The sequence below is a fragment of the Protobothrops mucrosquamatus genome, unplaced genomic scaffold (genome assembly GCF_001527695.2).
Source record: "Protobothrops mucrosquamatus isolate PMUCROS unplaced genomic scaffold, P.Mucros_1.0 scaffold_36, whole genome shotgun sequence".
Taxonomy (NCBI): Eukaryota; Metazoa; Chordata; class Lepidosauria; order Squamata; family Viperidae; genus Protobothrops; species Protobothrops mucrosquamatus.
This window is the reverse complement of record NW_015386112.1, coordinates 868719-940807: the sequence shown is the minus strand read 5'-3', so window position 1 is coordinate 940807 and position 72089 is coordinate 868719. Positions and strand designations below refer to the sequence as shown.

Genomic DNA, 72089 nt, shown 5'->3' with positions numbered 1-72089 from the left:
CAAGATCATTCCTCTTCATTCAGTGCGACCCAGGTCAGCTAAAAGGCTGGATATCCATGCTCTAAAAACTTATGGCATCTATAAGGCTAAAAATATTGATTATCGTATAAACATTTGTATATTACATGCTAGATAATGTGATACATAAAATACTAATGCAGAATTCCAGTTCCTCATCCATTTGTGGATGTTCTCTTGTAGACAGTGAAGTTGTAGGGAAATAATAGCAGAGTTATTATGGATATAGAACAGTTCTTGATGAAAACACAAACAACTTCCATAGTTAAACATTTTTACTTAGATACACAAATAAAATTGTGTATCCATCAAAATTGTTTATCCATCAAAGAAAGACTTTGTACAATATCTTGCAAAGAATGGAAAACTAACTGTAACAAAGTCATTTTATGAAATAACTCCAAATATGTCAGTTATACAGAAAGAACATTTATTTCCATCATTGCTGTGCAAAATAGTTTTTTACGTGGGTGTTTATCCTCAATCATAAGTAGGTAATTGGTAAAGATAAAATGTGCTTAATTTGAAATGATCCAACTCAGAGCACACAAGAGCCTCTTGTTTACTGAAATTTATTCTCAAGTGTCCTTCGTTTTGGATACATCAGTGAAATTGCCCCTTCTGTTTGTCTTTTGTTCTCTTAGACTGATAAAATGTAGTTTTGTAAACCATTTCTGTAAATAAACAATTTTTCCCAAGTGCTTATCAAAAATGAAAATGTACTGGTATTAACACTTTAATAGAATTTCAAAAATCTGTATTGATTTTTTAAAATATATTGGATTATATAATTTGAATCTTGCTTTAACCTATATCTTTCATTTCTTCTAAATCTTCGTGCCTTTTGAGTTTAATTTCAAATGCTTGTAATATGGATTTTTAAATTTTTTAATGAGAAATTGTTATGAACTATGATCATGATGATGTTAATGTTAGGTTGGATAGAAAAGAAGTAATTTTGCTTACGTTGGCACGGAGCCAAATGATTTCTTTTGAACAAAAATGATAATAGGTATTTGATTTTAAGTTAAATACTTAATTTCCACTAATGTTTTATCGTGTTTATTCATTGTAAGTCTGTATTAAACTAAAAAGGAACTACTTAAGTAGCGAGGGCAGTGAGTATTTGCAAGGTGAATGGGGTGGGAAAACCCTATAACTGAGTCCTAGAAAAATTGTGACACCTCAGGCAATCATGAACTATGTTCTTGTTACCTGCCTAAGATATACAAGACTTATATAAAGGGCTATGGGGGAGGAAAGTATGGGTATGATGATGTAATTGTTTTTATCATTAGTTAAATTCTTTATCTGAATCATCAGTGTCCTGGAACAGAAGGCTATTATGTTCTACACCAGGGATGGGAAACTATGGTCCTTTTACGATCTGTGAACTTCAGCTTCCAGAATTCCTGAGCCAGCTGGCTCAGGAATTCTGGGAGTTGAAGTTCACAGATCGTAAAAGGGCCATAGTTTCCCACCCCCGTTCTACACGTTCAGCAATATGCAGAGGACAATTACTATGGAATCCAAGTGTTTTCCTCTAGGAATTGAGATGTGTAGTTCTGTTTTCCTCAGTAGTGTCTGACTCTTTTCCCCAACCACAAGTTCCTCCTGAAATGCAAGTATTTTCATTTTACTGATAATCTGCAGGACGCCAGCAGGAGCATGGGAATGCTGAATTCATAGCATCAGTATGATGGTCTTTTAATTGGGCTGATTGTTTTTAGGAGTGTCATGGCAAAGGTTGAAATTTTGTTGCTTAAACTTCAAATTCCACTCAACTTTTTATTTCATTTTTTTATGTATTCACTTATTTATGTTAGAAAGCCTAGTTGTGTTGAACATCTAGGTACATATTAAAGAGAATTGTATGTTTTCTGTGTCCCAAAGGTTAGTAATCTCCACCCCTTGGTTCTTTTCTATACATTTGAAACGCTTTGGGATGATTTTTGAAGACTAGCAGCACCGTTTCCTGTCATTTTGTGGTGGAAACATGAAAAATATAATTAACCCTAAAATATCAGATCACAATTATAGCAAAAAATAACCTTTCTAAAAAAAAATCCAACCACATATGGCCTTCCTCATTCTGTGCCTCTCAGTCCTCCATTAGTGCTACATTCTGTGTAGTTTGTGTCCCCTAAAATATTGAAATGAAGGGGGAAGGGTCAAAAGCCTCAGGACATTAGTATTCATATATAATGATATGTTATTACATAATGCTTGTTTTTCCCTTCTATCTGTCTGCACATCTTTCAGTCAATTTATACTTGGAAACCTCAATAAAACTATATATTTCTATTTGATTTGCAGTCATGCTATGATTTGTGCTGTTCAAATACAATCGTGTACTAGTTTACCATAAAAGATGATATGCAACATTATGTAGGCACTTATTCATACAATTCATACAAAATCTTAGCATCATTCCTGAAAAGAGCCATGTCTAAGAACTAAAAAGTAAGGTTTCTTTTCCAAGACAATCAGATTTAACAGTGTTGGGAAAACTTTGAAATGTAAATCTAAATTATTTCCACAGTAGGAGTTAAAGAGTTTAGTGTTGGCAGTTCACATCTCTTTTATATCTATCAGATATAAAAATGTTTTTATTTGGCACTCCTGCCACAAAAATATTTTTATACACCTCCTTCCTTTAGAGATAAAAATTAGCAACAATTATTTTGTGGCTTTTAATTTATTTTACAAATAGACCAAAATAGTTGCTTTATAATGAATTTTGGAAGTTAAATGAACAGATAAAGCCCTTATAATTTGGCGTTTTGTGTTAAGATCAATCAATTATAAAAATGCATTGACTACAGATGTAAATTTTTAATGTTATTTTAGTACAGATAATAAAAAAGATGGTTATTGCCATATAATTATTCTAAAGGAACAAATTATAAAACATTTCCTAGCACAGCTTGTAATAGGTTTTAGCCAGGAATTTATAAATATCCTCAAAGACATAATGTTAAAAAAATAATATTTTTTGTTTTCTTTGTAGTAGTTACAATTAAGTTAGAATCTTGCACTTTGCCCCCATCCAACTCCTTCTTGGAGTTTATCTTTTTGCATTAGCTATGTGTACATTCCTCTATATAAATGCTTTTGATTGGTGCTGCTGAAAAAAGTTTTAAACTATTTAAAATGTGGAAAAATTCCTTCCCAAATTTTTTGACAGAGAGAGACTGAGAACACACAGCATTGAATCATCAGGAAAATTGAAGATTTCCCCTGAACAGCATTGGGATTTTACTGCAGAGGACTTGAAAGACCTTGGAGAAATTGGACGAGGCGCTTATGGGTCTGTCAACAAAATGGTCCACAAACCAAGTGGGCAAATTATGGCTGTTAAAGTAGGTGATGCCCATAATTATTTGTACTTCCAATAGTAGGGCAAAACATGATGGAGAATTTAGCACTCTACAAATGTCTGTTGTTTATACAGCATTTTGTAAGTGTGGTAGTAGCAGAAAGAACTGTCTTATTACTGGTTTATCTGATGATATAAATTTTGAAGAAAATAAGTCCTTTAAAAAATACGTCTGCGTATGCATAACATGGGATTAAAAAATGTTGAAAGGTTGTAGTGATGTACAAAAGTGATGTATAAAAATACATTTTCATGGACAGATCATTAGTTTAAACCAGTGGTTCTTAACCTTTTCTTCGCCACGGACCCCTTTAAATACCTTTTGTGGCTGTGGACCAGGGTCATGGACCACCAAAACTTAAGATTTAAATCATAACCATTTCTTCAAGTCTTCTCAGACTCCCTGTGAAGAAGGGAATGGGACAACTTGCCACAGCCAACTTGTTGCGGCCAACTCACCATAGCCAACTCACCATGACCAACTTTCCGCAGGACAACTCGCCACAGCCAACTTGCCATGGGACAACTCACTGCGGAACAATTTAGCAATTCTATTTAATTCTTTAAAATAAAAAAGTATTTTAATTTTTGTCAATTACATTTCATTCTGTCCCTCCTTTTGCATCCTTTCTTTAATGATTCTATTCCACCATTTTTTTGTTATTAGTGTAACTTTTGTCCAGCAATGAGTTGTACTGTGGCAAGTTGACCGTGGCGAGTTATCCCGTAGCAAGTTGGCCTTGGCAAGTTGGCCATGGCGAGTTGGCTACGGCGAATTGTCATAGACCCTCTCCGTGAAAGACATTGTGCCCCCCTCGGGTCCATCGACCTCAGGTTGAGAACCACTGATTTAAACCAATGTGCTTATAGAATTTTAAATATTCTCCATAGCTTTTCTCCAGAAACACTGTAGATATCTTTTAAGTTACATCAATAAATATAATGAAGGAATCAGTTTTCCTCACTCCTGTTCCACTCTCTTAGGAGTATGGATGAAATCAAAATATTTTGATCTGAACTCTGAACACAATATGATCGCTACACTTTAAGTGGATTGCTATCCAAAAGAACTTGATATGATTTGAGGGAATGTTGAGAATTGCTTTCTGCCTTGTCTCGTTTTTCATTCTGTAGCAATAAAGGACTGGGTGGGACTGGAAAATATGTGGGATTTTTTTTTTAAAAAAAAATGTTTTTAAATTACAATAGCTAACTGTAGAAGGAACAGTTAAACACGCATTTTGCAGCTTCTTTGCACAGCTACAGCACTGAGACCAGCAAAAAGCAGAAATGTATTTATTATACATGAATTGACCCTTTCAGCATAATAGCAGCAAAAGTACATTAGTTTGGTTATTAGTTTGAGGCTTCTTCCTAATGCATGCACAATGCATGTTTTACATTGCAAATGCCGAAAAGCTAAACAAGCTAGTAAAATAATGTTTTACATTTAATAATTTGAAAGTTTAATTACATAGATAACATCATCTATATCACTATCTGTAGATTATAAATTTTCACAGTGCAAACTATACTTTTGCATTGAAAAAGTACAATATAAGCGCAGAGGTACTAGCTCTATTAGTCATAAGCCCTTAATGATTTTTCTATAGCAGAGAATTTAAAAACAGCAATATATTTACTGATCAGTACTGTAGGCAATCAGTAGGCAGTCATTTTATTATGTCCTGCTGGTCAGACTTCAAGAAGTTGAAAGCGCATGGAATAACATTATTCTCTTTTGCCCTAAATTTGTGCAATTCTTAGTAGGGGAATGCAGTTTTATTAAATCATATTTTATGCTAGAAAAAAAATTAGAAGCATCTTAGCTGAGGCTGTGGTTTATTCACTTTCGAAAATAAGAACTGAATTATTTGAGAGTATAAATTTGTCTGAAAGTGTTAGAGCCATTTTTACTGTTACTCTATGGTTCAGTGTAAAGACTACCACTCACATAATACAGGTGGTCTTCAACTTACAACAGTTCATTTAGTGATCGTTCAAAGTTACAAATGCACTGAAAAAAATGATTTATGACCATTTTTCACACTTACAGCCATTGCAGCATTACTATGGTCATGTGATCAAAATTCAGATGCTTGGCAACTGGTTCATACTTATGACCATTGCTGTGTCCCAAGGTCATGTGATCACCTCTTGCAACCTTCTGAGAAGCAGAGTCAATGGGGAAGCCAGGTTCATTTAGCAACCAGTTTACTAACTTATCAGTTGCAGTGATTCACTTAACATCTGTGGCAAGAAAGGTCATTAAATGGGACAAAGCTCACTCGACAAATATCTCATTTAACAACAGAAATGTTGAGCTCAACTGTGGTCGTAAATTGAGGACTACCGATATGAAGGGTATTTGAAGCTCTGTCTCACCCCAGTGGGATGGGCCCACCTCACTTGTTCCAGCAGAAAGGGCTTGTTACGCATTTTATCTGCCAAGGAATTTTGGTTGGTGGGGTCTAGGAAAAGAGCCTTTTCCCTGTGCCCCCCATCCTTTGGAATATTCTACCCTTGAGGTGAGATCCGCCACACACCCCCCTTAGTCTTCCAGAAAAGTCTTAAAATCTGCTTCTGCCAGCTGGCCTGGGACCCCAGTGGGGAATGCTCTATGTTGGAGACAGTTGACGGGGTAAGATCGAAGATCCCACCCTGTGCTGTTCATTCCCTTAGTTTTTAGTGTCCATTTAACTCTACAAGTTTTAACTGTGTTTATCTTTTATCATTTTGTAAGCTGCCCAGAATCGCTTCAACAGTGAGATAGATGGCATATAAATTTTAAAAATAAAATATATATATATAAAAATAAAGTTGGTTGTTTAAAAGTGTCCCTCTTTGGTATGGTATAATTACATTTATTTCTTCTATTATGATTTTTGGATACATTATGAAATAGTATATGAGTTCTGTTTATAATAACCATCTGGTATGTTGTCTGGAAAAAGTTTATGCAATTCTTAGAGCTCTGCAGAGAGGTTAAGCATAAGCTAATTCTGAGATGAAAGGGTAGCCATTCAAAGAAGACTTCCTGTGGGGATGTAGAACATTAGCAGAACTTCTATAATGTTTTAGGTTTTAACTTGTCAGCTTAAGCAAGCCATGCATTCGACATTATTTATATCGTACCTAGGCTTAGCATTACTTTTGCATACTGTATAATTTTAATCTTATCTAGAATACCTACGTGCTTTATGCTTTTAAATATTGGTTTGCCTGCTTGAAGTATTTACGTCAGCTCTTTCTGTCACATCTGTTCAATGGCAGCTAAAAGTGAACTTAAGGGGAGGGGATTCTGAATTTCTATGGGAAGTGGCAATAAAATGCCAAAATTAATTCAGCTGTTCAAGGAAAAGGTTGTTCAGAAAATGAGGGAAATTTATAAAATAGGAAAAAACTCAAGAGTTGGAATGAGTAGATTGTCACATATTAATGATTCAAGAAAAACAAAAAAGAACTACTTTACTTGTACTTGGGTCATAGGAGATTTTAACATTCTAGGAATGATTAAATCTAAAGGAAAACAACAAAGGTTAGAGGAACTGATGGCTTATTTAGTGCCATAAATAACTGCGATATCGCTTGAGTTAAAGAGACTATTAGAAGAAAATAAATGTTAAATCAACTTTAGAAGAAAGAACCAGTTTGGTCTAGTAGTTTAAGACACCCGACTAAAACCAGGAGATTGTGAGTTCTAGTCCCACCATAGGCACGAAAGCCTTCTGGATGACTTTGGGCTGGTCACTCAGTCTTATCCCATGAAATCTGACCAGTCGGTCAATTCAAGACACAGTGAATAGATCAACATTTGGTTGATTTGAAAACGCAGACCCTCCACTGTAAAAAAAAAAAAGCTACGATGAAAAAAAAAAACCTGATCCCATAATCAGCCAGATGTTTAGCTTGGATTTGGCATTTTTATCCACATTATTTATTATTTCTCTGTTTCCCAATGCATTTTATAGTCAAGACTTCATTTTTTTGATAATAGGCAATATCTTCAATATCCATAACTTCCAGATAAAGAGATGGATTCTTTGCTTATTGTTTTCTGGAATGCAGAATGATAGATAGCTCTGGAAGAATTTGCCCAGAAAACATGTAGCATGCCTTTGGAATAAAACAAAAGTTAGATTCTATGTCTGCTATTTTGTGGCTTGTGTAGATTGGGAAACTGTTCCTTGGAGAAGCACTGATGATCCAGGAATTTCAATGAAGTCAAGTCTAGAGATCCATAATATGAGTAGACTATTGTTGCTATAAGGATTTTTTTGTGTGAGATGTGATTACTTACGTTATAACTCAGTGACATGCATAGTTTTAAATTTGTTTGTTTACAGTTGCTAAAAAAAATGTCTGCATTAGAACTGTGAAAAAGGGATTTCTATGGAGCACCTGGTGTGAAAGAGGAATTGAATTCCCCTTCTGAAAAACCACTTTGTATCATTTGCTGCCAATAGCAATTGAAGTAAACAAGGTTGAGGAGGCTCAATGAAAGAAAAGAAAGACAGCTATGCAGGCCTGAGATGATTTGAGGCTACTGTATGCCTTTTTAGTCTAGTGAGCCAGTTCTAAGCATATTAGATAATATTAATCCAGGATGTAGTTTGGCATTTTTTTTATTGGATCAAATTTAGTATTTGATTGTCAGATGGCTTCCATCCACTAATCTGAAGGTGAATGATTCTTTAGCCAAAGGGGGGGGAGCCATCTACTCATTTCACCAAAGTTGTGGTGCTGTTTTATTTATTGTAGATCTCGGTGTAGATGTAAGAAGATTCTAGTGTATTTTGGTATCTTTGCTATCAATTTAGGATAAAGTTGCTTTTAAATATTTAAAAAATCTTGATTCATGCGAGATTAATAGTGTAATAGTGCCATCGGTAATGCTTGAACAGTCCTCATTCACCTTATCAATCCCATGTCTTCCTACTGCAGTGTTTCTCAACCTTGACAATTTTAAGGCATGTGGACTTCAACTCCCAGAATTCCACAGCCAGCAATGCTGGCTGTGGAATTCTGGGAGTTGAAGTCCACATGCCTTAAAATTGTCAAGGTTGAGAAACACTGTCCTACTGTATTCTGTCTATCTCAAAGAATAAACACTGGAATTGTTTGCTTTAGATGTTTTTGTAATATTCATCAGGTATCAGATATCTTGCAATTCAATAATATTTAGCTTTACAAAGCTTTCATTAATAGGAAGAAATTGTGAAGAACTATTTTGGATTTGGTGCTTGTACTCTTAATATAGGTTAATGCAATATTACTTAACTTTAATACAGCAATAATTTTGTTTGTATTCTTACTTTCACTGTTCAGGCAATGGCATAATTTTTCCAATTATTACAAAAAATTATGCTGAGATGTAATATTGTTCTAGAAATTCTACCTGTCATAATAGAAAATCCATGTGATACATAATTGGAAACCTTTCTTAGCTTGTGTAGATCGGTTCATTGCCTCAAAGGATAATTAGTCCTTTTGTCTCCATAGGATCGTATTTCTTTGCCTACTTGCATGATTAAAATATTTGTCCTTCAAAATTTCTTACAAGAACTGTTGTTCAACAGATGAAACTGTCAGTGCCTTCATTATTGTAAATATTTCAAATAATAGTTTTCAAAGCACAATAATTTTTTTAAAAAACAGTTGAAAAAATAAATTGGCATCGATTAGAACAAGAATATTATATAGAGCCATATGCAGAAATCCTGCTAGCCAACAGTTGATAGTCTGCTTTTTCTTTTTCTTTTCTTTTTTTTGGTCAAATATAATCCAAGGACTTTTAGTAGTATGGAATTACAAGTCAAGAATTCTCTCCCTTGAGAATGCTAATGGTGCCTTTGCTTTCATCATATCTTACAACAGTTTCCAAGATACAACAAGTGAAAAAATACATATCTGAATGATTTGCATCAGCTATATCTTTTTTGTGTGTGAATTTAAATTTATTTATGAACATTTTCCTTAAAAAGAAAATCTAGAAATTCAGCATGTCTTTTAAATTGCATAAAAATACCAAGATTTTAATATATTTATACACAATATTTTTAAATGTTCTTTTCAAACTCTGTAGAGTGATCAGAAGATGTTTAATAGATAAAATTTATCCAACGTACCTATGAAAATATTTTCTCTATATTTTCTTCGTCTGCACGACCATTGTGAGCAGGGAATAATATTCAGAATAATTGCATAGGTTGCAGTAATAGTAGTCCAATTTTTCAAATTCAAAACTTTGAGCTTAAAATTCATTTATTCTATTTATATACTGCTGAATCTCTATTAACTTAACCACAGCTTGAGGGGGGGGAATCATCAAAAACATACATTAAAACATCCAGGATCAATATCAATGAATTAAAATTATGAATAACTACTCAGAACTACAACTAGTCAAGATAGAGTGATGGTGAAAAATAGATAACAGAATCAAATATATATCAAATCTTTCTAAGTAATTCAAAGTAAATTATAGATGATGGCAATCACCTGCTGAACCAATGCTATTCCAAAAAATTCCATCTTCAGTAGTTTCTGCAGTTTGTGAAGAATAGTGCATGCTTTAATTGTAAGGGAAGGATTTTTACAAGAGTGCAGCTGAGAAACAGCACCTCCTGGCTTCCATTTTCCTTATTTCAAGAAATACAAGAAATAAAAGCTTATTAGGAAGGATATATTGGAGGAGTCCACCAGACGATGGGCACTGGATGTAGAAGTGTGGGTGTGTTGCAGGGCAACACTGCTACAGACAAGTCATATTTGCATCAAGATAAGTTCTGACTGGTATTAGCTTGTATCTGTGGTATTTTTTTCTCTCTCTCCCTCTCTTTTATTCTGTATGATTACAGATGTATTCTGTATGATTAAATTAAATAATTGGTTTAATTTTTTTTCTGTTCAATTTAAGTCTTTGCCAAGCTAGGACTTTCTCCCATTTTAGAATATTTCATATTGATAGCATCCATTTATATTTTAAAAATCTGTCTACTATGACTTGACTATTTTTGTCCTTATCGTTCTTTCAGAGAATTCGATCAACAGTGGATGAAAAGGAACAGAAACAGCTTTTAATGGATCTGGATGTAGTAATGCGAAGCAGTGACTGCCCGTATATTGTTCAGTTTTATGGAGCACTCTTCAGAGAGGTTGGCATTCAGAATTTTCTTACTTTGCATCCAAAAGTTTAGGTATTTTCAGCAGGTTTTAACGGGTGATGGCATGCATTAATTGAACGGCAAGATAGTAAGCTTCCTGGATAACATTGCATGAAGTGGGATACCTACAAGAGAAATATTATCAGGACTAGTTTTAACAGCTGAACATAAGAAAGCTTCAGAATATGATTTTGTTTTGGTGTTTGACAAAAATAAAGTTCATTATGAATTTGTGCTCCCTATTTTCAAACTTTATTTTCTTAATTACATTTTAATCCAATCATCCTTCCAAATGGCTTTGGATGACATACTTTCACACTCATAATCATCCTACTGGATAGGTTAGACCAGTGATGGCGAACCTTTTAGAGACCGAGTGCCCAAACTGCAACCTAAAACCCACTTATGCATCATCGGTGCCGGGTGGGCGTGGCCCATTGGGTGGGTGTGGGCCATTGGGTGGGCGTGACTGCGGTGGTAACAGCAGACTGGGTGGGACTAAAAAGTTCAATCAATCAATTCCAACTTTGCAAGATCTTTTTTTTTCCCCGCAAGAAGTTAAAATTGACTGATTGATTGAAACATATTTTTTTTGTACACAGCGGCGGAGGCCTAAAGCGAAAAGGTTTTATAAAATTCAGCTGAAGGCCTAGGACTGGGGCGACGGCGCGTGTGCCCACAAAGAGGGCGCTGAGTGCCGCCTCTGGCACCTGTGCCATAGGTTCGCCACCACTGGGTTAGACAAAGAGATTTTAACTGGCCCAGTGTTATTTATGAGGTTCCTGGAATCAGTGGTGACTTGAAACCCAACCTTCCTGGTCCTGATTTGCAACATTATTCTAGCTAGTCCACCAAAGAATGCTTGAGTTCTTCTCTTCATCTTGTGGAGGACATGTTTTGGGCAGGGCATTGAATTCATAGTTATTGAGCCTTGCTGTCACTCCATGTATCTAAAAGGATATATGTCCAATGTTCTCATTGTAGTAGCACTTTAGAGAAGTAGTTTGGTAAGCTGTGCAACCTCGCCTTTTTATAGAAACTTGCTTATTGATAATGACCTTCTGCTATGAAACAGATCCGAAGCCCAAGGAACATAATGTTATCGTTGGTATTATATCACATATAATTTTAGGACACAAAGTCATACAGTATAATGTTCTTTTCATTCAGTCAACAGGCCACATGGAGTGGAAAACATCTCTTTTTCTTGAAATAAATTAAAATTTAACTCACTCATGAATCAAATATAATTGTCCTTGTATAATGAAATCAATTGTTTTTTCTAACTAAAGGACAGTGTCGTTTAAATAAACAGGGTACCCATTAAAACCCATCAGCTAGTCAATATCTAATTCTTTAAAAAATAATGCTTTTTCCTTTAAGGAGTAAGTAGATGAATTTTGGATTTGTTCAGAAGGTACATTTGAAGAATGTTATTTTTGCTTGCTTAACCTTAATGATTATAGAATGTGCAGAACGTCCAAAACATCACTTTAATAATAACAACAATAACACTTTTTTTCTTCCTTTGTTTAGGGTGACTGTTGGATCTGTATGGAGCTCATGTCTACCTCGTTTGATAAATTTTACAAATATGTATATAGTGTACTAGATGACGTTATTCCAGAAGAAATTCTAGGCAAAATCACTTTAGCTGTAAGTTTTCTTTGAAAGCACCTGCATGCTTCTGATTTACTTTGCTTTGCTTTCCCAAACCAGCTTCTAGACAATAATGGGATTGATTTATTTAAGGCTTATTACTGAAAGAACTCTGATATTCTTCTGACTTCTTTTATTTTGTTTGCTAAAAAAATTGTTTGCAATTCACTGCGTGAAGTGTGGGTATGGTATGTATGTGTGTACTTTCTATCCAATCCAGTCAGCTGTTTGATTGATTGAACAGAATTGTAATGCAGAAAATCTTGTAGAAATGATAAAACGCAGTTTTATCCATAACAATTTATCCATAACAATTCTGAACCAACTACTTAACGCTCTCTTGATTGACATAGAAAAGGATCTAAACAGTTGGACAGGTTGAATGATATTCGTGGGGGTGATGAAAAAGGTGCATAGAATGAAATGCCGCAAAACATCACAATCATCCTGCTACTGTTTCTTAAACCATATTATTTAAGTAGGAAGGAGAGTCATTCCATGCATTATACTTCCCATCACAACAGTTTAAATATACCTTGGTCGACTAAGTGGACTTGAAAAAAGCATCAGACAGTTGCTAGCTATATTGAGATTTTAACTGTCTCTACCCTGGAAAACAGAACATGTATAGGAAAAGTGAGTGGATCAGTGTGTTTGGAAATAGGGAGCAGGAAGAAAGACGTTTTGTAAGCATATTTTTATGTATGAGACAATATAGGGAATACTTGTAGTAGCATGTAGCCTTTGGAGATTAAAGGAATAGGTTTGTCTTTGTAACACAATTATTTTTATAGGTAGTCCTCAGATTATGACCATTTGTTCAGTGATCATTCAAAGTTACAACAGAGCTGAATGAATGGTAGTTAGAACTGGTCCTCAAAGTTCAGTCATTACCGTGTCCCCACAGATGCAAAATCAAAATTTGCTCACTTGGTGACTGGCCTGCATTTACAACCATTGTAGCATCCCATGGTGACATTCTCCTGCCTATCTCTACTACCCATATCTGCCCTTTTGGCTGCTGTTCATTCTGCTGTTTACACACACACACACACACACACACACACACACCGCTGTCCCCTGCTCACCATCAGCATCTTCTTCCTCCCACTGCTGGCCTATAATCCTGGCAGCGGCATAGCCCAAAATGTGTGTGCTGAAGCAAGCTTCAGAGAGTGTGCTAGAAGCACTCCTGCAGAAATGATTTGCGGGCTTTAACATACTGGAAGCTGCTAGCCCTTCGTGAATGACTGCAGGAGGAAGGCTGGGCTGAGCAGGCAGAGGACCTGTGGGTAGGCTCTGTCCGTGCTAGGCTCACCACCACACTTTGCTCAGACCAGTTATTCAGGAACACTTCAAATGCTTGCTATCCTCATCCCTCCACTTCCTCAGTTCCACTGTCACCCCAAGGAGTGCCTCTCACATAGCTGTCACCTTCACCTTGGGAGATGCAGCCTCTCTTGCCTTGCTGGTGACAGAGCACACTTTACCATCCTGACCTACTATGCTCTCCACAATCTGTGGGCTATCACACTTCTTGTGCTGACAGAGAGAGAAGGGTCTCCTCCACCCACACCATCACCCTGTCTTCTCCATCTGCTCTAACCCACTACCCTCCTGCCCAGCGTTCCATGGAATGCTTCCTTTTGCAGATGCGGCTTCTTTCTCCTGATGTGCTCACTGTGTTTGACCTGGATTATGCCTTCACCCAGCTCCTGGATCCTATGCCAATAAAGGAAAGAAGAAAATGGAGATGGTCAACTAGGGGGACCATGGGGGGGCTGGGGAGGCAGCCCAAAGGGGAAAGATGGATGTGTGTGGAAAGTTGAGACAAAGGTAGTTTGTTCAGGCAAGAAGTGCAAAGTTCTTGTCCAAAAACTATGTGGTCCTATTTTAATGACAGCAGTCTGGACTTCCAGGGCTGCTGTCAATAAGTAATTCGGTTACTACTTTTGTTTTGTTTGCTGACTGTTTCACTCAACAATGGAAATTCCGATCCTGATTGGTGTCATAACCCAAGGGACTACCTGTCCTCATCTTTCTTCTTCCTTTACTGGTACTATTGAGCACTTTCCAATTAATTATCTATTTTATTAACTATGTTGTAAAATTTTATTGTTAAGGCTTTTTTCAATTCCCGCCTTATAATTTTCCTGAAATACATTCTGGAAAGCATTTGCTGATTTGGAATTGTGATATTAATAGGACTAAAGTAAAAACTCCATAAAACTTTCCTCTTCTTTCCTAGACTGTGAAAGCATTAAACCACTTAAAAGAAAACTTGAAAATCATTCACAGAGGTAGGCCTCTCTGGGTATGTCTTTATTATATAAATAATACATCTTATTTTTCAAACTGGATTTTTGGAAACATATCTACAACTTGGAACCTTTCAGAGACCTTGCATGTATCTATACATTAATTTAAGACATTTAATTCTGGCACAATTTATATTTTGAGGCATTTTAAAAGCCCTTTGCTTTTAATTTTTTTAATCTTGTATCATTTCTTATTTGTTTTACTCTTTACTCTGCTATTCTTTCTATTTGTATTGGTGTGGATCATTACTTACACGTCAGTTGCAGGAATATACCTTCAGCTTCCACTAGTAGAGTCGTCATATTTGCTCATTCCTGTTTCCATGTTCAGTACTTAGAAAAGGTTCTCTGGAGAGCTGAGGAGTAGGGCATTTGGAACAGGAAGGACTGGTTTTTGGAAGGAACTGCAGGAAGTAAGGAAAATTGTCCATTGCTTTCTTTTCCCCAAATGCAGGGTAGTTTCCAGTCCCAAACCAAAAAATAGATCTTTTTTTTTTTGCTTTAAATTGTTATAAATTATTTGAATTTCTAACATTGTAATTTTCCACATCAATTCTCGGGGTATATTATTAATTATATGAAGTGCATGGACTAAAAAATTGAAAGTCTTTATATTGGAAGCCCAAAATGATCAGCTAGAATAATAGAAGTTTCTTCTTTCATCCTTGGGAAATCTGGATGACCCACTGCCCCACAAAAGCTTAAAATGCTGCCTAAAATTACTGCTTAAAGCAAAGGCAAGGAGCCTGAAACTTTCCAGTCTGGATTAAAGCTTCCAGCATTCTCTATTGCGCATTGCGCTGGTTTGACTTGCTAAAAGTTCTAATCCAACTCCTGTGGTTAAAGGAGGCATTGTGGATTTAATCTCCTTTTCTTTGCTTTTACCCTTTCATATCATTTATTTATTTATTTATTTATTTATTTACATAAACTTATCATGAGACTCATATATTCAGAACAAATTTTAGCTAATGAAAAAATTGCAAATACTTTACCCATCACTTAGTGGAATTAATGTTGACCTTCAAATTCACAATGTGCCTTCATACATGGGTTAAAAATAACACCTAGTAATTCCTGATGCACATAAAATTATATTTTGCTTTTATGCTGCATAATTTTCATTAAAAATGAAAATTATGCAGTGTGTATGTGTGTGTGAGAGAGCCCAAACGAGAACAAACTGCTTGCCCATAGCAGATAAAGCTGTAAATTGAAAAGCAGGATGAATTACTATTGGAATGAATGAGATCTCTGTGTAAAATGAAGAAACATGGATGCTTGGGTGAACAGTTTCTTACTAACCTATCTCCTGGGTGCATTCCTTCTATCGTATTTATTAAATATAAAAAGGATTTAAGTAAATAGGTATTAGTAAATTCTCCTTATCACTCTTAGTTTTTGCAGATTCTCATAATGAATAATGGGTTTTTGCCCACGTTCTATCAGAGTTGATTAATTGGGTGCACCAAATTGATTGATTGTAAACATTCCACGTTTGGAATGTTTCACTCAGAGTTCAGAACACTTTTGGTGAGACCAAAACAGAGTTGAAATTGGGATGTTAGGGATTAGAAAAAGCTGTATCAACTTTGAAATATCTGTTGCAAATTCCAAATGTTTGGCACACAGTATTGATTAAGTATGGTGGGGAGAGGATAGAGGACATCAGGTTTCTCTAGCAAAGACGCAAACAACATCTTGATATTGTTTCTTGTAGTTTAGTAGATTGAAATTAAAAGTATCTTAACTGGAATTTGACTTCATAAATATGTCTTATTTCTTTCAGATATTAAACCTTCCAATATTCTTCTGGATAGAAATGGGAATATTAAACTCTGTGATTTTGGCATTAGTGGACAACTTGTAGACTCCATTGCCAAAACCAGAGATGCTGGATGTCGGCCATACATGGCAGTAAGTGGGATTAGAAAATTTATGGGAATAAGAATGAAACCTTTTTTTTTGTTTTTGATATGTAGAATGATAATAAGTATCCAGGACGAATCTCTGGGTCAGTTTTAATTGCCTAAATTGTTGGATAGATAACTTGCAGCTGTTGGCTCATTTGACAGGGCAAGGAATATATGCAAGGCAAGCCTCCAAGCTAGAAATGTAAAAATTACAGCCTAGACACCACATGCAGCCCACCACCTTCTGTTTTGTAACCATGAGAGTGTAGAGAATAAAACATTAGGGAATTATTTTGTACATTTTGGGGAGATAAGGGGCAAAATAGATGTCCTTAGCTTTGCTTAAAGTACTGTTTCATATCTTCAGTTCCATTACTTGTTATAGCAAAGAACCTTTAATTCATTTCATTTGTCCTTGATTTCTGGAATTCTTGAAGCCTTGCTCAACCCTCAAGTTTGCTTATCCTATTCTTGCCAGTAGGCAAAACTATTACCTAGTTCTATTGTTGTTAAGTCCATTGTTTGTGGTCACTGTCTTGTGTGACCTGCTACCCAGACATTCTCTGCATTCTTAATGGACTACAAGACTCAGAGGTATTGAGATTATCTCACCTCCAAAATGTATTCGTAGGGATCTAGTGGATAAGCAAACTGTATACATTTATGTTCTTATTTAATTTATTTCTCCCTGGATTTTGGGAGGGTTTTCAAAATGGTCTCCAATTCTAAAATTGTAAAAACATAACCTAGACCTAGAATTATTATCATAAAAACAGAAGGAGAACCCCAGAACAGAGCCATTAGAATTTTTTTTAAAATCACAACAATAATAAAATACAACACTTGTCCTCAACAAGCTATTTCTTTCCCGTAGTTTATAATAAGATGGGAAATGGCTGTAGCTCAGGGAAGGGATGGAAAATGATGTGAAACGCCCAAAATGTTGATATATTAATAAACTTAAATTATTGGATGGTATCAAACATTAAGCTATACATGGCAGGAATTGCCAAATTAGGAGGTGAAACATTTATATAGATAAATCTCCAGTCAAAGGTTGCTGTGGGTTAAATTAATGTAGTGGCATATAGATCTTGCCAATATTCCTAAGAAGAAAAGAGTTGATAGCTTGAACAGCAGTCCAGCACATTTTATTTCACACTTGCTTATATTATTAAGAGAATAGAAAAACAATTAAGTTTTAATAGCAGTGTCTCCATATGATTATGGAGAATTTAATTCTGGCACATTAATACAGGAATGTTTCTTATTCATAACATTCTTTAAATGAGATTATAGTGATCCCAGAGAAAGGTTTGAAGTGAATTCCTTTGGAGGGAATAGGAAAGAGTAGGAATCATTACAGAAGGTTTCTTGCAGCTGTCTGTCAGTAGTTTTGCAGAGGCAGCGGGAATGTTACACACACATGAATTGTAAATTGTGTAGCGGTATGGTTGCTAGGGGACAAGCTCTGTTTAATTTTGAAAAAGACCTCCTGAGTGAATTATGATTCTTAGAGATTTGATATAGGCAACAAAAAGAATTCTGTATTTATTTCTAAGTGTCTAAGTATGCCCTCTCTGGCCAGAGCACATCATTAATATCTCACAAATGTGAATGGCTAGGGCTGAAAGCACACCACTGTTGTGCAGACTAGGGACAATTTCAGTCTCGTTGTAGAACATTACATCCCTGAGTAGCTTTGGAGGCATAGCAAATCATGCACATATTTTAATAATCTTTAATAATCTGGACTCTGTATTAGTGAAAGGACCAGGAACATTTGCAGGAGGGATAAAGGTCTAACTAGGCAGTGTTTTTTTCCTAGAAAAAACCTTTCTACAATGAAAAGAAGGCGGCAGGGAATGACGATTTCCATGAAGTGCAGTGTTGGGAGACACATTTCACCATCATTGGGATCTTTGCTTCCACTTAAGAGAAAAAGAGTCATTGAAATAGGTTTGGAAATTAGGATTCAGGTTTACTGTGAAAAGAGAGTGGAGGCGCCTTGAATGTCCAAACTTTAGTATGATAGTAAGTACTCTTTAAAATGTGCCTAAATTTGCATTGAGCAAAAAGCAGCTTCACACTCCCTTTTCAGAGCATGCTCCTGATCTGAATTAAAAGCACATTGGTTTCTTACCATGATCTCCCCCTCAGGTTGTGTCGTAAATTATACAAGCAACTAGAGACTCGGTTTAAGCATCAGTTTTAAGAAATGCTTGACATGTAGTTAGGCCTGAAGTATGGTTAGTTTGTTGATGTATAAACAATTGATCAAATTATGCTTAACTGGCACAATTCATACAGAGCCCAGAAATTGCTAACCAGATTCTAGACTTCTGTTTGGTTTTTGTTCTTCCTTAAAGTGATGTTTGATGAGGGAAATGTTGATGTTAACCTGAAATCTTACCTCCATCTCACTGTGTAATCTTTATACCATTTCTTCATACATTTGATCTTTTTCCTTTATACCTGATTTTTTCCTATCTTATTTCAGCCAGAGAGGATAGACCCTAGTGCATCCAGGCAAGGATATGATGTCCGTTCTGATGTTTGGAGCTTAGGGATTACATTGGTAAGAAATAGTGGGTGTTGCTGAAGAGAAGTTCTTAAATCTGCTTATGAAATGATAGAAGGGTTTGGGAAATGCAAAAGGTGTTGCTTTTATAAAGATAAAATATCTGCCTATCTGAATGTCTCAGAAGTACATAGCTTGGGCTTCTTTGTCCACTTTTTCAGTTTTGTTGTACCATGTAGTGCTGCCCCCTAGTGGACATATAAAATCATCGCTTGTGTAAAGAGTAGAAAGTAGAAAGCCATGTCTTTTTAGCATAAATGGACTCGGGGTACCCGTCTAATGAGAAAGTTTAAAATCATTGGTCAGCACCAGTGGCAGATTTGAAGGAGCATGCAACATTAACCTTTTCATCATTAGTATAATTTTTTATATATGTATCCTTGACTATGAGAAATAAATGTTTGTTCTGTTTAGCTTCAACTGATTAGCCCTGACTTTTCTTGAATCAAGGCTATGTACTTTGTGCGAAGCTATATTAGAAGATTGTCACAAAGCTACAGTTTATACAGAACGTACACATTTTAATGGGAATGGCCAAGTATGATCTCCCAGGCACAACTGAAGGGATTACTACTTGTATATCATGTCCTCAGTAACTTAGGATGTAAACTATTAAAAGTTCATTTCCCTTGTACTGGCTTACCATACTTTGTGATAATCTGTAGTTTCACTGCTGCTGCTTTCAGCTGATCTAAGGTAGAGCCTTATTTATAGTGAATTATTGAATTATAATAATAATAATTTTTATTTTGCGGTCACAGACCAAAATGCAAGAGCAACAAAAGAAAACACAAGAAAAATATAATCACAAACAATTAAGCACCAGAAGCCTTGGCTAAAGGGAATTACAACGTTCTCCTCTAATAGTTACAGCTCTTAAAAGAAATTTAGAAACCTGATAAGTAATATAGGAGGAGCCATCCCCTAGACAATATAAAACCAAATTACTAACATTAGAACCAGAGGGATCAATTCCAAGGAGAGACAATAATTTAATTCTGCCTGTGTTATACATAGGGCAGTATGATAAGACATGCTCCACAGTTTCAACTTCGGCCCTATCACAGGGGCATAGTCGCTCACTAAACGGGAGCCTCTTAAATTGCCCGTCGAGTAGTGCTGAGGGCAAGACATTGAAACGGGCCAGGGAAAAGACTCTTCTATACTTGGGGATGGTTAGAGTGTAGAAATATGAAGCCATCCTCAATCCATAATTATTAGAATGGCTGAAGATCAAAGGGTAGCAGGTTTTGTTGGCTCTGGCTCTTAAATATTGCAAATCTATGTCCACAAGCCGTTGGACGAATTATTGAATTTATTTCACAGGAAGGTAGCCTTCAAATGACTAAGCTTAACACAATGCTTAAAATACTTGTTTCTTCATGCATAGTGGATATAATTGCCTAGATCTTTACTCTTAATTATTTAGGAATGTTAGATCTGCAGTTCACTTACTGTCTCAGTTGGAATGCTTTGATTTGTGTTTTATAATTTTTATAGAACTGTTGTATTACATTATATCCCTCACCCAGCTCCTTCAGAAGGAAGAATAGTGTACAATAAACAATAGCAGCAATAACTGTTTCTATTTTAGTGAACTTTGTGTTGAATAATTCAGCCTGTGTGTTTTGTGCTGTCTCTTTGCTGCAGTATGAGTTAGCCACAGGACGTTTTCCCTATCCTAAATGGAATAGTGTATTTGATCAGCTGACACAAGTGGTCAAAGGAGATCCACCACAATTGAGCAACTCAGAGGAACGGGAGTTCTCCCAAAGTTTTATCAACTTTGTCAACTTGTGGTGAGTATGTCTCATTCTGATCTTATTCTGGATGAATGTTTTAGGGCATTTATTCTCACGGGGTCCGTGAAGGCTTGAAGAAATGTAAATCTTGAATTAAGTCTTGGGGACTTAACTTGTGGCCATGGTCCATGGCTACAAAAGGTATTTAAAGGGGGTCCATGGTGAAGAAAAGGATGAGAACCACTGGTTTAGGGTATATGCCTATAATATCTATATAAATAAATTTGTGTAACATGCTAAGGTTAAATATGTTTGTTTTTCAAAAGTAAATCCAACCAGTGTGTTTTTTGCATAACATGGTTGATGCCTTACACTTCTTAAAGCATGATAATGGGAACTAGTCAACTATAACTTATTTAATAAGCCTTTCTTAGTAATGTATTCCAATCACTTCAGACAGTTAAATTTCAGATTTTAAATTAATACTAGTCTTTATTTACTGTGACATTTCTGTGTAACCTTGAAAAATATTTTTTCTGCAAAGCTAATTTTAAGAAAGATAGGGAATTTTTAAAATGCAAAGGAAAGGAAACCTGTAAAATAACACTTTTTAAAAAAAAGATCATAAAATGCAAAAAGGAAATTCACAGCATAACCAAAAATATTGTTTAAAATTAAAAAGCTCAAATTATTATAACTTATTTATAAGTCCTGAGTAAACAGAATGATCTGTGCTAATTGAACCACAAAATTGAATCCTGTATCTGGGGTGTTACGACTGAGTAGGTATTTTCATTTTAAGTATGAATTGGTGTGCCATACCTAAGGTTCTGATTGAGACAATATGCTAAACAGGAGTGAATGGNTTCCAGTGTTGGAGCATTCACCGCTTCTGGAGGCAGGTTGTTCCACTGGTTAATTGTTCTCACTGTCAGGAAGTTTCTCCTTAGTTCTAGATTGCTTCTCTCCTTGATTAGTTTCCACCCGTTGCTTCTTGTCCTGCCTTCAGGCGCTTTGGAGAATAGCTTGACTCCCTCTTCTTTATGGCAACCCCTGAGATATTAAACCTTTTCTGGATTTGTGGGACCACCATCTCCCAGGATATGATAGGATTCAGTAGGGTGGGCTCACTCTGTGTCTGCTTGATAAGAGATTGTGACCATCAGGGGCCGCATACATGTCTTTTCAGTTGCAAACCCCTCCCTTGGAACTGCACTCTGCAAATACACAATTAACCCTCCTGGCTTTTAGAAAATTGACAAAAATCTGATTGTTCCATCAAGCTGAGAGAACAGTTGTGATTTCCTCTTGGGTTGCGGTTTAAGGCCTTTTTACTATTGCTGTTACTGTATTTATTCAGGGTTTGCAGTTCCATAGGAATGTGGGACATAGTTGTATGGTTATAATTTCCAATATTGGAAAGCTATCCACTGCTCAGACTTGGTAGATTGGAGTGGCCTATAAATCTTGCAATTGAATGAAAGTTAATCACAATCATTTGTCAATCACAAGTTCATGTTGGTTGAAATGCATTGGCAATCCTTTATTACTTTGTGCGTTACAGAAAGCTAAAGTCAGTTATAATTTCTTTTGCTGACATGAAGGAACAGCTCACATAAAGAGAGTTTTTCAGTAGCTTATTAAACTAAACTGAAGCTTAGCTTGTTAAACTAAACTGTTTCAATCTGGATAGAATGGCTCTTCCTGCTGGTTTTCATGTAAATGTTGTTTTCACAATACAGCTATTCTTAATGGACTGCAGGAGTTGATGTATAGAAAAGCTTTAACAAAGTGATGTTATTTATTTTGTAGCATTGGGAAAGTCCAAGGTTTTTTCTTAAAAAGAAGCTGTTATTTTCCCTATTTTCCAGCTTTGTTCTGTCTGATTATTGATCAACTGTTAATTATTGATTATTGGTATTTTGACAGGATAAGCTAATAGATGTCCTTTTTTAAAAAAAACTGTTTCTAGGGGGTTAGAACAGGCTTGGAAGGAAGAAAAAGGAAGCACAGATATATGAGTGCTACAGATTTAAGGCATTCGTGAGGATAGAATTTGAAAACAAGTAATAGTCAATAGGTTATAGTAACTTAGCAGAAAAATGAATATGTGTCAAAAAACATTAGAATTACCTGTTTCTGATCATTCCTTTAATTTGTGCTGTTCAAGAATTAACTCAAATGCTCTTCTTCAATCATTTTCATGTGTAATCTTTTTATTAATCTTTTTAGCCTTACTAAGGATGAATCCAAAAGGCCAAAGTATAAGGAGCTTCTGGTGAGTATGGAGTAAGAACCTATCAGCAAAAGTTAACTGAAGGTTTAGATGATCCCTGTCATGAAGAATCATTGAAGCTCTGTAAACGAAACATTGGTACTTTTCATGCTGTAGAATATCACCTATATTGCACATATAGAATTAAGTGATGGTTGCTTCTCTGTGTGGTGTACAAATCATCTTTTCCCCTAGGTTTGGATTATAAAATTGAAATTCTGTGCTTGGATAATAGACTTGCACAACAATTTATTGTAAATAATTTGTAAACTTCATTTGAAGGGCTTCAGTCAAATCATGTCTGTGTTACAGATTCTTATTCTAAATGTTTTATGGCTATTTTAAACCATTGAGGATTGTTTTTTCCTAATAAGAATTTTTTAGAAATCATGGCAATAGCTCATAGAATTTAAGATACATAGAAACACTGAATACTTTTAAGTCCTATAGATACCTTTTGTGATCACGTTTACTGACAGTGAGACTGTTTTGTTCCTCTTTTCTTCCAGAAACATCCCTTCATTCTAATGTATGAGGAACGAACAGTGGATGTTGCATGCTATGTTTGTAAAATCCTGGATCAAATGCCAACAACTCCCAGCTCACCAATGTATGTTGATTGATACTGCTGCTATATCAAAACTGTAGTGCAAGTGCTGAGAGAAAGCAAGATGTACAGAATCTTCACCCCATATTGCAGTGTTTTAATGCTCGCCCAGACACCATGTGCAATAATGTTGGTGTTTCTCCTCCATTCTGTCTGTATATCATTGTCACTTACAAAGTGCATCCATGTAATATCCGATTTCACAGTGTTAGTGTCAAGTCAAAGAGAGACTTTGTTTCGCTCTTTTTGTGGACATAATACATAAAAATGTGGAAATAAGTAACATTTTATTTGTTGGCCGTGATTGGATAGCACCTAAAGTTAAGTTCTAAACTCAGAAGCTTCTCAGCAGCTACTGGAGGGATTTTATTCTCAAACTCTTCCAACTGCTACAAATAATTTAAAGGGAAGGAAGTTAGTTGTTGGTCTGTCTGATTCGAAACGTAAAAAAATACTGCCTGGGAGACAGTAACTTGTGCAGCCGAATGGAGCTACTTTTACCTTCTGGAGCTAGCAAAGGCAAACGGGGGATAATATATAAATATATAAATATATATATAAATATATTTTTCTTCACAAAGTGCAATAGATTGAGTTGAAATTCTGTTGCTTTTCAGCCACAGTGTATATTTTTTAAAACAGTGCAGCTCAGCAGAACTTCATAGTGTTGGGGGAGGAAAGAGTGATCATGTAAAATGGATTATTTCTTTACCAAAAACATTCAGTGCGTTGAAAGAGCTAACAATTCAACTTACAAGAGAGGAGGAATAATGTATTCTTTCACTTTCCGAGGAAACCGATCTTCAGCAGAACTAGTATCCTACAAACTGTTAACCAATGACATAAAATTCTGAACTGAGGAATTATTAAACTATTCAGTGGAATTTAACTGGCTTGTGACCCCTGATTTCTAACTGTAACCTGGTGATTAGCTGGCTAACTTTCACATTTGGAAAGGACAGTGGATGGCCTGCAGTTGTGAATGACATTATTAATGATCTCCTGGTGTGGTTTGGATCTCTGCTTCATGTCTGATACCCAGTATCAAAGCAGATAAGCTTCCTCCCTCTCTTTCAATCAGATATTTGTACTTCCAAAATCATAGCAAAATGGTGCTAATTAGTTTGATGTACTTCTTGGATGATGAATTCAATTTCCACTGAATTATTCTGAAAATGGAATTCAGTTTTTACGATGGCTTATTGATATATATTATGGAGAAAATTGCTGAGCCATCACCAACCTGATGGCACATAATCAATATTGCTAATATAAGGGGATTAATGTGTTAAATTCTTCAGAGGACAGAGTGACAGAACAAGGAATTTTAATATTGTCAATACAAAAACAAGCCATACAAAGTTAAACCGGTATTAATTTTTTCAGCTATATTTCATGAAATACTCATTTCTAAGTGACAACGGAAAGGAAGTGACCTTTTAAAGACACAGCAGAAACAAAATTTTATTTCTGTAGCCAGTTAACTGTTATATTTCTAGTTTACCAACTTTAATAAACTTTCAAGAGGTAAAACAGTCAAAACAAGAACCTTTGTCTCTGCAAGAACATATGAAATAAAAAATGAGATATTGTTTGAATGGAATTTGGATTTTAATAATGCAATAATTGTTCTTTTTAGTCCTTTCAGGCAAAAAAAAGTACAGAATCTCCCAGCCTTACATAACAATCTCCTGTTGGCTCTTCCTTGTCGTTACCAAAAATAAAAAAAAAATGAATAATTGTTATAGAGCCCCATTTCCCAATTCTATTATTTGTTTATATAAGCAGAATATTTCCATGCAGTTGATCAGAAAATGGAGGTAGCTTCCAACGCAGGCTCAGTGCGATGGAAGTCCTAGCATATTAATCATAGATTGTTATAATATACTATTAAGGGTGCAGCATTTATATTACAGTGTATGTTTATAAAGATGTATAGTGTTCAGAAGCTGTGAAAATAGTGTAAGAACTGTACATTGTGAGCTCTGGTTAATTTTTTCTTCTTGTACTATAGCAAAAAGTGTATAAAAGTTTATTGATAAGTTGATGTGCAGGGATATTGCCTAATCGTCTGTAAGTAAAATGGAGTTTCACAACATGATGGCTTTTAAGAGCTTCCAACTATTTTATCTTTTCCTGAATTGACTTCCTGTTCTATTTAAGATATTCTACATGGAATCAAAGTGTTTAATGTAATAGTTCTATTTTTTTTCTCGCCTGCAGGTCAGTTGTAATAAATCAAGGATGCAACGTAGACCTTGTTAATTTTTATTATAAGGTCAGGTATGCAGTGGGGAAATCAATAAATGCCACCTTTCTCTGGCCAGTTTCCCCTATTTAATGAAAAGAAAAGAATTAAAATAGATGGCGGAACTAAGGTGATTCTTTTCCCATCTTAAACAAAAACCATAAGCTCTATTTGATCATTGATGTATTTTAAACAGGTATTTGTCCTTGCCTCATGAACCATTTCTGTTGATGCATCACCTAAATAATCATGATTACTTAACTACTATTGCAACTGGAACCTGGAGTATTGCTTGAGTGGTCTAGTCATTTCTTATGTGTATTTTTAATGTATCCCAAAACTTCACTATTTCGGCAGTGGCATCATAAGAGCATAAGCTGTGCACTCCTGGGTGTGACTCCTGACCCATCAGCAGTCTGTTCTCATGGTGGCCAACCAACGGTCCAAGAAAGCTCACTGGTCTTCCAATTGGTGGTCTTCAGAGGCAATTGTATTGCCATTGAGGCTAATCGCCATTGATCCCCATGATTTTCTTGAATTGGTCCAAACCTTTTTTGAAGCCAGTTAAGCTGGTAGTCAGCATTGAAGTGAATCCCAAGGTTGAATCATGCATTATGTAAAAAAAATACTTCCTTTCTCCATATTTCCTGACTCTTCCAGGATTCAATTTCATTGGGTGATCTCTCGTTCTAGGATTTTTGAGAAGGGGAAATAGCTTCTAGTCCCCTTGCATCTTGTCACACCATGCATAATTTTTTGTATACCTCAATCATGTATCTTCTCATTTACCTCCTTTCTAATCTAAAAAGCCTCACGTCACAATTGTTCTTCATAGGAAAGTGTTCCAGCCCTCGAGTTGCCCATTTCTCTTTTCTCCACATAATGATCACAGCTGAGCTTGGAATTTCTGTCATAAGTCTTTGGGGTTGTTAAGCCGATCACCATGTGTGCTATGGCTCAATTTTGCAACCATTTTACAGTAGTCATAAAGTGAGTCACCATGATAGTTAAATGAACCATGTAGTTATTAATTGCATCCATTCTCGCAAATATTTTTTTGCCAGAAACCGGCAAAAAAATGGCACAAATCAGTCATGTGACTCCAGGACACTGCAACCAGTTGTAAATGTGAGCTGGTTGCCAAGCACCCAAAACATGATCTTGTGATCACAGGTGTATGCAAAAATTGTAATTTTGAAGATGAATCTTTTATGTTTTTTGCAGTCCATTGTATATCTTCAAATAGTTGTTAAGCAACCAGTGGCTAAGCAAGGACTACTTGTAGAACTGTACACAATATTTCATTTGTGGTCACACCATTGATCTACATAAGGGCATTATGATACTGGCATCCCTATTTTGAATACCAGTTTTATTATCCCTAACATGTTGGGGGTTTTGTAGAGCAGATGCATGCTAAAATTCCCTTTTATGACCTTGTAATCCCTTAATTCTCAGAGCCTAGTGACTCAGTGGTTAGAACATAGTATTGCAGGCTAATTCTGCTGATTGCCAACAGTTTGATTTTAAGCGTCTCAAGGTTGACTCAGCCTTCCATCCTTCCGAGGTCAGTAAAATGAGAACCCAGATTGTTGGGGGCAATAGGCTGACTCTGTAAACTGCTTAGGGAGGGATGTAGAACACCATGGAGCGATAGATAAGTCACAGTGCTATTTCTGTTGCTAATTCAGGGTAGAGTCGGGACAACTAGATGGAGCTGAGCATTTACTTGTTGGATGCCCTTCATGATGTCACTATGTCGACATATTGTCACTGCTCACTCTGGTCCTGTTAATTTGTTTACATAGTTGGGATTTTTGGCATCAGCATGCATAACTTTACACTTGCCCACATTGAATGACATCTGCTGTTTAGAAGCCCACTCCCCTAATGTGGAACTCTTTGCAGTTGCTTATTTTTTGTTTATAACCCAAAGTTTTTATTGTTTTGACTAATATTACCAGCAAATCTGGCTATTTAACACCCATTTCCATATACGTTATAAACATATTAAAACAACTGCTGGTCCTATGTCAGCACTAGTTACATCCCACCATTGTGAGAAAAGTCCATTTACTTTTCATTTTATTATTTATATGTGTGATTTACTCTTTAATATCAAAATCCCATTTGTCTGTGGTAGTGCAGCCCATTTAACACTACTGTTCCATCTGTCAATATCTGATTTGTGTTTCATTTTGTTAATTGGTTTCAACAAAGGGCACTAAAATCATTTTAATTCATTTATCCAAGCCTAGGTTTATTATATAAGGAATGGGGAAGAGGGCAGGGAAAGAGGGAAAATTAAAAAGAAAAATTGTAAAGGAATTAACCACATTTCTAATTTTCCTTTAGCATTCAGAGAATAGAAACTGGCCTGCCAGTTAGGACTATACTAAGAAATGTTTTTTTTCCTGAATAACTTCTCCTTAAATGTATACTTTTTCTTAGATTCACTGACAAAATAGTAATGGAGTCAGATGAGGGTTTTTCCAGCCCAGTCTTTTTACCAGCAATAAACATAGTTGTCTTCCTTCAAGGTGAACATAAAAATCCATTCTGAGTCATTTGGATAGGATACAGAAGAAATTAAAGTAATATTGTATGGAAACAGAACAGCACGTACTATTAACACTTGACATGACAAAATAACATTAAAACACAAGCTCAGTGTGACATCACAGGATTCTTTTAATAAGTACAGCAGTGCTGGTCACAGAGGTAAGCAGTGTATTTATTTACAGTGTGATTTTTTTTTGTAGTTTAACAGCATCCTTTTAAATAAGGATAAAGCTGGCTTTAAAGTTCTGTACCGCACAACAGTGTAGCACCTAAAACTCTTCTGGATTCAAGTGCTATTTAAAATGTCTCATTGGAATGGCTTCAAACTTCTTTGCATATTAACATTAAAAACTAAAGAAAAATAAGCATGTGAAAGAATATTCTGGCTACTAGTGCACTGTGAACACTTGTACAATCGAAAACCCATGCGTTAAATAGTGATTTTTACAGACAGTTAACATTTTTAACATGCAGCAACTGTTAACTTTTTTCCTATTTCAGCCACTGAAGTTAGTCATCTTAACAAGGCCATAGTTTTACAGATAGTGAGGTCTACAGACAGAGTTCTGTTGATCTTCCTCATGAAGATATTGATGGCACACAGTTCTTTATATGCTGATGATACACACACACACATGATTTCCAAACAAATCCAATAGGTACACTCATTTGGTAAACAATGAATTTTAGGTTCCAATCCTCATTTTTACAAAGCTTAAAGAAATAGTAATGACAAATATAAATGGATTTTTCTTTGTTTACCACCCCCTCCACAGAACCTTCTGGATTCTGTGTCTAGATTTTTGAGAAAAACCAAAGTAGTAATAGATGACCAGTATTGCAAGATACCTAGTGAACCGATCCTTTTCATGGGTGGGTTCACACACACTTCTAAAATATCCTAAAATGGGGTTTTCCAGCTCATCACAATAAAATATAGAAATATTTCCTCTTCCTCTTGTAAATCTAAACCAGAAATCGTGGTTTCAATCCTGGCTTCTTATAATTTGCATACCAGGAATGGTGGCTTAAGTAATTTGTCAAAACACAAAGCTAAATAGGAATCTAGATCATAGATATCTGTTTCTTTAGCAGTTACCCAATGTTCATTCTGAGCTCTTTAGGTTAAATGTAATAACGTTTACATACTGAAGTGGAAATAAATTCTCTTCATTCCATTTGATGATCCCATTGGAGGAAGCCTTTGTGAACCCATACAAATCAAACCAAAGCTTTATAACTGTCATAGACATGGATAGTTTCTGAACACAGCATTTTTCATGGACGCCTTGAATGAATTTGTAACATTGAATTATAGTTTAGCATTCCATTAGATTTTAAGCATGGAACAGCTTTGAATTGTTTTAGAGTTATTTAATAAATATACAAATATATTTATTTTAAACATCTATTCCCCTGATGCTTTTGATTTCCTTGACAAATTTATCACTATGCAATTTTGTACTATCAAATAATTAGCGCTGCTGATTCTTTAAGAAAGTTTATATATATATTTTAAAGAAAACGATAACATACCTAACAGCACCAAGATTAAAACAGTGTTTTAAGTACATTTTTACACATGTATGTACCATATCTCATCTACATAACTATTAGTAGTGGAAGCACACTCGAGGACACCACCATCCCATCTGTCACAAAAATGCTATATCCTATACTATTCTGCTCAATTATGGAAAATCGGTAAAATGATCTGCATAGATCTTACAGCAGAAGAGCACTTACTGGATTCTAGTAAGAAAGACCAATTAAAGAACTGGTAAGGGTTGAATTGGGTTTCTTGATAAATGTATTTCTCCTCAAATATCACCTATTGCTTGAAATACAGTAAACTTACTGTTCAGGAACAGATCAGAAGGTTGATTGGTGGGGAATAGGCTTTATTTATTTGCAAAGTTAGCTCTTTGAAGTATGAAGCACTACATCAATGGCCAATGTCTTGTATTGTCCTCTATTTGAAGACTTTAAAAATGAGCCAGGCAGAAGAGATGGTCAACTCTGATTGCATCTGGATATCACTCTGTGTTATTCACTCAGTATGAATGCAGGGCATGTACCTCGTTCTGTGAAAATCTTGTTAGTTTTTCCCACCAGAGAATCCACATAACAAGAAGAGTGCTGTGACAAGCATTTTCACTCAAGGCGAGAAATGAGCAAGTCTTTTGCATTGTTGAAGCACACAGAGCTGCCTATAGCACCTATTTTTTTCCAAAGACTCCAGCGATGATTATCGGTTCACTTGACTGGTATCTAATTGCTTTTGAAAAAATAGTATAAAACTCCTCTGCTCTGCGACCAAATAAAGGATGATAGAAATACCCTTGTTCCTACAATTTCATATATCTAAAGAGAAAAGCATGGGATTGTGCTGCTTGAGTAGGACCTATCTAGCTTTGGTCTGGGTTTAAGACAATCAAGATTTTTGAGGTATTCTTGAGACTTTTAAGCCTGTCTCGGGGCGTTACTGGTCAACCGATTACTTGATTTGAAACAAAATGATTTTTACATCAAGACGGATAGTGACTGACATAAAATAAAATTTTACCTTCACCGTAGATGAAATCATATGAAGGAGGAGGGTGGACTAGAGCCAAATTGACTGCATCTAAAGTTCTGTCTGGAGTTTTGATTCATTACTTCCATTATTCTTAATAACATAATGAAATTATTGGACAAGGTTGAATGTCCTTAGTCTTTGTCTTATGTTTTGTTTCTTATGCATAATCATTCCGCACATAGTCTAATATTAGCAAAAACTAAATAGGAAAAGGATGCCTTCAACTTGCTACAATGAATGATGCATGTAGGAAAACAGAAGAAAGATACTAGTCAGAATGTATATTGTTTCAGGAAATAAAGCATGTGACAACTTGAAGGAAAACTGAATTAAACAGTTTAAACTGAATTTCAGTGGATTGGGATAGAAGACAGCCAAATGTGTTGATGCTAAAATGATTTTACCCTACAAAACTACCTCTTGTTTTCATGTAGCTCCAAATATACTTGGAGTGATGGATGAGAAGGGCTATTTTCCTTGGGAGTAGGAAAAAGGATTTTTTTAAAAATGAAAATAAGTGTGGAAAGTTTTGTTTTTGTTTTTTGCTTTCCTATCAATATAAAGTATTGCTTGGTTTAAAATGTTGCTTATGCTAATGCTTAAATAAAATGCATCTGCTTTATTATTCCTTGAAATTTCTTGAAATTTTGCATTAGTGCAAAGAACACTGCTATTTTTGTTAAATTTTGGTCCTGGAAACTTACAGCTAGGTCTCCTGCAGTTCAATTTAATTAGCCCAGATTTGTCCTAGCTTTTTTTTTTTTTAAATCATTCTTACTATTTTCTAGGTTTTGCTCTTTGACACATGTGAGGGATAGCTGAGTGATGCTGTGTACAGATTTATTGTATCAAATTGCATTCACAGACTAATGTGTCATTGTCCAACATACACATTTTATTTTCTGAGTTTAAATAGCATTACTCATAAGCCATGGTGCTTAAAACTGAGTTTGTATGGAAAATATCCTGGTTCATCTATCTTCTAATGTCTACATGCTAATACAAATTGACAGCTTTCAGTGCACAACCCTATTTAATACTGCTTTAAATTCTGCAATTGTTTTACATGGTATTTGCCTATTTTGCTACCTCTGGTAAAGAAAGAATGTATGAGATATACAAACCAATATCTCGGTGGTTAGGAATGTTCACTTGGTTTATTGACACTTGTTTCTGCTGCTAAAATACTTTCCAAATGTTCTGGATATTCTTACTAAACATCAAAAATCTTCACCATAATTTTACTGAAAGATACGTATCTTTCTCTTTCACTCTCTCTACATATACATGTACTCCTATCGTTTGTAACTCTAGGAATTAAAAACGTTGCTTTGTCATAGGGAAAAGAAGGAATTGAAGGAACTTACATTTACTTTTGTGCTGCTATCCCAAAATAGAAGATGGATATTAGCACCCTCATTCCATTTGTACTCTGGATGGGGAAGAGGCAAAGATGGACTCATCCAGAAGTGTTTGCAGGATATGCTCAAAAAAGTTAACATGGCTCCCCCACCCTTTTTTTTATCATTTTTTACCACACCCAGTAGATACTCTTACGGCCATCATTCCAAGTCTATTGGATTGACAGAGCTGCTAGAGCAGCAACTTTGGGTATGTGTCAAGCATTGGGGAGACACTTGGTAGGCATCTGAAGGGACCTGAGGTGAATGTTAGACTTTAAAAAAATATAAAAAGTGGGATCGCTCCTTTCATGGCTGTTTGGTGCCGATATTAGAATTCTAGTGAACTACGTTTGCTCAGTCAAAACAGTCAGTGGGGGAGCAGAGCTGCAAAATTCCAAGGATTGCAGCACATTTCTCCCTGTGCCCACTAGCTAAATAGTGGTAGTCTGACTGGTTGCAGACCAGATAGGATAGCCCTATCATGGAATGTCTCTACAATCTGTTTTTCCTTCCTGTCTTAAGATAAGAAGTTATCTTATTATGTAGATAGGGAAACTATTAGCAGATACTCAAAAAGAGTTGCTGAGGAAATGATCTAAATAAAGTGCATCCCAGAAGGACTGGGGTGTTTTTTTTTAAGTTCCTTTTACTTGCTTATTTAATGAATTGGTTTTGTAGCTTTTTCATTCTCCTTTGTTCTTGTTATTCAGTAGTTCAAGATGGATACATCTTGATGGATGTATAGCGCTAGCATTCATTATTTGTCCCCCCCCCCCATTATAGCAACAACCCCATGAAACCAGTTGGGCTAAGAGACAGTGATGGTCCAAAGTCACCCAGGAAGCATCAGTGATGAAGGTGAAGTAGAACCTGTTTCTTTGCTCCCAGCCCAACATCTTAGACCCTGGGCCACCCTGGCTATCTTATGTATGTGGAGAATAAACCACATTATTGAACTTATTGTGTTCCGTTACATTATCATAAACATATTACATTATAATAATTGGTCCTCCAAATTCATAGGAATTTCTTAAACTGACATTTCCTTAAATATTTCTTCCATATATTACCCATCATTGCCTATGTATACATTTGTTTTTTATTTATGAATTAATAGTTAAATTAAAACATTTAAGTTAACAAGATATATTTAGTACCAAATTGTTAAAGGAAATGCCATTACCAAAGACATTTTAGTCTTTTGCAGGAAAACAGTAATAGTTTGGCCACTTTTTTAATTAAATAGAAAAAGAAAGAAAGAAAAAGTATGTTTGGCAGACAGCTAAGATGGTGAGTAAAAATTCTTTAAATAATGAAAATGGGACTGTTAAGACTGTACAACATATTCTACGATGCATGCTTTAAATTTCAAGGGATGGTGAATTAGCAAGACTCCCCTTTTTGGAATAAAAAATCAAATTAACCTGATTTTTAAACGTTTCAGGAAAAATACTGAAGAATGACTTTCCACAGCTGATGTATTGGTTTGAAAAAGCAAGTGTAGACTTAAATGACATAATAGCTTAATGGCTAATATCCATTTACAAGAGAATAAGCATAACTGAAATAGAGTGAAGTCCTAGTGAGAGATGATATTTATAGAGAAAAATGATCAGACAAATTGCAACTTGTTTTAAGGTTAATTCTGAAAGATATGTCTTCTGGATGATTTGTTTATAAAAATGCAGGATGCCCATATTCCAAATTATTAAATCCTAGAGATGTGTTAACATTTTTTTCCAGTTCTCAACTGACATGGATAATTATGAAAAAGTTCTGAGAACAAACCTACAAAATATTGAATGCAGGGAAATTTGCATTCAATATTTTTGCATTAACAAAAACAAGAATTTAAGCAAATAATGGAAGATAAACTTTTCATTAATGAGAAACTGCCCGATTTGGATTGGCACATGACAAAAAGCTGTCTTTATCCTCCAAACTGAATTTATATTTGGAGCTATTATTGAAAGTTATTAAATGTAATCTAGAGATAGAGATTAGATTAAAAATAGTTTTTGATGTTGTTTCACAAAGCATATAACACAGATCATTCTTTGGAAGAAATACTGAAATGTAGGCATGAGGTTGTCATATTATAGGCTATGAATGGAACATTATCTAAACTAAATTATTTTCACTTAAGTCTAAGCAAGACAGAAGCAACATTAAAACAGTTTTTTTCCAGTCAAGTTTCCCCCCTTCCCACTTTCATACTCTCTTAAAATAAAAGGGGATTAAAATGAAAAAGAAATGGATAAATATCAAAACAAGTTATAGCTTATCAGGGGTTGCCATTGTTCAAATCAGTTACATTTTTTTATAGCACAGCCATATTGGAAAAATAGCAGTAATGAGACATTTTATTTATTATTGACTGATTTCTGGTGATTCAGGATAGAGAAATGCTATAAAGTAAGACAGTCTGTACTGGAAGAATGGCTACTTTGAAGATGTCAGGCAGGACAGGAATATGGGATGGGACAGAGGGCAGGTTGGAATCCTCTGGACCCAAAGCATCAGAACCTACACATATACACAAAGTGAGGCTGTATTATCTAAAGATTTGGATCTTAATCCAATTTATATGCTACATATTACCATTAATTCAGAATTTGCTAAATATGAATAACCTGCAACTTTTGCCTGTCATGGCTAGGTATGATAAGATTTATAATTCATAATATTAAGTCTGGGTTGAAGAAGAACTTCGAAGTAATGCCTTTCACTAGTCATGGGAAAACAATTTGTTTATTGAAAGGAGTTTTTGGAGTTGTTTGTATTAATTAGTGAAAAGTAAAAACACAGCTTCAGTCATCTCTTTCCAAAACTAGCTATCAAGATTTCTGAAGATGTGGACAATCCACTATTAAATCATCCTGAAAGCAGGAAGATTATTCTCTTAGAAAACTCAGAAATGAATGTAGTATTAATACAATGGGTTTGGATCCAGATAAAACCAAAAGGAACTTTACTTGCAGACTGCTGCTTTCCTGATTTTATTCCCTTACTTGATATTAACCCACAGAGATGCATTTTTGAGGGTTGATGGATCCTCTAGAATGACAACAGATATGAAACATGGGAAGTTGCAGTAAAGCGAAAAAATCAAAGAAATTCAGCAAGACTGCTTTTCCACTTATACAGAACACATCTCAGCTTAAGACCTCTCAGGGAAAAATGAATTAAAATGAGAAAACAAGAGCAACAACAAAATGTAATAGCTGAGACAGAAATTGTACTGTTCCACACCAAGCAATTTCTGGTCTTAAATTAAGACAGCTTTTCTTCTAATTTTACTTTCAATTCCTGTGCTTTAAGGAGCTGTGGTACCAAAAGGCTAGGATATGGTTGTTGTTTTGCCCCATAATGGCAGCAAAAATAATATATGCAAATAATTCAAAAGAAAAGAGATTGAAGCAAGAGGACAATACAACAAAACATTGGGACTTACTGAATAAAGCTATTTGATACATTCATAAAGACATGGCAACCCAATAAAAATAGATCTGAAGAAGAATAGAGATTTCTGAATTCAAAGGTTTTATCTTCCCCGTCTTCTGTATCTTATAAATGGCGAAGACTCTATTGCTTATGGTGAATTTATTCTTGATGATATGGATATTTGGTATTTCTAATTATTGGTCACGGACAAAATTTATGTTCAAAATGTCAAATGTTTCAAAGATTTTGAATGATGGATTAATATTAGTTACATACTGATCTGTTATAATTTTTATGTATCTCAAATTATATACATATATATATGTTTACATTTTAATTTAATAAAAAAATTAAAAAATGAGACAAGTACTTATTAAAGGAGGAATGTACCTTTAAAGCAGAACATTGATGGGGCCATGGAGGCTCTCCTCCAATTACTCTCAATTAAAGACCTCTTATTTCTACATTTTCTTGTTCCATTTTGAAATCTTTTCCAAGGAGAGTGCCCACTACAGAATAAGTCATATTACTTCAGGTCTGCTGCATGTATCTTTAAAACTGAGAAAACAAGAGGAATAAATAAACTTAAAGAGGGAGAAATATTCAAGGAAACACTGGAAGATTATTTCAGTTTTGAAAATTGATAGTAAAAGGTTGATGATCTGTTGAAGCATCTGAGCAAGGTGACTTGAAAAAGAGTGGGGGGTGGGAATCCCCAGTAAAACTGTTCATATATATATGATAAGCATGAAGAGCAAGGATTCCCAAGGAGCAGTATATTGGATCTACAAATATGCCCATAAGAGAGTCATATAGTTTGATAAACCTGTTAGGATTAATACTGACAAGTTTGGGCAATGTACAGTTGTCTTGCATAGAAACTCTCCTGGAAGAGGTTGGAATTGATGATGAGCAATTGGATTTGCTTACAAAGGGTAAGGAGGAATTTGTGTTAGAAATGAAGGATTCTTTATTTTGAGTGTAGCAGGGAAAGGAAATAGTCATTTGGTTGAATCCATTGATGATGCAAAGATAAATTATGTCCTGGGGAAAATGACTCCAGTTCTTTTTGCTCTCTCTGGATTATTCCAGAGCATTCTGAAATAGTCTTTTAATTCTTTCCATGGAAAGTACTTGTGGTAGGTTTCCTCTCCATTCTTAAGCTTTACTTTCATCACCACTGTTGTAAGTGCAGGTCCATAGTGCCATTCAAGTTGAGATCAGTAACATCTAAAAAATCAATGTTGAAGATGCTGGGCCCTGTAGTGGTAAGGGAACCAAAACCATTGGCTGAGCTTGGTGGTGTGAGGTCCAGCCATTCCATTGTTTCCCAGGGAGACTCTGTGAAGCTCATGTGCAAACCAGGTCCTTCACCAGATGAGGGAGACAACTGAGTCTCCATGGGCGAGAGGGGAGTTGGCAGGATCTCATGGGGTGAAACTAATTCATCAGCAGCCTTGCTAGAAAATCCTTCCATTGCTCCATCAAAGTGAGGTTCCTCAGTACCCAATTTCAGAAGGGTGACTTCACTTGACCGCCTGAGAGGACTGTGGGAATTTAACAAGATTTCCAAATGACTCTCATTGCTAGAGCAGCGTTCAAAGGAGAGCTGATTTGAGGTGTTTTGCTCAAATGAAGTGGATGCCTTTAGTAACAAGGGTGTTCCAGAAGTCCCCGAAGACACTGTTATCTGAGGTACCTTCTGAAGACAAGGGCGGTCCTCTTTAGCATTTGCAGGCATTTCTGTTTGCAAATCAAACATGATAAGTCAAGAGCAAACCACTTTGTGTCTACTTCCATTGTTAAGTGAATATACTTCTGCTTGTGTAACAGGACTTCCCAACAGCATCTGCCATTGCAATGACACATTCCAATATTTGTTCTGGCTGAATAAAACCTTACTTGATGCTATACTAGCTCAAATAGGTACAGAAGGGATGGTGAGAGGAACATGGAGATCATATAAAATGCCTGCAATTGAAAGTAGTGATGAAGCTGTGTTAATACAAGACAAAGTTGTTATAAGTGGTGTTTGTAATGCCTGCCTAGAATCAACGAAAAAGCTGATGTAAAGAATTATTAGAATAAGGACTGATCATTCAGATATGTGTACACATGCGTGAGCATGCAGAGGGTAAGAAATTGTTAAAACATTTAAATTAGGTGTGAAGGCATTAAAGTTGTGTACGTGATTCACTGGAGCAGACAGAAGCTAGTGAGGAAAAACATTTGCAAAGGTTTGATTGTGGAGTCTAGTATTTTGTGGTTCTCTCTCGAGGCTGAGAGAGAGGCTTACATATTCACACCACAAAGTGCTCACAACAGAAGGCAAACAGAAGGAAATGCTTCCAGTGTTCCCCACAAGATGGTCCCATCCACAATGCCTTTTTTGGCTCTGTGTTTTCCTTTGGGGCATACTTTCAAGCAAAGCACTGAGCAGCAGTCACCCACCTATTTTTTAAAAAAATGTCTATAGATCTTGCCTACTTCTTTCAGTTTTTTAAATAATTCTTTTGAAAAAACAGGTATTCTAGGAACAGAAGACACATGGGTGCCCATGGGCATGACCATGCCAATGTGATTTTCAGAGAGCTTGGTGGCTTCCTTTGCCCTTTATCTCTTGATCTACAAAGTGCCAGCTCTTACCTACAGTTAGGTTTCTTGCCTGATTTTATTCAGCATTATTTTTATTCTTGCATACAAATTCTCAATATTTGTACTATTGTTGAATGTGTTTGTATTTCTAATGATGTTTTGGTTGTCACTGGTTTCAAATCCCTTTCTTCAATCTTGGAAAGTCGAGATACAAGTTGACAAGATAAACCACAACAGTTTCTGTGACCAATTCCTGGGAGTTGCTAAAAAATAGCTAAACTTCCAGAATTGCTTCTTTCTTCTTAAATAATCACTTCATATAAATGTGACAAAACCTAGCAGTTTTCTATAGTGGTCAATGGCTGCGCTAGTAGGCAGAACCTGGGAGTGCTTAGATTGAGTACTACTTAGGATAATTAACTAAGCAACAGCTATTTACATATTGCTTTGGGAAGTGGATGGAACCCACGATGAATTTCAGTCCCCCTACCACACCTGACAAGCACAGAATATTGGCTGTGGGTAGCCTGTAGTTTATATCCTGTTTTGCTAGGTTAGAACCAAGAGCCTCATTCTACTGGCATCACCTACCTCCAGTTTCAATAAGCACATCTAGTAGTTCATCCATCTGCTGACTTTGAGTCATTTGCTGCAGCAAGAAAAGAAGCAGAAGAAATTGGGAAGTGAGGAAATGGATTACATATTTTTATTGTACAAGAAATCACTCTTAAGGAATTGAGATATCATAGCTCTGTAGTGTTTTTGCTGGCATTAAAAATCTGATGTAACCAGCTAATTCTCCACAAATACCAGAAGGTTTTAGTGCACAAAATGCACGGATGAGCAATCTGTGCCTCCCAAAGCTGTAAGTGGTTCCCTGTGCCCCCCTTTGCAGGTCTTGGCGTCAGAACTGACCATAACTGCTAAAAACTAGCAGCATCATTTTGACTCGGGGACCACATGAACAATGTAATATGAACCCTGAAAGGGTTAAAAAATAGGAAACACCAGGGGAATCATTTTGTATGACTAGGTCTCACTTTTCCTACAACCCTCAACCAACTCTATGAATGTTAAAATGTTAATAATATATTGCCCATGTGACCCAGGGGTTAATATGTCCTAAAGTGCATTATTTAATGTCCCATTTTTCAAACATTAGACAAGAATGAGAACCCGTCCCAGGATTCACTGGGATATTCAACCTCATCCTTATCATATTTCATCATCATTTTAGCCATTGTCTATCCACTGCAGGATGAAGGCCTCTTCCACATGTTTCCAACCTATATGGTCCGGAGCTTTCTTTTGCCAATTGGGCCCTTCGATGATTAGGGCCTTGGTGAGGTGAAATGGCTTGTGTGGGTAAATGAAATTGTGGGCTAAGTTGTTGGACATGTATGTGCCCAGAAGGGTCTCCCAAGGTGAACAGGCCTTGATGGATACCCCAGAGTAACACCAATCACATCTGCCAACCCGCATTGGACAAGTGTGGCAGATTATGGTTTATTCTTTCTACATGCCAATACAGCCTTATCATATATTCTAAAAAATAATTCCAGCAGATTTACAGTTTTTACTCATTTGGGTTGTAACCTCTCTGTGAGTGTGTGGGTGAGGGAGGGAGGGAGGGAGGAAGGAAGGAAGGAGTCTACATGACTCAAGTGAATGTAATCTAGTGCTATTTCACCGCTAATAAAAAAAGTTGGCTTAATTCCTTTGTTTGTATTTTATTTTAATTCTTAAATTGCAATGTCACACTATGACAAGCTGTACCAATATCAGCTAGATAACTAGATCCCAGCATTACTGTAGAGCCAGGGGTCTGGAAGTTAAATGAAATAAGAAGCCTTGAAGAACTGCAAAGGAATGAGCCCAATTGTCTGTACTTCATTGACCAAATAAATTAAAGCTAATAATACTGTAACTCCCAAGGAAGAATCACCTTTCCTGCTAGCTCAGACTCAATGCTCAACTTGAGCTTGTGTCTCAGATCTTTCAGGTTTGTCATTGATTTTTTTTCTTCCTCTCGGCCACTTAGATCAGGTGTTTTTAATCTGGGATTTGTGGATTCCTTGGAGTCCATGGTTAGATTTCAGGGTGTCTGTTACCCTGAATATTTTTACTAGCTTCTACATCAGGGGTAGTCAACCTTGGCTCTTTTATGACTCGTGGACTTCAAGTCCCAGAATTCCTGAGCCAGCACAGCTGGCTCAGGAATTCTGGGAGTTGAAGTCCACGAGTCATAAAAGAGCCAAGGTTGACTACCCCTATTCTACATAAACAACAAAATAATCTGTGATCTCTAGATGCCAATAAAATTTGTTAATGTCAAGAAATCTCACTAGCTAAAATTATTAAAACTAAAAAAGAGTATTGTGTTATTAATTTAACGGATCAATAAAAAGAACATATATTGCTGTATTACATATTTAATATTTTGATAGCTGTATTTGAGCATAATTGGTTTCCTTTACATTACACAGTAAATCTGTTTATTTTATGCATTCAAAATAAAAGGACTCCTTTATTTAAAGACCAGACTCTTAAAAAGGTTAAGAATCCTTGCAACAGATTGTGTTTTGTGATAAAACGGTACAATAGTAAAAACCATCTGTAGCCAAGCACAGCCCTAAAAATACCCTCCTGGACCATTACCTGTTTTACAGCATCAGCATAAGGTGGAGGCTGTTTTCCCTCTGGGAGAGAAGCACTGGACTTACAAAAGCTGGCAGACAGAATGGAATACTTTGGGCCCCCTTGTGTCGGCACCTATGTGGAAGCAAAATCAATTGTAGGAATCCAATCAAATCTCTGTTCCTTGGCAGCCGCATCTTAAGGCCCCTAAGCTAAAACTTCTTACATATTGGTGTCAATCATAGCTTAAGGCAACCGCAAGGGAGGGGAAAAAATGAACCCAGATCTTGCCAAAAATACTTTTTCCACGCTGATACAGTCTTACTGAAGTGATGCAAAGAAAACTTTGCTTAGATGTCACCCTCACATAACCCAAAAAACCAACTCCCTTTTCAAATGATCCAAGGAAGACATTCAAAAATGGAGGTTCTGTTCAGTGCTGAAACAATGCCTGGAATCCATCTCACCAGTTTAAAAATATCTGCACTAACTGCCAATTTATTTTCAGACTGAACTCAAAGTGTCATGTTTATATTTTAAAGCCCCAAACAACCTGGGATCTGCCTATTTTGAGAGGTTTTGTATACAGTTGTCCAAGTATTATAAGTATATCTAAGCAGCTGTTTCTTTACATCTAACGTCACTGGAAATAGTGATGGTGGTTATGGTTCCCTGACTCTTCCTCCAAAAATACTTCCTGCTCAGTCCTTTTAAAATATGACTCTTATTACTGGATTGCTTGTACTGACTATTTTAAGGCCAATGAGTAAATTACAAGAGCAAAATATATGTATTTTCTTACCAGAGATGTGCACAAATGGCGGCTAGGTTGTGGAGAACTGCTGCGTCCGTCTCCCTGATGGCTAGGAGACATGGAGAGAAGATAATGGCTGTTTGGTGAAGGTGGAAGGCTGATATGTTGAGGACTCTTCGCTGCCTCTAGTGGAGAATGCTGAGGAGAGCACTGTGGGCTTAGGAATGTAGAGGACAGTATGCCATTTTGTCCAGAAGGTTCCATGCAATGGCTATTTACAAGATGAGGCATCTGAGGTGTCCCACAGTTACTTAATGCCTCAGAATTGCTAGCCTTACCTTTCAAGGCAGCTTGCTTAGAGGCAAATGGGCAGCTGGACACTACATTCTCCTGCTTGACTGGAAAACCAAACACCCGTGCTGGGGGCTGCTTATCTTCCAGTCCATGGCTTCTTTTGCGCTTCTGGAGCTGCATTCTCAGCTCTTCCACTTGCCTCTGTTCCTGCTGCAATTTCCAAGTCAGCTCATTGATTACCTTTTGCTTTTCCACCAGCATTTTGTCTTTCTCTGTGTCAACCCTTTCAACATCGTGCTGGATGCCAGCTCCGTTGATACTTCCCACCAGGCTCTCCTCACAACCACCTTGCACAGGTGACGGGTGCAAGACAAACTGTGGGGATGACATTGGTCCTTCATTGAAACTGTCTGGCAAGGAGCCATTCACTGAAAGGTCAGAGGACGCTGGAGAGATGGGTGGAGTGGAACTAGTGCTGCCAAAATGGTAAAAGCCATTGGATAACAGACTGGTAGAAGACTGTGACGGATAACTGGAGAGAGAACTTGTTGGAGTTACTGGGAAAGTGACAGTGGTTATTTCATTGAAAGAAGCCACGGAATTTCCACTGCACTCTTGAAAGGGTCTAAGACGTTCCATCAAGGCTGTTTTTGTACCTGACACAGGAAGTCCCCTTATTCGGAGTTGCTGTCTTAATTCTGACACCTGTGATAAAATGTAATTAGTATCAACCTCATTTTTTAATGTATTGCATGTTTATTGTTGAAAAAGAAACGTATTTTAATCAAACTGTTTTACCCAAACAAAAGCTAATTTCAGAATCATTTGTTCTGACAAAGAGATCTTATTATCATGGAGACTGCTATTAACTGTTAACTCTAAATTGGGGTACCTTATACAACATTGTCATTTCTAATAGATTTCTATAACCCTGGGATTATTTGGAATAATCAAATCATAGTTTACAGTGATGAGTCTGAATTAAGAATGAATGCCTTTGTCTTTCAGATTTTTGTCTAAATTCAGCCTGTGTTATTCATATATGTCAAGATGATTCTAATGCAGAGTTTTTAGATATAGATCAACCAATTTATGTAAAAGAAAATCAGAGTGGGGATCAAAGAAGTCATGGTGGTTTAGCTGAGATGGCCAGAATTCAGATTTCATTGATTCTAAGATCCAGAGTCAAAATCAGGTGCATCTTTTCCAGGAGTCCCAAATAAGCTCCGGAAAAGATACGGTATCTTTAAGTAGTTGCTTACATGTGATCAAAAGGTAATTTGGTATATGTATGCCAAATCACCTTTTCCTCTTCAAATCCACATCTTAATTGTCACCAATCTTAGATTACACACAAAATCACAATTTCCCAAATATTGTATGTTAAAGTGCTGCAATTTTAATTTTAAAAATAACAGAGGTTTTAATTAAGTGTTGCACTACTCAGGAAGACTTTTTCACAGTGGTTAAATTGCTAGGGTTAGCAAACAACACATTTGCAAGACTGGGCTTACATAATGCATCAAGCTGTAATGTGATATTCAATGTAATGTAATGTAATGTAATGTAATGTAATGTAATGTAATGTGCAGTGTGTTACAATTAAGGGGACCTCAATTCAGCTTTCTCCCTTTTCCAAGATCCTCAGAAGGTAATCTCAATGGAGTGACAGTGAATATGTTTGTCCCTCTTTTGGGGATTTTTAGGATGGAAAAACGCCACCGAGAACAATCAAAACAACCCCAATTCCACTTTAAACATATAATGCACACCACAATAGCTCAACACCTGCATCTGAAGGTTTGAAGGGTGAGAAAGAAATGGGCTGATTTTCAGAAGCTTCCAGTATCCACTTCTACATATTAAAAACCAGAGTGGGGGGAATCCCCCTGAAGGACTGAAATTGATTCCCTATATGATAATTTTGGAGATTGCCTTTGAAGTGGAAAGAGCCTTTCTAACACGAATGAAGACAAATATATGTGTCCCAGGATAATGTTGCAGGATCCAATCTGGTCGGTCACTGGGGCTAAAGGTTTTTTTAAACCTTCTAATACCCTTTAAAAAAAACTTTTATTGCCATTTTGCCCCATATGAGCAACATGTCCTTGGGTATGTGTTGGGGTGTGGGTGTGGTGTAGATTATGTTTATTGGCTGTGATTTAGCACTCTGGTATATACAGTAAGTTGCAGCTTCTGGTTTAGCCTTTGGCAAACATGGGCTATTGCAATTGATTCAATAAACCATGATTAAACCTTCTATAACTTGCCATGCCTTCTAACATTGTTACACCTTACTCTGCACATAATACTCACTTTAAGGTCATCCAGATTGGATGGAAGAGGACCTGGTTTGAGGGATGAAATGCAAGTTGGCCCAGAAAAGGTTCCCTTCACTGGAGAAAGAGGATTATTGGTGATTGTCGTAGGGGAAGAGCCTGAGATTTTAGGCTCATTTGGTTGTCTAAAAAAAACAGGAGCAAAGTTTGTTACTGTGACTTCTTCTTTTGTTTCTAAATCATCGCCAATGTACCAGTTTTGATCCTAGTTTTATTATTCATTCACTATCATTTTTCTGCGATTTCAGTACAAAATAGTAGTACTTTAGCAGAATTTCAAACCGAGAGATGATTTGTCCCAGAACTGGCTTATAGTGCTCACCTTAAAACAGACATGTCAAACACAAGGTCCAGGGGCCAGATGCGGCCCGCGAAGTGGTTTCATGTGGCCCGTGAAGCCATCCTGGAAACAGTGAGGGAATGGCCCCCGTTGCCTTGGCCCTGGCCCAGGCCAGCTGGGAGCCAATGTACAATTTTGTGGTGGCCATCTTGGCACTTGCCCCAGTGGACCATGCCTTGGTACTTGCCCCAGTCCCACCCCATTCTGCCAGAGACCCTCAGATCTGTCCCACTCCTGCCCAGGCCCCCACAGGCACCCTTGATGCGAATGATGTAGAACTGGCCATGCCCACCCAGTAGGCCACACCCACCCCATCCACGCCCACCCAGTAGGCTGCACCCACTCTGACCACACCCACCCGGCCCCCCAAGGGCAACCGCAATGCTGATGCGGCCCTCAGTGAAATTGAGTTTGACACCCCTGCCTTAAAAGGATTATTTCAAGGTGTTGAAATTAGAGAAGAATTCCTAGTTTAGCAGCTCAAGTCTGAAGCCCCAAACCCTTCTCATATCCTGTAGCAAGGGCACCCAAACCTACTGGATATATATATATTGATCCTTCATCCTTTCCAGTGTGCAAGCTGCACACCCAGCGGACTTAGTAGGAATATTTGAAACATGCAAGCAGTGGTGGGATTCAGCCAGTTCACACCACTTCAGCAGAACTGGTAGCTAATTTTTTTGTTGCCCAGGCCCAGAATGGACTTCCGGAAGTGGCATCCACTCAGAGAACCGGTTGTTCACATATTTGAATCCCACTATTGCATGCAAGTCTAATAAAGTCTAATCAGCCACACCGTCAAATGGTGGCATAGCTCTGTTACAAATGGTCACCTAGGAAGACAGAAAACATTTCCACCAGCTACTCACTTTAGCTGAGAGGAATGTGACCCAGGATAATTGAACTGCTGCTGGTGCCGATGCTGCTGTTGTTGACTAAGGATCTGGAGCTGCAAGAAGAGCTGTTGTTGTTGCAGTAGCCTGGCATAGGCAGAGTCCATGGGAGGAGGAGACTTCTCTGCCTTCTGGTCTGGTGGAATGTATTGGTGATACTTTAGCTTCTTCACTTTGGGCTTCATCTCCTTAGGTTTTTTATGGCGATTCTTGCCATCACTTGAGGATTTTGACTGTGTGTTCCACGCAAAAAATATCAGGAAGGTCAGTTAGAAAACCCAAAGCTTTTGACTGGCCTATCTAATTAACCCATATCTTGCTAAGTCTGAATTCTCTGGAGGACTGCCACTGATGTTCAGTACCCTCAAAAGCCTTTGAGCTTCAAAATGATGGGTGAAAAATATAAGAAGACAAAAGTCACTTTTCCTCCTTTTATATGCAGTTCAGAGCATAAAACAACTGGCATCAGTTTTGAGGACCATGCTCACATGGTATTAGGTGCACATTCCTTTCAAATATCCTGATTTTCTACCTGCTGCCATTTAAGAAGACATGGGAAATAATCCCATTCAAAATGGCAAAGGACCCTTGCATTTTGGTGCAGGTGTTTAGTATAATATTTAAAAATCAAAGTACACTTAAATAGCTAAATTTGGGCTTCCTAACTTAAATCCGTCAGCTTCATAAATGAGAGCAGGGCAAAAAGGATGCATCTATAGAACACTAACTGCCATCCCTGCCTTTCTGATTAATTACTCCACTTAATTACTCCAATTAATTAAAATTGCCTTAGTACCCATATTTGTGTGCTGTAATTCAGAAATATTCCATTTCCTTTTAAACCAGCATTTGTCTTTCAGAGAAACCATGGTTATGGTTTAGTTGGTCAACACGTTTGCCTAAATGATGAAAGATAGTAACATACCTTTACAGATGTAGTAATAGGAATAGGAGGTGTCTGCTGCCCATTGAGCTGTTTTGGACTCTCTGGCTGGCTATTTTGCAGAGATGATGAATCAGTCATATCATTTTCAGAACTATGGGAATGACCCTGTAAACCCAAAAAAAAAAACCCCTATTGAAAATACATGTGACAATTATGCCATCAATGCAGATAACTTCATGAAGATAGTTTCATGAAGATTAGTGCAGGCAGGCAATTTATGAAGGCATATATAAATGAGCTACGCTAGTTGGATTGACGGCTGATTACTTTGCCTTTGTTCCATTAAGCAGCAATTTGTTGTTGCTTATTAGCACATAGGACAGTTATGGCAAACCTTTTAGAGACCGAGTGCCCAAACTGCAACCCAAAACCCACTTATGCATCGTCGGGTGCCGGGTGGGTGTGGCCCATTGGCTGGGTGTGGCTCATTGGCTGGGTGTGGCCCATTGGCTGGGTGTGGCTGCGGTGGTAACGGCAGACTGGGTGGGACTAAAAAGTTCAATCAATCAATTCCAACTTTGCAAGATCTTTTTTTTCCAGTGAGAAGTTGAAATTGACTGATTGACTGAATGTTTTTGGGTTTTTTTGCACACGGCGGAGGCCTAAAGCGAAAAGGTTTTATAAAACCCAGCTGAAGGCCTAGGACTGGGGCGACGGCGCACATGCCCACAGAGAGGGCTCTGAGTGCGGCCTCTGGCACCCGTGCCATAGGTTCGCCACCACTGACATAGGACATATCCAAATACAGAATAAAACATAATACATGACACAACAGAACCATATATAAAAGTGGGATAAGAGAAACAGATTAAATAAAAAGGATAAACTGAGAAATAAAATATTAGGTTACTGAGTCATCTCTACAAATTACCCCAATCAGACCCACATATATATATCCCAACTAAACTGTTTTATTCAGATAAAGTGCTGTGTTGTATGTGATTTTTTTCAGTTCTGCCCACACATGAAATATGTAGTTCTAATATGAGGGTCCCAATAGTTTGTTTGTCTGATATGAGGTCCAAGATGCCAGTCTCTCTCTTTCTTATATAGTTGATACTCAAATAATACGTGTGTTATATCTTCTATAGCTGGAGTTCTGCAAATACAAATATGTTCACTATAAGGGACTTGATTAAACCATCCATGTTTAACCATTATACCTAGCAGCTCGAATCTTACATGTGTAGGCTGAATCTTACTTCCTTGAGAGGACACTTTTATTTGGTAATTCTCCATGCAGCATATCACATGGATTATGTATTATTTTAGAAACTCTCTGTACTATTAGGAAAATCCTCATGGTGAGTCATGGCAAAAGCCGTCTTGGATCAAAATTAAACTATAAGTAAAGTGGTCTGAAGTTTATGTAGATATGCACGACAACCTGTGAGAGTGATGAGGTATACTGTGGAAGTCTGACAATCTTTTAGCTTGCATATGGTTAAGCAAATCCAGGCTGCTAAGTGATTCACATGTGCAAGTGTATGTACAAACAATATTTTGGGGATTTTCACCATAATCAATACTTTTTGCAGATGACTTTGGATGGCCTGTTAAACTATTCCTATAAGTGTATTTGTATAATAAGACCAATCACATTTATCAGGCTGGTGTTGTTAGGAAACCAAATGGATGATCATTGGGCTCCCTGCCATAAGTGCTTGGAAAATGGAGATGCCCCATGCCAAGTACACTGTGTAACAAAGCTGTTGGAATGAAGAAGAGCAGCATTAGCCAAGAATATGTCGTGTTCAGGTTAACAGTGGCTTGGGATCCTTTGCAGGACACCCCCATGTTTTATATAATCACCAAATGCTGACCTTATGGATGACTTCCTCCACAGGCTTGGAGGATTTTGGAGAATTTTAACATGTATTGCACCTTTACACCCATATCTTGATTGTATTTGCCCGAGTAAGAACAAATTATTCCTCTTCTCATGGTTAGAATCAATTAGCTAATTCTGAATGCTATTTTAGAATGAAGGCAAATTACGAAAATATATAGCAATGGGGCTGATGAGAAATACAGTATCTTATTCCCCAGAGTACTGATGAAGGGAATACAGATATTTACTGTGCACTGTCCCAAATGAAGATAAGATCTCCTTTATGTTAAGCTCTACTCTTGGTGACTTCATGGACATTTCTATGTGGTTTTCCTAGCAGCAATATGGAAATAGTTTGCCACTGACTTTTTCCAGGATGTTTTTCCATTTCCTAGTCATCAACATCCCTGACGTCCGCATATGGAATCCCATTTGAATATTAACCAGATCTTTCCTTAGCTTTTTGAGATCATCCAAGACTGCCAGCAAAGGCCATCAGCTATAGAATAATTTGAGATGATGGGCCAGTAATTCAGAAAAATGGGCAACACAACTTTTCATATAAGAAGAAGCAATAGATTATACAATCTAATTAGTTCTTTCAATGAGATGGTAAATTGAATGAAATTTTGGTTCTCCCACTACTAAGCAAGACAAATTCCAAACCATGGTGTGATTGAACATAATATTCATAACTCTCTGCAGTCTATCCTGCAGTAGGTGATAAAATATCTAATAAAGTATCTAAGAATAGCTTTGTCACATCAGTTCAATTTTAGTCAGCAAGTACAACTAATAATCATTCTGACATGTAATCCATGATAACTCATGTTGCATAAAATGAGTTAGCTACTTAGCTAAACACAAACTCAATACAGCTAAAATTCAAACATTAAAAATGATTATTTGACCAAGTGCATACTAGAACCTGTATATTCTACCAATATTAGAGCAAAGCAAATTTATAGAAGTCAACCTAAAAGTCTAGCTTGCAACTGTTACATACTTTATAGCCACTTCATGGAATTCCTTCTTCTGAACAAAACTGATTTTATTTAATTTGAGGCTTTTAGGCTGTCTCTAACCCAGAGAAAATAGAAAGTTGGAGCTACAAGTACAGTTTTTCCTCACACTAAACTGGAGAGGGAGAAATATTGTCTTCTGCTTGCACACCTTGCATATTAAAATACATAATAAATAACCAAAGAATGAAATTAGCATGATGACCATAGTAATATGGTGATAAATCATTACCATGGTTTTAAAGAGAAGAGATACAGGAAACTCAGGAAAGTGTAATGGAAATCTAATAACCATGCACTACTAACTCAGCCTCTTCTGCACTGTGGTTCTTACTATGTGGCAAACCAGTCATCTGAAGGCTCTGTCATCACAGAGAAAGGAAAAGTGAAATCACTCTAAACTCATTATACCAGTGGTTCTCAACCTTTTTAATGCCACGACCCCAACCGGTCGTAAGTCGAGGACTAAACCAGTCGTAAGTCGAGGACTAAACCGGTCATAAGTCGAGGACTACCCAACCGGTTGTAAGTCGAGGACTTTCCCTGCCCGGGAACGCCGCGCATGTGTGGTTCCGCCCCCTGCGCCGGTCGAGGCGTAGCTGGCAAGCGGCAGAGACGGAGCAGGCCGACCACCAGCTGGCCCAGCCCAAGGGAGGTAAGGCACCCACCGGAAAAGGGGGGGGAAATGGCAGACAAAAAAATGGCGGACAAAAAAAATGGCGGACAGCCTTGCTTGGTGACCCCCATGAAATGGTCGATCGACCCCAAATGGGGTCCCGACCCACAGGTTGAGAACCACTGCATTATACTGTCAAAGCTTAGAATGTTCCAGGTCAACAGCACTACTGCAGTGTACAAAGCTGTCTACAGATTGGGTCAAACAATTCCAGGTTCATTTTTTGCTAAGCCCGATAGGATCCAGTTATTTTCCTCAAATTTGGAAAGAATTCCCATCATTTTCCAAGCTACATTTGTGTCCTAGAATACTTGTTAAAATATATCCACCCATCTTATAGACAATAGCAAAAATCCTTTGATGGTTGGACTTTGGGTTGGACTCCACATCCCAGAGTTTTTGTTTAAAACTGCCCTTCAAGATTTTCCCCTGTTTTACCTCAACTGTCTCTGAGGGTGAGAGGGAATTTTTTTTTTCTCACATAAGACCGCTGGGGCCAAAGATGCTTACAAAGAATGACTTTATTTAAAAAGGCATGATACATTCTTGAGGTACACTTCAAAACAGGTTCTAAGCCGGGGGTCTTCAAACTTGGTCCTTTTATGACTTGTGGACTTCAACTCCCAGAATTCCTCAGCCAGTGTGTCTGGCTGAGGAATTCTGGGAGTTGAAGTCCACAAGTCATAAATGGGCCTAGTTTGAAGACACCTGCTCTAAGCTATGAAATCTCTCTAAGTCAAAGGTTAACTATTACCAAACCTTCAAACCTCATTTTTTCAACCAGTCCCCATAGTTTTTTGCTTTCACACCAATCTAAGAATAACACTCCTGAAAGGTTTTTTTAAAAAATAATCTGTTGTTTAATAGGAGATGAGACTTGAAACACCCGCACCAAATATTATTATACCTGCGTTGTTCCAGACACTGAAGGAAATGTTGCTTCAGATATTTTGATTCTTGCTGCTAATTCTGTAGACCCCTGAGAATCCTCACTTTTAACTTGCTCTGGGGACATCCCATCATTGCTGCTATCTTCTTCAAAAGCAAAGGCATCTGAAGATTTAGTGAAGTTTCCTTGGGTACCTAGACAGATAGATGAACTCAGTGATAGGTTATCATGACTTAGTTGTGAATGACAATGGGTATCCAATGAATTTGCAAGAAAAAAATTGTAACCAGGAAATGTTTGTACTTAGTATTACAGTATATATAGCATCAACAGAGGCCCCCCATTATTTGGGGGAAGATGTTTGATTTTAACATTAAAATGAGAACCACAAAACTGTGAATAACAAGAACTTGAATCATGGGAACTGAAGGGTTAGATTCCAAAGCCTTTAGTTGTCATTTTCCTTCCATACAGCATGTCTGGTCTTGTCCTTCCACTGATGTCATCTGCACAGTATACCTCTTGGCAGATCTGACTGAGTCAAATGTCTTGTAAGGCTCCACATGACTTCCCTAGTAAGCTGGCCTCCTTCTTTAGAGAACTTGCTTGACTGATAATGGAAGAAGTAGCTACAGTTGTCTCCTGTGACTTGCACAGGCTTTTCTGCTATGTGCAACCCTTGTGATCTCAGTGGAGGGCCTTCTTGATGACGCAGCTAGACATGAGTACTGTGCAGTTGCTTCACTCGTGAAAGACCCATCCAGCAAGATCACAAAAGAGTCAGTTTCACAGCTCACAGCAAACTCTAGTGGCCATGCGTTACAAAACTATGATGATCTGCACCAGCACAATCAAGAGGATACTCTCTCAAGATTATGAAAGAGCCACACAATGCAAAGAAACCAAGTATGAGTCACATGATGCAACTGAGATACTACCACCATCATCAGCGGAGTAAATCACTGCAAAGAAGAAGGTCTGTTGCCACAGAAAATCCATTTGAAGCCTCACAACCAGGCTGATCCACCAAAACCTACAGTAACTAGGAAGTACACTGCCCAGATGATCTACTTATATCCTTTAAAAAAATTACCATACATGTAAATTTGATATAAACATTTTAAATGTAACATGTATTACAAGAATGTGTGCAAAATGATTGACCATTTTGCACACGTTACGTTAAAAAAAAAAAAACAAGACCAAAACTGCATATAGGACCATTATGTATATACCATATCCTGATCTCTATTTAGCAATCATGGATATGCAAAACTGCAATGGCAAAGTCTTATCCAGTTATAGACCAGTAATAAAACAAATCAAAATAAAATATAAATAACCAATCCCTCCCCCCTAAAAAAAATTCCCAAAACCTCAAAATAAAGCAATGGTCAACCAATGATGGTACTCAGTTGATGAAAACCATCACTGTAAGTTGATACAATAGAGACTGAGCTTCATAATTGCAAGATAAAATTTATTTCAGAAAAATACTCTGATCTGGCTATAAAACTCAGTGTATATTTCATCATCACATATATGCAGATAAAATTGTGCTGAATACACAAGTTATAAACTTAGACTGCTAGAATTTCTATCAATTGAGGTTTTTTTTAGCAGACCTTGTATGTATATATTCAAGATATTTCTTAGAACAATAAGGGCCATTATTTTTTATTCTGGGTTTTTGGAAGATAGTTTTTATTCTAATGGAGGTATTATAATATATAATTTGTACACAATTTGTTTCCATGTAAGTTGCTAAACCACCCCCATAAGTTCCTATATAACTTTTCTGGGCCTTGAAATGTCATGCTGGATCAGCACTGCAAAAATGGTGTGTCTAGGACAAAAGCTAAATCTGATTTCATTAATTTATACTTCACTTTAATTGAAAAAAAATACAGTTATTCTATGATCATGTCATAATTTTTTTTCCTTTTGTAGAAGAAGAGATTGGACAGACATTTATCTGGAATGGTATAGGGTCTCCTGCTTGAGCAGGGAGTTGGACTAGAAGACTTCGGAAGGATGGAAGGATGAGTTAACTTTGAACCGTTCCAGAATCAAACTCCTGGCAGTCAGCAGAATTAGCCTGCAATACTGCATTCTAACCACTGCACCACAACAGCTCTGCAACAGCCGTCGATTGTTACTGAAGGTGAGTCAAGACAGGATTTCATCCCCTATTCAACACAAATTGGGTTCAACATAATGGGCCATAATGAACTTTTGGAAGTTTCTGCCAACAATACACTAACACAAGCATCCTCTTTAAATTCAGATCCTTATTTTTTTCCAGAATTTCACAGCTCTGAAGAATGCAAGCGCTATCTATTCTTTCAGGACAAATTATTCCTCTCCTGTCAGTTTGTTTCTTAAAAATGGATAGAAATGTTGGCAAAAAAGAGTTCATCCTGGGAGAGAAAACATATTCAAGGAAGTCCCGAAGACTGTGTTGCCCAATAGATAAACTCTGGTCAACAAACATCAAAATTCTAGAATGCCCCCTTTTTTTGAAATGTAGCATCTAGCAATTTCCTTAGAGGAACACAATGAGGAGACTTTTTGCGTTGTTGGTTTTGCTTCCTCAAGACTCGGTATGACTCCTGCCAGATGCTGCTTCTCTGCCACTCAGCAGACCTCAGGAGTTCTGGAAAGTGTTCCCATGCAATATCCCGTCATCTAGCAGGCAAAAGCACTTGACCCTTGGCTTCTACTGATAAGTAAAGTGCTGGGAAAGACAGGCTCTATCACAAAGACCCTGAAAGGCTGGAAGACAGTGGAAGAAAAGAAGATTCTTTCTATGCCCTGTAATCTTTGCAGGGCCGAGTCTGGCTTTGATCAAGTGTCTTCCTGCTTAGCTAGCAAACAGATATCTTGGATTTGGAGGGGACATGCCAACAAGGAATAAACCATTCAGGAATACTTAAGTCCTGGTAGATCTTCAACATGCATCCATGCTCCTTCAGAGGAGTCATTCAAAAGGCAACCCCATAGGAGTTTCTCCATGATAGTGGAATCTGCCTTCCTCCTCTGGTGTTCTGGGTACAAAAGTGTACCTGAACCATTGCCAATTAAAACCAGTGTACTTGAACAGGTACCTATTAAAATTACCTTTGATGGCCTCTTTCACAGCCGAGTCAATGGGAATGATATTCTTCTCCACCAGCTCCAGAGGTCCTGGTCTAAGAGCAATTTTTTCATTCAGATTGTCTGCAAGACGAGCTCGTTTTAGTTTCATCTGACTAGTTTGAATGGATTCTTCTGCAGTTGAATCTGTCAAGTAAGTGGTGAAAATTATTAAATCTTGTACCAAGTCTCTTTTTTCTTTTTCTGCTTAGAAAAAGCTCAACAAGCACAGCATGTTACTTCAGAACAGTTTCTTTAAAGAGGGAATATGCAGGTCCTTATACATGGATGCAATTGTAACAAAAAGCATTTAACCAGAACACACTTGGGTTTCACATTGTACTATATCATAAAGTGGCATGTTTGTAGCCTAGTGTGATATGTCAACAAGGCCAGTCGGTAAATCATAACTTATTTTAGAAAGGAAATCATGGTTTCAAACTATGACTAGGGATTGGCTTATTGATTGTTAGAAATCAATATTAGAAATATTAGAATCAATATTAGAAATAGTCACACTATCATAATGATTTATTCAGCCTCATGGTTTATTTGCTTTATTCCTGGCTTGTTCAACAAAGCATGATTAAAATAAACTCTAGCAAGCATGACAAGTCATATGCAACAAAAATAATTACATTGACTACATTAAGTAGTAGGTACCTAACATCACAGAATCACGGAATGTAACAGTTGGAAAGGACTTTCTTTCAGGGTTGGTTTAATATACAAAAAGTATTACCTGTATGTGGTTTCCAACTAATATTCTTCTCCATTCATGGGAGCATTTCCCACCGCCTCTATCTCAATAGACTAGGACTCATTATGAGTGAGTTCTTAGTAGTGTAAATAGACTAGAGTTAATGGGCATTGTGTATATCATATCTGGATAAAATCATTTATATGCCCCCATTTTTTAAAAAAACCACATCTCCTAAGCTAAAAGAGAAATGCAAAACTTTTGGGCGAGTGGATAAAAGGCACCATCATAGATGGAATGGCACATAGTTGGAGGAAATATTAAAACTTAACTTACTTATTAAATAGATTTTTTTTCACAATGAAGAGCAACTCAGCCAGTCTTACCTTGAACAATGTGCATATCAAGCAGTTCAGAATGCTCAGGTCTGTTTCGGATCTTGTGCTTTAAATAATCTTCAGTCTGTAGAACATAAGAACAGAGATTGTTACCTCACTAGCTTAGCTTAAAAGTATTAGGGATTGCATTATAACAAGGATACTCTACTGTTACTAGACACTCTCTATTGTGCTCTAGACTTAAAACATGACCTGCTTACAACAATTTCTAATCTGGATACCAAATTTTTGCCAGTTAGATTTGGATCTATTGAAGGCCTCCATTAATATATCTTACAACACAAATTACTGATAGCTAATACAATGGACTGATGACATGAAACAACAATTTAGAACATGTATTAAATTCAAAACAGTTCAGTTGTTCTTGTTAACATAGACTGCAACTGTCTACATTCTACAACATACACTTGGACTAAAGCAAATTCTGTGGCTTCATTTAAATAAATTGCAGGTGCTGCTTTTTGTCCATGTAACTACTGTTGCATTTGTTTGAATTAATATAATTAAACTAATGTTGTTTCAGGTCATGTATTAAAAAAAGATTCATAGAGACCTCCCATCAAACTACCATTCTCTAGCTACCTAAGAAATATACTAATGTAAATTTCTCACTCGGTACTTTCAATAAAGTGCCCAGTACTTTCAATAAAGGCCGAGAATATATTTGTGAGTCTATTTTGGCTTTCCGAATGGATCCAGTTTAGGTCTTTTGACTCATATAATTCTTTTTTTCTTCTAGGCAACCAGCCAGTAGAAGCTTTTGAAGAGACAGTGAGATATTAACCTATGTCTGAACATACACAGCACTTCAAAGATACTTCAGACTGCTTGAAGTCTCCCAAGCACATTAATTTTTCACAATGGGCTATAGATCCTTCCTTACATTAGCCATGCATTTTTGCAAGACACTCATGTAAAATAATGTAATCTCCCCCATCATCCTCTTGGCATCATTTTGAACTGGTAAAATGGAGCCAATCATTTGGTTCCCCTGTCTGCATGAGATCCAGTCATGTATTAAGTAGATCCTACTGTTCCACGAACAGAGAAATAACACACATGCTGTGTTATGGGGGCTATAAGTAAAAAGAATGTGCTTAGAATGTGGTATGGCAGCCTAACTCTGTAGTTTGATCCTGATAGGCTCAGTCTTCCAATCTTCTGAGATTAGTAAAATGAGGACTCAGATTATTGGGGCTAATATACTGACATTGCAAACCATCCAGAGAGTGCTGTAAAACACTATGGGGCACTATATAAGTTTATTACTATTACTATTGCTAATTCCTAAGCATTTCAAACCAATGGACATTTTTAGGCTCTTACAAAGCTTCTCTATGCTATTGGTCCCTAACCTGCATTATTTATGGTGGTAGATAGTTTTCAAGGACTGTCATGTTCCATAAATTAGAAATATAGAACATTGAACCTACAGTCACAAATAAACAAAGCTTTTCCAGTGGGATTATAGTTCTTCTAAAACATTTTTTAAAGGCCTAGTTGGTCTAGATCTCTTAAAAAGAACTTGTTCCATGCAGACAAAGACATCCATGTTATCGTATCATATCTGCAATGAGAAATGGAATCTTGTCTGAACAAAAGAAGAACTGTGTCTATCAGGCATATCACAGACAGCACAGAGTGAACAGCATCCCGTTGGTATTGTTGGAGGGCAGGTGATATTTTGGTCTTTGAAAATAGGAGAACCTATACCAACTGGGAGTGGGAGGACAAGTTGAATTGCCAGTAAACAAAAGAAAACCCTTAATCCAATGTACATGAGACAAACCTTTTTCCCCCCAAATAATTTATTTGCAAGCGGGCAGTACCAACCCTGTTACAGAACTGGTGTTTCCATCATCCAAGCCCATGATCAGCTATTGAACAAGTCAATCTCTTTTCATAATAAGATCTGGCTTAACCAATGAGCAAAATAAATGTGAGAATATATTGCATTTTTTTTTATCAGCTCTTCCCTTTTGGCTTTTCCACTAGCTTTAACAATGCCTAATCTCACTGCAAGGGCTGTTGCAACAAGACACAGAGCATAAGTGGTCACTAGCTTAAAGGAACCTTATATTATCATAAGAACTGAAGGGCAATGTGGTCCACGGCAAGCAAGAATCAAAGTTTCTTTTTGGGATTTCCCCACTACCCTCGTGGCTTGCATGATCAAGTGTAGCAAACTTGAATACACTTTCCAGCTTACAGAGTGCAAATATTCAGTTTCCTACGGCTATGTGCCAGTACCTAAGCTGAACATCCCATCGATGTGTTTAGCACTGTTGTCTTTATTGAGACATGTCATTAAGCATGTTTTTTTCAGTCACAGCTCCGCAGAGGGATTTTCTGAGTCCTAAAAAGATGGTTATCCGAGGTGAGGCCATCACTATCTACCCACTCAAATGCCTGCTCAATGTTACCTTGGTTCTCTCCAAGCTCTTCTTTTGCTCATGGAAGGGAGAAGGGCTTTTCAGCGCTGCAAACAGAAAGAAGCAGAAGCCTAGTGAGTTCAACGTGCGCATGGGGCATACAGTCAGCTTCACGTTCTTCATAATAATAACAATAATAATCACAACAACAACAGTGACATCTACAATCCAATGGAAATCACTCGTCTTTATCATAGATCGGGCAGTGGCGTGAAAAATGGTGGAGGGTGGAGCTGAGCAAAGAGACAGATGTCGTCTAAGCAGGAGACCCTCTGATGGTAGATATCTTGAGGTGAGGGAGGTTAACACAAAAGCACAGCTTGTTCAGGATCTGGGCATTTTCTCTGAAAAAGTCTAAGAAATGCACTTATAATCTTGCACGTTAATTCTAAATATAGTTACGCTAGGTCATGCTTCTCAGATTGGGGTGGAGAATTCAGCATGATCAGTCAGAGAAGATCTAGCTGTAAACTGCCAACGAGTTTCTCCCTTTCTCCCTTGAGCTATCTTTCATCACATGGCATCAGCACTTAAGGAATCAATAAAAGGAAAAATAGGTTCTTCCCCCCATTTTATTTTATTTTATTTTTTCAGTTTTAGAGGGCTACTACATTCGTTATCCATTACATTCCAATTTTCCCAGTTGTGTTTTTTTTTATGAACCATTTTAGCATACTTATTGTAGCAGGCAGATTAAAAACAATCTTAAAAAGCCAACAACAAAATATACCGGACAAAATGCCAAATTATTATAATGGGTTTGTATCATCCATGGCCTCTTGGGACCACCAAGTTGCCCTGAATCAATGGAAGAAGACAGATTTGGGTAATGTTCTTTCGAAACTATTTTATTTGTCTGCCAGCAGTGAACAGCAACTAAGTATTTATGCAAGAGAAGAGACAGGGAAATTGTAGTGCGTGAGGCAAAAATTGCTTTCTTAATTTCCCCAGTATTGAGTAGCCAATCATCTCCTCTTCTCTGCAGGTCCTTCACATGGAATCCAATTCAGATTATGCTATAATGCAGGGGGGGGGGGTTTTCAACTTTGGCAACTTTGAAATGTGCGGAATTCATTTCCCCACAAATCTTGAAGTTGTCAGGTTGAAAAACAGTGCCATAGTATGAAATAATCTTAAGGCTACTGTAAGGCATTTGGAATGTTGGAATGAGCAGAAAAGTGGAGTATAAATTCAACAATACATTTCAAAAATCAGTTAATTGCTGGCAAGGGGCACTTTAACAATATCTGCTTTTCTAACTCCCATCTCTTCTGAATTCAGATAAAATATTTTAATTGCTTCTAATTCCCCCCCCCCCCTCCCCAACTCTTGCTTGAAACTCTTTTTGCTATCCTGTAGCCTAAGAAAAGTGAGCAGGGGTGAAACTGACCAGAGTTAACAGGCAACAGGCCAGCTCAAATTGTCTGTTTTCTTCCAAACAGGCTATAGTAAAAACAAAAAGTTCCCTTCTGTTTTGCATGGAACCAGCCAGTGTGTTTTGGGGTTTGTGTGTTTTTTCTTCATAGTTTATCTTTTTTTTTTAATTTGCACAGAGCTCTGGGACAATGATCCCATTTACTTAAGCAGGCAGACAAGCCAGCATTCAGATTGCCAGCTCCTATTCCTCCCCCCCTCCCGGTCTTTGTTTGTGCTGAGAAAGGAACTATACTGAAATGGAGGTTCACACAAACAGTGAGATGGAGAGAGGGCTTATGCAACTGCAAGAGCCTGAATATAAGGTTTAATTATTAGGAAGCTCATTTTATGCCAGATCCGACACTCATCCTTAATCCAACAATCTCATTGGAGATAGAGAAGGAAAAGAGAGAAAGAGAGAGAGATTGAGATAGAAATATTTCCCAATTTTCATTTTTTAAATTTCATTTCAAAATGAGAAAATAGAAGGCAAGAATCTTAAACTTGACAAACTGTACTGACTAGAAGCTAAATAGATGCCGATCAAGTGGTCCATTCTGGCTTTTTGAAGCATCAGTGAATTTTTCATAAGGAAATCTTTCTTCCCCATAAACTTGTTTTTGTAACTGTTTTTCATCAAGTGGGAGGCTGCCCCTATATTTTAAGAGGCTTAGCGAAGGTGCATTGGCACATACGTCTTGACTGACTTCAATCTCAAAGTTTTCAGACAAAATTCAGGTCCCTTTTTTTAGTAAGTGTCAAATTATTGTTTGCTTTCTTTGTACAATTTGTGATAAGCTGTGCAATGAGAAAATAAAGGCGATACTATTTTTTAATTTCACAAGCACGGGTTGTTGTTTTTTTTTACTTTCTTTCACTAGAAAAAAAAAATAAGAGAGTAAAAACTGCTTTTAATCAATGATTTATCCAATCTTCACATGCCAGTTATGGCTTCTCTGTTTCAAATGAATTTGTTGTCAGAGAAGTGAGTAATTCTGCACTGATGTATCGGACAAGCTACTTTATTATTTATCTCCTACACTTAAGTGGACTCAGGAGATATATGTACCCAATATACACTCAAAAAAACAAACAGCAACTCTACAAAAACTAAACAGATAAGAAAAAGAGTGCAATAAAAAAAGCACAGGGAACAACTTCTAATGCCACAGTTAGCAGCTGAAAAAAGATTAGTGAGAAAAGGCAGAATAAGTTGTAAAAATGATCAGTGCCAACTTCGCTAATCTAAAACCTCCCTCGTCCTTTGAGATGCTTTAGAACAGGGGTGTCAAACTGCCGGCCCATGGGCCGGATGCATCATAGCAAAACCGTGCCCACCCCATTGTCGGCAATGGCAAAAAAGTTGTGATACGTCGCAACATGTCACATGACATTGCAAGTTTGACACCCCTGCTTTAGAACGAATATGCCTGTCCAGAGGTGTGATGTGAGCTAAGGAAGAGATGAAAATGGTTTGAAGAACAGAATTTAGGCAAATACATTTTTAAAAATGTACTCTACCAATGAATCAAATAACAACACTAATCCAATCATTGTCTCCAGTTATGAGTTTTGTCAGTGTAATGTGTTGCAAGGAATATAGAGAGAAAAATCACAGAGAAAAAGAGAACATTTTTATAAAGTAAATACTGACAGGAAATGAGGAAGAAGGCTGAATAATATGACTGATATTTCTACTCTTCCTCTATGTGGGTTTTCCAGGGATCTCCTGTCCATATTCATACCACTTAGTATCAGCAGCTATTTCCAACCCTTTTTGGTAGCCATTTCCCTGCCTACTCTGTAGAAATCATCACTGAACAAAGAAGTAAATAATCAGGTTAATAAGGTAATTGACATCACTTGCCATAATAGATGACTACTATTTAAAATGAACTACTGTAAAGGCTGTTTCAGATTTTTCCTGATCCACTTTTCTTTTGCAAAAAACAAACAAACAAACTGGCCAAAGACATGTGGCAAAAATCTATTTATCTTGTATATGGCTAGCTAAATCTAACAAAACCCATGCCTTATTTCATGGCTGCTCTCCTATCTGCTTTTTGTAAAACCTAGCTAAATAAATCTGTTGCTCTTCAGTGGTTGTAAAGGATATTGCCAAGCTCTGTCTTCTCGAGGAAGATACATTTTGGATTATGAAGGACAGGGAGATAAAGATTTCTCTCTCGGTACGGTGAACATCTGGGAGGTGGTTCAGATCTGTTTGCCTGAGAGCATAACCTACAACTATTATTCTTGCTTCTAGTTCCCTGTCACTTTCTTCCTTCTTCTCTTTGTGACCAAAAATGCCTTTCGGGAGGTAAACTAGCAACTTTTATGGGGTGTCAGAGCATCCCTTGACAGTTGGCAAACACCAATGACACCTCATTTTTGTAGAACACGCCAGTTTGGCCTGATAGTGGGATAGGAATAAAACTGTCAAGAACTTTGGGCCACGCATTACATAAACAGTCCGCGAGGATCCACTCAGAAGTGATTACATGCTGTACCTGTCCTACCGATACTGAAATGCCCTATGAAACTGCCAAGCTGCTGCATGCGCCATTTGCAGGGAAGTGACAGATGATCCATGCCAAATACATAGAACGGTTGGCAGGTTGTGACTCAAGAGGAAAGCAATAGCAGAGCTAACAACCACATGCTAAACCCAAAGCCTTTTGCAGAAATTGTGTGTGTGGCTAAGAGTTAGGGTGATCCAGCAGATAGAGTGTTTGGGCTGGGAGACCTGGATTCAGATCCTAGTTTGACCATGGACTCACTGGGTGGCCTTGGGCAAGGTGTTATCTCTCTCAGTCTCAGTTTCCCCATCTGCAAAAAATTGGAATAATCATGACCTAATGACCTACCTTAGAGGGGTTGTTTTGCAAGGCATCCCAAACCTGGCAACAAATTAATACAATCTGGTGTACCACATCTATAATCCCCACTGATCCCAGGGCTCTTTAGAATTCTTAGAAAAGTACAAGTTAAAGTTTTATACCTTATTTTAATTATCACAGCAGCAATAGCTCTTGGCAATTAAAATTTTTTTTAAAAAATCCCAAGTACAATTTACAGGGAAACTCCTTCTACTAGCTTATCATCAGAGCAGAAAATAGGGAGTACAACCCTCTCAGGATGAGGAGTAGAGAAAAAAGATCTTTCTGCGGGATCCAATCTGGGACCAGAAGCTTTTGGAATCATGCTGGAGCCTATCCTCAGGGAGTTTCTCGGTGCGCTCTGGGCTGTTCTGTGCATTGGTGGCTGGCTATTAGGGTGTTGATAGCCAGCCATCAACAATCCAATCTACATCTTAAAAGCTACACAGCAGCCACCATACAAATACCACACACAGAATAGCCCAGAGCATACAGAGAAGTTCCCTGAGGAAGGGTTGCAGCATGAGTCCCGGTGACCGACCCAGATTGGATCTGGCAACATTATCCTGGGATATACCTATATTTGCCTTCATTCATGAAAGATCTTTCTATACAGAACTCTTTTTCAATCCCTCCCGAGAAAAAGTTGATTTCTGCAAGGGTACTGCATAGTCTAGACTGGAGATGCTAAAGCAGTGCACCTGTAGAGGCCGTACCCTGCTCTGAATCTGTAATTATCCTGATGAAATGCTCCAGGGACTGGGCGAGGGGGGGACGGTGGGGGTGGGGGACAGGGCAGACCTCAACCAAGGATGCCTGTGGATACAGTAATGGTAGGGAGAACAAAACGAAGTACTTACGTGGCATGATGCCTTGGTTGGCAAGCTGCTCTCGGCTTCTTCGTTGCTGCAGCCGTAACTGTAAAACTGGGAGAGAGTGCATCTTTCAGAACTGAACTCTAACTTCTGCCCAAATAACCGCAAACCTTTCATTTGTTCAGATTTTCCACTCTACAACTACAAAGGAAGGGTGAAGAAAGACAAGGGAATGCAAGCAATAGCTATTCTTTCTCTGACAGAGTGTGAATGGGATTTACTAGACTGAAATTCTAACTAGATCAAATTAAATTGAGAGATAACATAATGTGTTGTGCATGTATCTTATTTAGAAATCAGTAAGTTTTATTCCCATGTAAGTGAGATACTATTGAAGGATGCTATGAAAAGAATTACTTCTTCTTCTTCTTCTTCTTCTTCTTCTTCTTCTTCTTCTTCTTCTTCTTCTTCTTCTTCTTCTTCTTCTTCTTCTTCTTCTTCTTCTTCTTCTTCTTCTTCTTCTTCTTCTTCTTCTTCTTCTTCTTCTTCTCTTCCTCCTCCTCCTTCTCCTTCTCCTTCCTTCCTTCCTTCCTTCTCCTTCTTGTCTTTTTTTTTAGGCTTTTGAAGAAAAATAATGGATGTAGCTAAAACAGAGAGGCAGTCTAGGAAGGTATGGCCAATGTTACAGAGAAGGCCTGCCTGTAACTATAAATAATTGAATAATTTTGAAACTTCTGACATTTATGAAGTCCAGCTTGTTCTCCCTTTCATTTGTCAGGAAAGTCCACTTATAGGGCCTGCGAATGCCTTTCTTTCTTTCACTTCCACTCACAAGGGATAACCAGGTACATCTGGCATAACATAACCTTATCTTGAAGGACAAAAGGTGAAACACCATCACCTTAGCTTGCATTGTCTTTCCAAAATCCATTTGGGTCTTTCATAATTGTCATGGTTCAAAATTCAAGTCACTAGATTTGTTTCCAAATTGAAAATCAAGTTCAGTGGCATTTTGGACTTCTGATATTTTAAAAATTAGGAGAAATGACGCTGCAGACCAGAGAGAATGTTAAGTGAAGAAATCATATTTTGTCTGCTACAGGAAGATGTGATACATTCAGCTGCATGTCAAAGAAGCAAGTAAGAATCAATTTACATATTACAAATATTATGCAGAAATCTTTCAAAATTGCTCAACATGCTGATAGGTCTGTACTGATTTGCAATCCAAAACATAGTTACTAGGGAGTAAGCTTGGCAAAGGGCAGTAGGAGTCAACATCCACAATATTGCAAGAAGATGAACCATCAATCAAGACTAGGAAAGAATGAATCTGTCAATCCCACTTATTCCTATCTGAGCACTTTCAAACATCTTATATCCTTTCCATCCTGTTCATGAAGAAATCATTCCTTTTGGGAAAGTTCTTATCCAAAACTCATTAGAATAAAATCTTGCCTATTTGTATTTACCAAATACAATTCAGTCAAGTAAAAATGAAATATTCAAAGCCTTTGCCACTTCACTTTCTTCTACATTATATTTTTTTCAAATCTAAATTTATTTCTTTCCTGTATATCAAGAAATCTGAGATTTCAATATTGATAAGATGTTATAACAGAAAAATTACTAAACCAAAATGAGTAAATAGAGCTGCCGTAGGGAATAATTTCAATTCACCTGATATATTTATCTCCGCATAAACTCAGCTGAAGACAAATGACACATGCTTTGTTAAATTTTCCCTATAATAATTTTTGAAACAATTTTCTTAGAAACTTGTATAATATATAACCTTCTCTTTTTCCAAGCAATATTCATTCATGATGTTGTTCTTTCACTTTTGCGAAATCTACTTTTTTCCTTTAACCTTTAAAAAAACAACTATAATATCAACAAATAGATGAAACTCTGTTAAGTATTTTTGCTGTAATTACATACAGACCATCCATTATACTTATCAGAACACCCATTATTTTGGTGAAAAAATTCATTAATGCCTCAGGCAGGAGAAAGTATCTGAACTTTTAAATCATGGTAGAACTGTTAAGGGAATGGCGTTTTGCCTTCTTGACAGGGACTAGTTCTTATTAGTATGGAACTGAAAAAAAAAATCTTGCCTTTTCCACAAATAATCTCCAAGAAATGAGCCCTAGAGACAAATGGCTTCCTCGGGGCACCAGCACCCTCTTGAAAAGCTCTCATGATTTGTTTATGCCTGCTCAAGCTTAGCACTGCAGAGGGATTAAAACATCTGTTTGCATGTTGCTTTAATCAGGACTAGACAAGGAACTTGCCCACTTCAGAGATGTCATTTCAGCAGGAGAACATGGGAGGAAAGAGATAGAGAACTGGGGGAGGCAGCCGCCAAAGACCTGGGCATTCAGAAAGCGTGGCCTGTTTCATATGGTCTTAGGAACCAGATGCAAAGCTTTGACACCACAAAAACTTAACCGCACATATGCCAAAATTCTTCCCATTTACAGCAAAGCTCAAAAGCTCTAATCCCGGAAAAAATATTAGATGAGTTGCTGCAGTCCTATAATTCATCTACATTCTTTAATTTGAATGGTATAAATCTTGATCTGCATCAACAAATAACTAGTGGAACAACTTGCCATCAGAAGTTGTGGGTGGTTCATCACTGGAGGTTTTTAAGAAGAGACTGGACAGCCATTTGTCTGAAATGGTATAGGGTCTCCTGCTTGAGCAGGGGGTTGGACTAGAAGACCTCCAAGGTCCCTTCCAGCTCTATTCTGATTGATTGATCTTCAGCACATATGTATGGGAGGGAAAGGGAGTCATTTCCAGAAGTTTCAGAGGAATTTTCTTCCCCATAGAATGCCAGAAAATTAGAACCACGGAGATTCAGAATGTCTCAAATTTTCTCTTTTTTAATAAAAAGAGTTGCTATATAGCCATAGACAATTACTAATTTTCAAAGCAGAATATTAATTATTTCCTAATTGGGCATATACTAGTCTTTCTTTCTTTCTTTCTTTCTTTCTTTCTTTCTTTCTTTCTTTCTTTCTTTCTTTCTTTCTTTCTTTTTTTCTTCACTCATTATGATGTCCTTGTGATAACAATGGGATTTTTTGGGAAATATTCCTTTATTCTTTATCTTTCAACTACAGCATAAACCATGACAAGGAGGGTTCAACTAATTATTAGCTAATAGAATATTTAAATACTCATATATTATAAAAATCAACGCCAACACCAAAATGTTCATACACAAGTCCAAATTGAAGCCACTTTTGTCTTATGTATAATACAACTGGTATTATGAATATTTTGTTCTTTTTTAATAAAAAGTATTTACAATCCAAGTGCTATTCCACTAATGGATAAGTCTGCTGAAAAACTGTGTGATCATTCCATTTAGTTTTAGAGATACTTCATCTCTATCTTTCAAATGATGGTTTGAACAAGGACTGAGCTAATTTGCCATCATCACTGGTTAGTTGCAGAACCAGTAGATGAAAGATGAAATATGAAAAACTATTTAGCTAGAACAATGAACAAGATAGGCCATCAATCTAGCCTATGTTTACAAGACATGAGCTCTCCATGGAAGTTAACATAACCCTACAAATACACAGATGGAGGCAGTTTGCCAAAAAGCCTACATAGCCTAAGACATCCTTCTGTCTCAGTAAGACAGAGGATGGCACTCCCTCCTTTAAGCGCATTCAAAAATTGGCTAGACTGGCAGTTATACCCTGACGTCTCCTCCCTGCCCTTAAGGACAGCAGAGCACCCAGCGAGTCATAGTCTAACTCATACAACACACACACACATACTTCCAATTCCCAGTCTCGGAAAATTGTTCCATACTCTCAACGGTATATTAATCAACATAGCAGTCCCATTATGACTAATGGTAGCACTGTTTGGAAGTTAATCCATGGGTGATATTTATTCCAGTGTAGCAAAACTGCAGAACAGGTATTTAGTTATTTAGAGTTCATTAAAAAGGCACAGATTAATCTTGTTTACCCGATGAATTTCACCCACCTGAGATCTTCCAGTACTGTATGTCAGGGAAATGGAACACAGTTTCAGATATTAGCAATAAGACCTAAAATTAGAAAGCCATCACTCCTTTATGCATTTTTAGGGTGTGATATTCTGAGTGTGATACCAGAAATTGTACCAAGCCGGAGAACTTTCTGGTGCCTTCCAAAGTATTTATTCTATAATATGAACTAATTCAATGCTGCAAATTTATTCTGCAGTTCAGTTTTGGCATGGTGTTATTATACCCCCCCCCCGTCCCAATATGTGTTCATTAATGAAAAATTGATATGTCCTGAGTCACTCAGAATGAACCTTTTACCAGATTAGAGATTTACTGAATGACTGTATCATTAAAATGTCAAGTTACTATAATTTTTCAGGTGTTTTCTAAATTGATCAGATGGTCATTAATATGTAGACTTGGTGGTAAAGCTGGGTAAAATATGTAACACAATATCAAAAAATAATGATGAAATTCAATATATCTTTATCCAATTTTTTGGCCATCCAGGATAACTCTGGGCAGTTTATAATATTTCCATTATGTCTGTTTCCCCACAACACAGAAGCATCTTTCTCACTACTATTTAAGCAATGAGATTAAATACACCTGCTCATTATTTTTTTTTCATTTCAGATGTTTTTAAGTTTGCTCTTCTTTGCCTTTTCTTTAGATCAATTCTGACCATGCCACAGACTGTAACAAACAGTCTGCAGGATAAATCTGAGATTTAAATCAGGAGAAACCTCAATTTTCTGATGAAGGTAAGCTTATAGTCCCAGTGAAAAATAAAATTAATGAAATTAAATGTGTAAATAAAGCATACAGTGTTTATTTCAATTTACACTCATAACTCTGAGAACATTTGAGGGATAATCAAAAGAACGTTTGCTTTAGAACTTGAACATTTTTTTTCATCAGGAGCTTATCAAATCTTTGTTACCAGATTAGGTGGATTTTTTTTTAAAAAAAACCTCAGATCTTTTTTCTAACATGTTGCTAAAATCTGCATTGTTAAAATATAAATCCAGTATGTCTAGTTCTTTCATTTGTCTCTCATTCCGATTAGCACCAGAACTTCCATACAAAGCAGATTCCAACTTCATATCTATTGACAGTAAAACAGCTAGAAGTTTGCTCCCCATTCATAGGAGACCATAAAATACATTCAGACTGCACCAGATCCAAACAAAGCAGAGACAGGAGAAATAGTCTGAATGAATCTAGGTTTCAGCGTCGCATCTCTGCACTCAAAACACACTCAATTCAACACAGTACAATACTCAATACAATGTTCAAAGAAACACACATGTTCCTTTCCTACACTGACAATCAACCCATTTTCAGTACAACTGCTTCAGATTCTTTAGCCAGTAAGGGTGAACCCACAAGCCTAAATATCATAACTTCATAACACCGCTCACCAACCTGAACCCTCAGTGATAGCTAGCAGATCAGAGATGAACTCTTAAGTAGTCTCCCAAGTTGCATCGTCTAGTTGCAGCAGTCTGATACTATCTGAACATGTATTTTTGGGAGCAACAATTCTCTGGAGCGATTCCCTCCACCTCCAGGAAAAGTTAAACAGTTAGGGGGAGGGTTCTTTGAGCCAACCACTTAATGTTTGTCCCATTTGATTTAATACAATTCCATTGATACTTGGAACCTGGCAGCCAGGCCGAAAGAATCATTGTTTCTGTGAAATTTGTCAGGATGACCTCAGTTTTATTTATTTATTTATTTATCTTTGGCAAAATAGACAAAATAGCATACACCGTAATTTCTCCACTTTATGGAAATGAAAGGAGAGGGGGGGAAAAAAAATCTCCATGCCTGCAAGACTGCTAAGTCCATTTCAGATTGATACCCAACTCAGAGCAGTGGATATTCTGTCCCAAGTGGCATTTGAAGCTGTTCTCACTGTAAGTGAAACTTGCTTGCTTTTTCCTTGGCTTGAGGTTGGCAGAACTCCACCCAACGTTATCGCTTTCTTTCTTTATTTGTAATGAGATTTTTGACTTTATAATGTTCATGTTAATATTATCAAAGTAGGATGCAATTAAAATCAAACTTATTATGAATGTAATCCTAGAAAAATCAAAGAGTTAAACAAAGCAAAGCTCAACAAGCTTATCAAAATATGATTTATTCCTGTTGGTCTGTCAATTTTTGAAGACAGGTGAACTTATCATGGAAGAACATTCTGTAATAAGGTGCTACCCCAGAGGAAGTCCTACAATTAGGAGTAAATAATTTCAACTGAGTATGGGATGGCATTTAAATCAGCGTTTCTACATTTGACTCTAAAACAGGGGTGTCAAACTGGCAACATCAAGTGTCGTGTTGCGACGTATCGTGACTTTTTTTCCATTGCCGGCAATGGGGTGGGTGCGGTTTTGCCATGACGTATCCGGCCCGTGGGCCGGCAGTTTGACACCCCTGCTCTAAAACAAAGGGGGGGGGAAATCTATGAACAAAATTATTCTGCCTATTATTTAGAATTTTAAAAAGGAAGATCAGCCCCTTGAAATTGGTCTGGAAACACCCTGGTAACCAGGGAAGATTACTTAGAATGGACAACCAAATTCAAACTGCTTCATTCTGTGCTGGAGAAGTTTCTTAACTACTAGAGGTATCCAATATATAATGTATATAACTGCAGAGATTGACCTGAAAGTTTGCCAAAACATGCAAGACAATGTTTTGCATGTTTTGGTAATCTTCAGACTAATCTTAATCTATCCCATAAATAATTACCCCAAAGCATTCTTCAGTGCATGAGCAAATAGGGTACCAGAGTGGTAGTTGCGTAAGTAGATGAAATGACCATTGCCAAAACATCTTGACAGAAAAAATCTAAAAGATTATCTTGATATCACTACTTTTTATACAACGGTAACAACCTAGAGCAATGGAAATGCCATTTTTCATTTGCTGTGTGAATGCTTTTCTAAAAACCAAGTGTACAATTAGTCAAACACAAGCAACATATCCTTCTCACATGTCAAAAAATAACCATTTGTCCCTTCTTCTGACTTGTCCACACACGTACAAGGAGAATGCCATTATCAGCCATTATTTATTAAATAAATAAGGAATGCGTAAATAATTTGACAACCTCCAAGAGACCTCACAGGGAAGTATAAAAACCAGAGGTTGTCACAGAAATTGAAAGGAGTCTATATTCTGTAATTATTTTAATTAGTCATCGTAAGAATCCAATATATCCTCAACATGTAGTCTAAAACAAGGACATTAAATTTTATAAGACAGGACAAATTACTGTTTTATAAAATTTGTTATGTTACAACATATTTTTGCTACTTTTCCTCATAAGAAAACACTACATAGTCCAGCAAGCTATTGGCATTATGAATGAAACTCAGAAGTATTAATTAGCTGTAATAATGAAGTGACAGTGGTAAGAAAACAGGAATTTGTAAATTTCTAAATGGTTAGTTATAAGCACAATGTGGTAAGTGATAAGTATAATAATGCTTTTTTATTATCACCATTTTAAATCTGCCCCCAAAAACTAAATTTTCAGGGAGGTATACGAATGAAAACATAAATTGTAAAGTTGGAACATACCATTCAACAATACTCCTATCCAGATGGAAAACTATCTAATGTTCATTGAAATTAACCAGGTACAGGTTAGGGGTTTTTTCCCCAAGGTATTGGGCATCTACATGTCTACTACAATAAGTTAAGGATTTATATGTTTCACTGATGACCACAAGATTGCCAAGAATATGGTTAAGTATTTCCAAGCACTGAATACTGAATTAATTTTGTGCACCTTATATACTTCACATCAGTCTAGTACCACTAAGATGGTAACACAATATCTGGTCTGCATTCTCCTAGAGAAAATGATACCAGGAAAAAAGAAATCTCTAAATGTAGGTATTTGATTTTTACTAACTCCCTTCTTTGAGTAGCCCTGACACACCTCTTTTACCCCAGGAGGAACTGGGCCATTCAAACAGATGCCATCTTGTTGATCTGCGTTACGCTGTTATAATGACAAAGCTGTTTGTCAATATAAGCAACTTGGGGTTTCAAGAAATGAAACACTTTCTTAGCAAGTAACTGTCATATTGGTCAATTCTTCATTTATTCTAATATGCAATAATTCTATAAAAACGTATCAGGCACAAAGAATGCAAATCATTGCTAAATTTAAAAAGTCGAGATGAAGGAAAACAATTTCGCTGGTTGTCTGGTTCTATAGCTCACTTACTGAAAAAAAGTAAATGAACCCTTCATTCACCTTTGTGTCTTCACTATATTACCTATGACAGGAACTGGATGTCACAAGCAAGCCACAATCTGCAGGTAACACCTTTCCTTCACTTTGGAAAGAATGACTCTAAGCACCAAACTCAACGAGAGGGACTGTTCACACCATAGCTAAGGTCTTAAGCACTATGATTCAAATAACGATTGAATCTCAGCTTTATACAAAAGAAAAGATATGCCAGAGACTCATCTTGTTCTCCTCAATGCGCTACATGACAAAACACTAAATGCATCTACAGTATTTCTGCCCCAACAGCATTAAGCGACATTAATGTTTGTAAAATATTAACTTCAGGGAGAAATGTTCACAGATGTTGTCTGTTCAGCTCATAGAAAGGGTTCTCCGGGAAATAAGATGGGCACAGTCACCCCAGCATTGCATATGCCATTGTCCTAAAACAAGTACAGGGTAATTACATTTTTGGAAAGACAATCTGGATTGGAACTGTGCCCCACAAACTGACTCCATTAGAAAAGCTAAAAGGAACAAAATGTATGGGTCTCAAAGAGTCATAAAGTTTACTTTTAGCCTGGAATCATTTGAAAACTATGTTCTGTGATCCTACCATCAGCTCTGTAATCTCCATACCCCCAACACCCCCGCCTTTAAAAATAACATATAAATGACTCTTAAAAACAATAGTGGCTCATTGTAGAGGAATGCGTGGCTCAGAGAATTATCCCCATCTCTCCTGGCTGCTTCAGGAAGATGGCAGTGTTGCTCTGGGATTCTTGGGTTACAGATCAAGCCTTCTCCTTTTCAGTGAATGGCTCTGCACCATTAGCATAAGACAGTATACTAATGGATTGTGAGGAATGAGTTATTCTCATGAAATGTAAGATCACATTGATAGAGAAACCACAGCAAACCCCTGA

The 72089-nt window shown here is 37.0% G+C and overlaps 2 protein-coding genes across 2 annotated transcripts in view; one reads left to right on the top strand and one right to left on the bottom strand.

The window, feature by feature from the left end:
- Window positions 1–24547, top strand: part of MAP2K4 (mitogen-activated protein kinase kinase 4) — a 56724-nt gene extending 32177 nt beyond the window's left edge. The window contains exons 5-13 of the mRNA XM_015810241.1: window positions 3206–3380; window positions 10435–10554; window positions 12100–12219; window positions 14471–14522; window positions 16330–16457; window positions 18954–19031; window positions 20685–20833; window positions 23009–23054; window positions 23561–24547. Of these exons, the coding sequence (XP_015665727.1) occupies window positions 3206–3380; window positions 10435–10554; window positions 12100–12219; window positions 14471–14522; window positions 16330–16457; window positions 18954–19031; window positions 20685–20833; window positions 23009–23054; window positions 23561–23674 (982 nt within the window). The 3' untranslated portion in view covers window positions 23675–24547. The remainder of the gene's footprint in view (window positions 1–3205; window positions 3381–10434; window positions 10555–12099; window positions 12220–14470; window positions 14523–16329; window positions 16458–18953; window positions 19032–20684; window positions 20834–23008; window positions 23055–23560) is intronic.
- Window positions 24548–37051: 12504 nt separating this feature from the next.
- Window positions 37052–62954, bottom strand: MYOCD (myocardin). The gene is made up of 12 exons (XM_029283011.1): window positions 62933–62954; window positions 57769–57824; window positions 55331–55406; window positions 54230–54391; window positions 51128–51303; window positions 46671–46796; window positions 45722–45978; window positions 44490–44637; window positions 41928–42878; window positions 41147–41260; window positions 39080–39137; window positions 37052–37636 (listed from the first exon to the last, which is right to left on the bottom strand). Exons 1-12 carry the CDS (start codon window positions 62937–62939, stop codon window positions 37068–37070), a joined length of 2700 nt encoding a protein of 899 aa, XP_029138844.1. The 5' UTR covers window positions 62940–62954; the 3' UTR covers window positions 37052–37067.
- Window positions 62955–72089: the final 9135 nt, after the last annotated feature.

What these genes read in the sequence shown, in the direction of transcription:
- MYOCD (XM_029283011.1), bottom strand. An exon ending in TGATATGCACATTGTTCAAG is followed by an intron (nt 54,392 to 55,330) that starts GTAAGACTGGCT and finishes CTTACTTGACAG; the next exon opens with ATTCAACTGCAGAAGAATCC. An exon ending in CTATTACTACATCTGTAAAG is followed by an intron (nt 45,979 to 46,670) that starts GTATGTTACTAT and finishes TGGAACACACAG; the next exon opens with TCAAAATCCTCAAGTGATGG.